We start from the raw sequence: 72,089 nt of genomic DNA on the forward strand, positions 1-72,089 counted from the left end.
GTTCCCCCTACATAAGGTCACTTGGCAGGTATAGATTGACACCTGTCCTCAAAGCCCCTGATACACACTGACACAGAGCAGAATAGGTACTGTTCCCCCTACATAGGGTCACTTGCCAGATATGGCGTGGTCGTGGGAGGAGGATCACTTTCACCTCTTCCCCTGTTAGATTCCCGTTGTGCTGTGACATCACCCTTATAAGCTGTGTAAACCATACTTTTTAATTTATTTTGCAAATGCTGCATCCTTTCCGACTTGAAATTCGGTAACATTTCCGCCACTGTCTGCTTATACCGGGGGTCTAGTAGCGTGGACACCCAGAACAGGTCGTTCTCCTTCAGCCTTTTTATACGAGGGTCCCTCAACAGGCACGACAGCATGAAAGACCCCATTTGCACAAGGTTGGATGCCGAGCTACTCATTTCCCGTTCCTCTTTCTCACACAGAGCAGAATAGGGACTGTTCCCCCTACATAGGGTCACTTGGCAGATATGGATTGACACCTGTCCTCAAAGCCCCTGATACACACTGACAAAGAGCATAATAGAGACTGTTCCCCCTACATAGGGTCACTTGGCAGATATGGATTGGCACCTGTCCTCAAAACCCATGATACACACTGACACAGAGCAGAATAGAGACTGTTCCCCGTCCACAGAGACCATGATACACACTGACACAGAGCAGAATAGAGACTGTTACCCCTACATAGGGTCATTTGGCAGGTATGGATTGACACCTGTCCTCAAAGCCCATGATACACACTGACACAGAGCAGAATAGAGACTGTTCCCTCTACATAGGGTCACTTGGCAGGTATGGATTGACACCTGTCCTCAAAGCCCCTGATACACACTGACACAGAGCAGAATAGAGACTGTTCCCCGTCCACAGAGACCATGATACACACTGACACAGAGCAGAATAGAGACTGTTCCCCCTACATAAGGTCACTTGGCAGGTATAGATTGACACCTGTCCTCAAAGCCCCTGATACACACTGACACAGAGCAGAATAGGGACTGTTCCTCCTACATAGGGTCACTTGGCAGATATGGATTGACTTCTGTCCTCAAAACCCCTGATACACACTGACACAGAGCAGAATAGAGACTGTTCCCCGTCCTCAGAGACCATGATACACACTGACACAGAGCAGAATAGAGACTGTTCCCCCTACATAGGGTCACTTGGCAGATATGGATTGGCACCTGTCCTCAAAACCCCTGATACACACTGACACAGAGCAGAATAGAGACTGTTCCCCCTACATAGGGTCACTTGGCAGATGTGGATTGACACCTGTCCTCAAAACCCCTGATACACACTGACACAGAGCAGAATAGAGACTGTTCCCCGTCCACAAAGACCATGATACACACTGACACAGAGCAGAATAGAGACTGTTCCCCCTACATAGGGTCATTTGGCAGGTATGGATTGACACCTGTCCTCAAAGCCCCTGATACACACTGACACAGAGCAGAATAGAGACTGTCCCCCCTACATAGGGTCACTTGGCAGGTATGGATTAACAGGGGGGGCTTACTTTCCTCCCCTCCGGCCCCCATCCCTGCGCGGTGGGTGGGGGGCATAAATCACAATGGGGGGGACCTTCTGATAGGAGTGGAGTATTGTTCATATCAGTTTAATACCTTCCGCGTCTCCTATAAGTGGACGTGTATATGGCAGCCATTTTAGGAACCGCACACCTGGGACTCGAGCAAGGTCACCTCGTTCAAGCTGCTCTGGTTCCTTGATGAGCCAGCTGCCCGTGAGTTAACATGTCCCGTGGAGAAGCACTCTGTCCTGTAAAGCCTCACCACAAAAAATGTAAATAAATAACAGCACTCGGAGTGGTGAGTTTAGTAAATGTTCATATCAGTTTAATACCTTCCGCGTCTCCTATCAGTGGACGTGTATATGGCAGCCATTTTAGGAACCGCACACCTGGGACCCGAGCAAGGTCACCTATTTCAACAGGCGACATGATTTGGCCCTGTAAAACTATCCTGGATATTCTCTACAATTTCTATGGATATGGCAGTGATTTCTGTAACAGGGAGACAGAAGAAGATGCTTGGTCGGTCCTCTTACTTGAAATTTGGGGCACTGCGCGGGCAAGCCACCAGATAGGAGTGGTGAGTTTAGTATTGTTCTGATCAGTTTAATACCTTCCGCGTCTCCTATCAGTGGACGTGTATATGGCAGCGATTTTTAATTGTGGAATCACCTCCCCTTTTTAGGCCAAGGTGGGAAGATGCTTAGACCACTGGTATATTGGTGCCATCTTGGAGGATTTTTTTTTTGGTTTGTTTTTTGAAGCCACAGTGCTGCACCAGTGGGCCTAAAAATTAAGCATGTACACATGCCTGAAAAATTTGGTATTGTTGCAGCCGCTGCTGTAGCAGCGGCCAGAAAAAATGATGTTTGTTTCACAGGCAGAAAGTGCCCTAAAACATGGCGGCTTGAACCCTAGTTGGTGGCGGATAAGTCACGCAAGTCAAACGTCATTCAGAGCTAAAATACAGCAGCGTGTGGACCATTTTTAGCCCAAGGCAGCTCATCTCATCAGGCCTTTTTTAATCGAATGTATCGCTCAGTGTCAGTCCCTTCGGGATCCATCCCTCATTCATCTTAATGAAGGTGAGGTAATCTAGACTTTTTTGACCTAGGCGACTTCTCTTCTCAGTGACAATACCTCCTGCTGCACTGAAGGTCCTTTCTGACAGGACACTTGAAGCGGGGCAGGCTAGAAGTTCTATCGCAAATTGGGATAGCTCAGGCCACAGGTCAAGCCTGCACACCCAGTAGTCAAGGGGTTCATCGCTCCTCAGTGTCGATATCTACAGTTAAGGCGAGGTAGTCTGCTACCTGTCGGTCGGGTCGCTCTCTGAGGGTGGATCCCGAAGGGCTGTGGCGATGCGTAGGACTTAAAAAGGTCCGCATGTCCTCCATCAACAACACGTCTATAAAGCGTCCTGTCCTTGCCGGCGTGGTCGTGGGAGGAGGAGGATGACTTCCACCTCTCCCCCTGTTAGATTCCCGTTGTGCTGTGACATCACCCTTATACGCTGTGTAAAGCATACTTTTTAATTTATTTTGCAAAGTCCTTTCCGACTTGTTGTAATTCGGTAACATTTCCGCCACTTTCTGCTTATACCGGGGGTCTAGTAGCGTGGACACCCAGTACAGGTCATTCTCCTTCAGTCTTTTTATACGAGGGTCCCTCAACAGGCAGGACAGCATGAAAGACCCCATTTGCACAAGGTTGGATGCCGAGCTACTCATTTCCTGTTCCTCCTCCTCACTGATGTCATTGAAGGTATGTTCTTCCCCCCAGCCACGTACAACACCACGGGTACCAGATAGGTGACAACGAGCACGATGGTGCCTTCGGTGTGATTGACTAGGTTTGTCACCTCCTCAAAAGGACGCATGAGCCTACAGGCATTGCACATGAGCGTCCAGTAACGTGGCAAAAAAAATTCCCAGCTCCCCAGAGGCTGTCCTAGCACCCCGGTCATACAAATATTCATTAACAGCTTTTTCTTGTTGGAGCAGGCGGTCAAACATTAGGAGTGTTGAATTCCAACGTGTAGGGCTGTCGCAAATCAAGCGCCTCACTGGCATGTTGTTTCGCCGCTGGATATCGGCAAAGTGAGCCATGGCCGTGTAGGAACGCCTGAAATGGCCACACACCTTCCTGGCCTGCTTCAGGACGTCCTGTAAGCCTGTGTACTTATGCACAAAGCGTTGTACGATCAGATTACACACATGTGCCATGCACGGCACATGTGTCAACTTGCCCAACTTGCCGCTATCAAATTTTTTCAGTTGTCACACACCACTTTGCTGATATCCAGTTGCTGCGGAGTCAGCCACTTTTCCACCTGTGCGTTCAGGGCGGACAGGAGTGCTTGTCCGGTGTGACTCTCTGCTTTCAAGCAAGTCAAACCCAAGACGGCGTGACACTGCCATATCCGGGATGTGGAATAGTACCTGGGGAGCTGGGGGGGTGCCGTTGATGTGGAGCAAGACGCAGCAGCAGAAGAGGACTCAGCCGAGGAGGTTATGGAAGAGGATGGAGTAGGAGGAGTAGAGGAGGTGGCAGCAGGACTGCCTGCAAGTCGTGGCGGTGTCACCAACTCCTCTGCAATGCCAGGCATTCCTTGCTTGTCAGCCGTCAGCAGGTTTACCCAATGCGCAGTGTAGGTGATATAGATAGACCAGGTATCAGTGGTCAGATGGACAGATGGACCCTTGCCCCAACACTGTGTGCCAGACATGCCATGACTTCCTTTTGCACAATCGAGTACAGGTTGGGGATTGCCTTTTGTGAAAGAAATTCCGGCCGGGTACCTTCCACTGCGGTGTCCCAATAGCTACACATTTTTTGAATGCCTCAGACTCAACCAGATTGTATGGTAAAAGCTGGCGGGCTAATAGTTCGGACAAGCCAGCTTTCAGACGCAGGGCAAGGGGGTGACTTGGTGACATTGGCTTCTTTACTCAAACATGTCCTTGACAGACACATGACTGTGGGCAGATGAGCGGGAACTGCTCAAGGCGAGAGACGGAGTGGCGGATGGTTGAGAGGGGGCAAGGAGGACAGCAGTGGTTGACGTGGCTGAAGATGCTGGACCAGGAGAAGGATGGCGGCTTGGAGTAGGCGTGCTGCTTGTACTCATGTGTTGATCCCATAGGCGTTTGTGATGTGAGATCATGTGCCTACGCAAAGCAGTTGTACCTAGGTGGGTGTTGGACCTCCCACGACTCAGTTTCCTTTGGCACAGGTTGCAAATGGCATCGCTGTTGTCAGAGGCAGACACACAAAAAAAATGCCACACTGCTGAGCTCTGCAATGACGGCATTCTGGTGGTGGACACAGCATGCGTTGATTGGCGTGCTGTCGGGCTGACCCCAGGTGCCGATGCATGCTGTCTGACTGTGCAGACAACTAACTACTCTTCTATTACCGTGAAAAAAAATATTTTTTTTAATCTAAAGCTTAAGCTATTGTAAAAACAGATATGAGTGGTGGCACTGTGAAGAGGGCACAGTATCCACTGTGAACCTCAACAGAAGCTGGCAGACAGGCAACTGCTCTTCTATTACAGTGGAAAAAAAATTTTGGTTTTAAAAGCACGCTATAGAGACACCAGATATGATTGGCAATCTGCACTGTAACAGTTCTGCAGAGCACACACTGTAGGCCTGACAGAACCGTTTGAAGGACACTGACTGGCTGCTATTAGCTTACACTGGAAACCTTTTTTATTTGTAAAAGCACGCTATAGAGATACCAGATATGATTGGCAATCTGCAGTGTAACAGTTCTGCAGAGCACACACTGTAGGCCTGACAGAACCGTTTGAAGGACACTGACTGGCTGCTATTAGATTACACTGGAAACCTTTTTTCTTTGTAAAAGCACGCTATAGAGACACCAGATATGATTGGCAATCTGCACTGTAACAGTTCTGCAGAGCACACACTGTATTCCTGACAGAGCCGCTTGAAGGACACTGACTGGCTGCTATTAGCTTACACTGGAAACCTTTTTTCTTTGTAAAAGCACGCTATAGAGATACCAGATATGATTGGCAATCTGCAGTGTAACAGATCTGCAGAGCACACACTGTAGGCCTGACAGAGCCGCTTGAAGGACACTGACTGGCTGCTATTAGCTTACACTGGAAACCTTTTTTCTTTGTAAAAGCACGCTATAGAGACACCAGATATGAGTGGCAACTGTCAAAGCACGCTGGCACAGGTCTACAGAGCACACGCTGAAGGAGGCCTGACACCAAGACGCTTGCAGACAACTAACTGCTCTTCTATTACAGTGAAAAAAAATATTTTTTTTTAATCTAAAGCTTAAGCTATTGTAAAAACAGATATGAGTGGTGGCACTGACTGTGCAAATGGGCAAGGCATCCAGCCTGACACAGAAGCTGGAAGGCAGGCAACTGCTCTTCTATTACAGTGAAAAAAAAAACATTTTTTTTAATCTAAAGCTTAAGCTATTGTAAAAACAGATATGAGTGGTGGCACTGGGCAAGTGGGCACAGTATCCAATGTGAACCTCACACAGAAGCTGGCAGGCAGGCACCTACAATTACATTACACAGAAAAAACAAAAAAAGCAGCCTGATGTTCTAGCCCTAAAAAGGCCTTTTTGGGGTGCTGTCCTTACAGCAGAGATCAGATGAGTCCTTCAGGATTGTAGTGGACACTGAATACCCTAGCCTAGCTATCAATTTCCCTATCTAATCAGCAGCAGCTAAACTTTCCCTCCTCTCACTAAGCATGCAGCTTCAGAATGAATCGAAAATGGATGCTGGGAGGAAGGTTGAAGGGTGTGGAAGGGAGGGAGTGCTGCTGATTGGCTGGAATGTGTCTGCTGACCGAGAGGCACAGGGTCAAAGTTTGCCCAATGAAGACGAATAGGGGGCGGATCGAACTGCGCATGTGTCCGCCCGCCGCTGCGAACGCGAACACGCTAAGTTCACCGGAAACTGTTCGCCGGCGGACAGTTCGGTACATCACTAATGATCAGTGAAAAAAATGCACACTTCAGGACATTGTTAGAGTAATGTATAGTAGGATAGCAGTGATATAGACCAATACAAGATATATACACTATTTATATTTACTATGTACAGAATTAATAATCTATTAATGACTCTACCAGCCTGTTTAACCCAAAAGTGCTTGGTTGTTCGAAACATCCGGTTCCATGATTCCTGATGCTTTGTGATTTTCCTATTTCCAGACTTTCCTCTGTTCTGATTGATATCTTGGTTCCTGGCTCCTGCATCCCTTCTGACTAAATTTTCTTGCTGACCTGTGGAGCACCTGACTTCACCTCTTACCTCCTACCTCTTGGATTCGGCTGCCTGGTACTCTTTCTAACATATTAAAGGCCCTGTGTCACTATTGACCTATCATAGTCATGATTGTAAGGGAGCGCTGTTCTGCTGCAACTGAGTTCCTTATCAACATCCAAACCCAGGTGATTTATTGCACTTATATTAAGTGGGTGAATTATTAAAATAAATCTGTAGCTTATAAGGACACCTCCAAGGAAATTACCCAATTTAAAGAAAACTGAAATTCATCTAGGATTCGTTTTTAACTTTTTTCACTTTTTTCATGAAAGAAAAATAGAAATGTTGTTGAATTCCTCTTCACTGTTTGCTTTATCTATGTTGATTGCCAAGTGCAAAGGACAATGCCTATAACAAAGACAGACAATGAGCCAAGATAGAGGTACCCATTCACAGGATAGTGGTGATTATTCATTTAAAGCGGCTTTGTCCCTTACCCCCAAAAAACAAAACATTAATGTTTTATAAAGAAAAAAATACTGAAATTCCAAATCGTAAGACAAAGTAGGCACTACTTCTTTGTCATCTGAATTTTTCCTATGCCTGACAAAACTTGTCAAATTTTGTCATTTCCCCCAGGTATCACAAAATATGCAAAGACCCCAGAAGGTGACAGAGCCACATTAATAAAAAATTTTCACTCATCACAAATACATAATTGTTAAGTATATAGGGATGAGTAGATTTGTGCATGGTGAAAAGATTTGGTTCATACCTCGTTTTGTTTGTTTAGTGATTCATCACTTTACTATTAAAATCAGATGTTGCACAATATGTAACAGAAGCCTCAAACTTGGTAAACTTTATTATAAACAGGAGTGGAAATAGCCAGATCTCCCATTTACGTGGTTGCAGTAAGTACAGGTCAAATAAACAGGCGTCAAATATACAACCTAAGTGCAATGACGTCACTAGTGTGACACAAGTACAATGACATCAGACCTCAAAAGAGCGAGATCAACTATTACAAAAAGGCAAAATGTCCCATGCCCGACCAAGCGTACAGATGTAAAACTTCAAAAAAGCAAGGTCATAACAAAGCCATAGTAACATCAAAGTCACAAAGGCGGAACTGTAAAAAGTAGAAAAGTGAAAAGCACCAACCAGTCACATCAAAGTTACATTTAAACAAATTAAAAATAACTACATAGCAGCAGACAACAAAAACAGTTTTTCAAAGACAACTGACTCAAAAGCGCACATACTGAGTATAATAAAAATGAGCAGCACACAAAAAACTATAATGTAAAAGTGCATGCAATGTGTACTAAAAAGTCCAAACAATATTCCAGAAGTAAAAAAAAGGAAAAAACCCAATCATAAATAATCAGATAGTTACACATCATGTCACATCTACATTATCAAAATACATGATTACACAATACATTTCCTAATAGAAAATTATCGTACATAATAATAGCTTAATAAATTCATTATCATACACAATCAATAAGGCAGTGAAAGATAATAATAACTCAAGAAAAATGGAAAAAAGTGATAGAGCAATAATATAATAGAATAAGCGTTTAAAGTAATATTCTAGAGTAACAGTGAATAAAAATTGGATTTTACAATTATTATAATTTATTTCATATATAAGTGACAGTGCATGGATATATTGTAATACAGCGTAATACAGTGTTATACAAAGAATAGAGAACTTTCAATAAAGTGACAGTTCAATTTAATTATTAAATAAATTGATAAAATTGGGATATAGTGCTACTTTATAAAAAAATACTTTGCAAAAAGTGTATAGAAAGATTTTTATAATAAGGTTTTATCAAAAGAGACATCAAATCTACCTTATAAAATCTACCTTATAAATACACCAATAGGAAAAATAGAGCTTGCAAATGAAGAAAGTGTGTAGATGTGAACCAGCACCATTTTTTGTTTAAATAAAGTGACAGTTCAATTTAATTATTAAATAAATTGATAAAATTTGGATATAGTGCTACTTTAAAAAAAATGACTTTGAAAAAAGTGTATAGAAAGATTTTTATAATAAGGTTTTATCAAAAGAGACATAAAGTCTACCTTATAAATACACCAACAGGAAAAATAGAGCTTGCAAATGAAGAAAGGGTGTAGATGTGAACCAGCACCATTTTTTGTTGGAAACCTATGAAAATATAAAAACAAAAAACAAAAAAAAAACATTCAAAATAATTCAGTATAACTTAAAAACAAAACTATTCAGATTTAGGTTGTCATAGTCTTGATTAAGGCCTTTGGAACCTAATGCATCAAGTTCTCTAATCCAAAATGCTTCCTGCAACAGTAATCTCTGTCTCCCCATCTCTGTGACATGCTCAATGATTTTTAACTAGAGTTTTAAAAAATGGTGTTGTGCTTCAGAAAAATTGGATGGTGGGGGCAATTCAGTAAGACCTGTCCTAATTGTCAATTTGTGTTTCTAGAACCTTTCTTTCATTCTCTGAGATGTCTGTCCAACAAATACAAGGCCACAAGGGCATTTTAAGATATAAACCACATGTATCATGTTGTGCATCACTAATTGTCTGATATAATACTTTTTACCACTATGAGGTTGACAGAGTATTGGCTCCTGAATTATTAAACTGCAGCAGACTTAATTATATCAGGAGATATTACCTTTCCTCTGGGATAATCTAGTTTGAGTCAAATGCAATTTTGCCTTCACCAATTTGTCCCTTAAAGATGGACATCTCTTGAAAGTCAGCATAGGCTCACCAACATGCTGTGGAACACGTGTATGACAATCTGATAGAATGTGCTAGTGTTTGTTAATAATCTTTTTAATGATAGAGGAAAAAGTCCTATCACGTCAGATAATTTAATCCTGGTGTCATTCTTCCTCTTTGTTTTTGGCTAAAATAATTATGGTCTAGCTCAAGGGTAGGCAACCTACGGCACTAGTGCCATGCACGGCACTCGAGGTGTCTTTGCACGGCACTCAAGGCTGCTAGGGTCAAACAGGCTCTGGCCTATCAGGAGTCTCAGTAAAACTTAAGATATCTGCTAATACAAAGAGGTGGTGAAGGACAATCCTCAATTTATGCAGTGCAGCACATAGCACTTGTGAATGGAAATCCACTTGGTAGTAGTGCAGCCTGCTGTTGCAGCTCCTGTCCTTGACATGTACCTGGCTGGCCTAGTCCCCACTCAACCCCAGAGAAGCCACCCACACTGCTCGATATACACAGAGCTGCAGGATAACCCTCCCCTCATACAAATAATACGGCAGCCCACACACAAACATACACACAATCCCCACAAACGCAACAATCCACATACATGCACACAAGCCCACATGCAGCCTCTCACATGCAATAACCCAAACAGCCCCCACACACTACCAAACACACACTGTGACATATCCATCCACACACACACAGTGGCGGCTCTAGACTTGGCGAGGCCTTAGGCGAAACTCATACATGAGGCCCCCACTAACACCATTATTGGAAAAAAATATCAGTTGACTTGTGTGTGTGTAAGAAGCTGTAGATATATTGAAGGGGAAGCTTGCAGTACTGGATATAGAGAACTAGTCTTTGTATACATTGTTGCATTGTCTACCTGTATGTGCGCCTGAGAGTGTGTGTCTGGCAGTGAGTATCTTTGTATGTATGTTTCTCTGAGAATGTGTATGTTTGTGTACTGCCTGTGGCCTTTGGCATTAAGTTCATGGCGAAGCTATGTTTTATGACAGTGTGTAGAATGATTGCCTTTAGGGGGTGACAGGGTGAGTAAAGGAGTAACTGTGGCAGGGTGAGTGTAAAAGAGCAGGAGGGTGCCAGAGTGCAGAGAGTGGTGCCTGTGTGTTTAGAGGGAGAGATAGTGTGTATGGAGGTGGGTGACAGAGTGTGTAGGGAAAATGACATAGTGTGAGGGGGTGACATAGTGTAGGGAGGTGGCATAGTGTGAGGGGGTGACAGAGTAAGAAGAGGGTGACAGTGTGAGAGGGTTACATTAGTGTAAGGGGTGTGAGAGTAAGAGGGGGTGACATTAGTGTGAGGGGTGACATTAGTGTGAGAGGATTACATTCGTGTAAGGGGTGTGACAGAGTAAGAGGGAAGAGACCGAGGGGGGTGACAGCGTGAGCGGGAGGGTGACAGCATGAGAGGGAGGGTGACAGACTAAGAGGGGGCGACAGAGTAAGAGGGGGGAGACCTAATGTGTGAAGGGGGAGACCTAGTGTGAAGGGGGGGGAGACCTAGTGTGAGAGGGAGGGTGACGTAGTGTAGGGGGGTGACATAGTGTTAGGGGGGTGACATAGTGTTAGGGGGGTGACATAGTGTTAGGGGGTGACATAGTGTTAGGGGGTGACAGTGTTAGGGGGGTGACAGGGTGAGAGGGGTGACATGGTAAGGTGACAGAGTAAGGGGGTGACATAGTGTGGGGGGTCACAGGGTGGGTGACAGAGTAAGAGGTGGGGTGACAGGGTGAGGTGGCAGGGTGAGAGGGGGTGACAGGTGGGGTGGCAGGGTGAGTGACAGGGTCAGATGTGGGGTAAGAGGGGAGGCAGGGTGAGGGGAGTGACAGGTGGGGTGGCAGGGTGAGAGGGGGTGACAGTATTAGGGCGTGACAGTGTGAGGTGGGGTGACAGTGTGTGGGGAGTGACAGGGCGAGGAGACAGAGTAAGGGGGGTGACAGTGTGGGGGTCACAGGGTGGGTGAAAGAGTAAGAGGTGGGGTGACAGGGTGAGGGGGTGAGAGTGGGGTGACAGGTGGGGTGGCAGGGTGAGAGGGGGTGACAGGTGGGGTGGCAGGGTAAGGGGGATGACAGATGGGGTAGCAGGGTGAGATAGGGTGAGGAGGGGGTGACAGGGTGAAGGGGGTGACAGGATGAAGATGGGTGACAGGGTGAGATAGGGTGAGGAGGGGGTGACAGGGTGAAGTGGCAGGGTGAGGGGGGTGACAGGGTAAAGGGGGTGACGGTGAAGATGGGTGAAAGGGTGGTGACAGGGTGAGATGGGGTGACAAGGTGAAGTGGCAGGGTGAGGAAGGGGTGACAGAGTGAAGTGGCAGGGTGAGGAGGGGGTGACAGGGTTAAGTGGCAGGGTGAGGAGGGGTGACAGGGTGAAGTGGCAGGGTGAGGAGGGGGTGACAGGGTGGGAGGGGGTGACAGGGTGAGATAGGGTGAGGGGGGTGACAGGGTGAGATAGGGTGAGGAGGGGGTGACAGGGTGAAGTGGCAGGGTGAAGGGGGGTGACAGGTTGAAGGGGGTCAAAATGTACCTTTTTCCCTGGTGGTCCGGTGGGGTCAATCTGTCCCTGGTGGTCCAGTGTCCTGGATGGCTCCCTGGTGGTCCAGTGGGCTTTCCGGTCTGCACCTCCGCCGGATGCAGAGCTGCAGACCACATGGGGAATGTCTCGCGATCTCCATTCAGAGCGTTGCTGTTGTAACCCGCGGCAACGCTCTGGCTGGAGATCGCGAGATATCAGTCTGCAGCTCACACCCGGCGGAGCTGCAGACTGAGGCCGAAAGGAGGGGCCTCGCACCCGGCACCCAGCGGCACAAAGGGCAAGCCGCCGGGCCCCCTCCTGTGTCGGGTCCTCGGTCATAGACCGAGAACCCGACATGTCAGTCTGCCCTCATGCGATTTAGGCGGCCGCGAGGCCCCTGACTGCGCGAGGCCTTAGGCGGCCGCCTAATTAGAGAGCCGCCTCTGCACACACAATCCCACAAGCAGCCATCATACACAGCCCAAATTCATAGGGACACGATACCACAAACTACTCATGAACATATACAATATAATAGCTCATATACGCACAAATACAACAATACAAAGCAATTACAGTAAAAATAACACAAGCAGAATATGGCAGCATACACACCTCAATTTAAAAAAAATAGGACCGGCACGCTATGGGACATCACAATCCTATATCGGCACAGCGCTGTTAAAAGGTTGCCTACCCCTGGTCTAGCTTATGTTTCTAATCAAGTTACAGTACATTTGAGGCTTCTGTCCCTTATTGTGCACATCTGAGTTTAATGATAAAGTATTTTTTTCATTTATTTATTCATTTTTATTATTAATTAATTCTTATGTGTGATTTATTGTTGATTGATTTCACTGCCTGTTTAAACACAGTTTGGAATTTGTGTTGTTAGCTTAACAAAAATCCACTATACGGTCAAAAAGTTGTTCAGTTTTTCCTTGTTCCAATAAATGTGCCTAGTTATGTGCTCTGGAGTGCCTAAACTTTTTTTTTTTTCATTTAATGACAAAACTACAGTGGAAAAGTAATCTAGTAACAGTGATCTGCTGGCAGGCAAACTGTTGAATATCAACACTTACTTAAAAAATGTGCAAGGTGTAAAATGATAATAAGAGAAAACCATGTGCTTATCTGTTATGTAGAACAAATGCAGTATGCAGTAATAATGGAGTTGTGGAATGTATGATGGGTGAAAGTAATATGTACATGAAGCACATGCCTGGTGGCATCTTCTCCTTCAAAATCAATGTTCTTACTAGTTCTTACTAGTTACATGAGGGATGCTAAATAGTGTGGGATCTCCAGGACATTCACCAGGTCTTCCCTAAGCCAACAATATGTACACAGTTGAGTTGTAGGATCCATTGATGTTGAATCCCACAGCTTCAAACATTTGCAGCCTTCTCCTATGCAGAGAGGTAGACCCAGAAGATTATAGGCAAGGGAATCACTCACACTCTGGACCAATTATTACGCTTCTAATAGCATTCTTGGAACATCTCGTACTAACTGTGCTAGCCCCCCAATTAAAGTACAAGAGGTATGGGATGTTTATATCTTGTCTCTATACAACCAGTAAATTAAATGTAAGCGTGTTTTCCACATAACATCATTGCTAATAACAATTTATTTTTTCCTTACCAAATCTGATATTATCAAGTGATGCCAATGAAGCTTGCTTTCACATAAGTATCACAGAATAATTGACATCTGTTATTTCTGAAAGTCGGCAATAAAAGAAAATTACTGTGTTGATTTTAAACATGACCACAAAACAAAAATAAAATTATTGAAATTTGAATTATTGGGTCACATGTACATAAAAATGAAATTCCCTTGAGGAAAAAGGATAGATTAAAAATGAGAAAGTTCCCTAAATGAACTACATGATGTGGTTAGAGAGACCTCAGCTGGGGATAACCTAAAAATAAACTACAAAGAAATACTAATTCAATAATCCCAAGGGAATAGAGAACAGGGTAGAGGTCCCACCCCCCAACACCCCGTGACCCCCCCCCCCCCTCCAAAAAAAAAGAAAGAAAGAAGGAAAGAAAGAAAGAAAGAGCAAGAAAGAAAGAAAGAAAGGCAAATCTTTTTTGCTATATAACAATAAATAATCCTTGGGATTATTGGATTAGTATTTTTTAAAAGGACAGATTATGCAACATTTTGGGGTTGAGAAGATCCCTAATTGTCAAGTAATAAAATAATACAGTATACTTCTTTTCAGAGGTACAGACTTGCACATTGTTTAAACAAAAGCTAGCCTGTTCAATGTTGCTGGCTCATTACCTAGGTCTTTTTAGAGTTTGTTCCTGCAAATTCAGAATTTGATAAATACACAAGGCATTGCCTAGTTCCCTGAACTAGAAAGTTCATAAAGTTACCCTCATATCTTTCTCTGAGGTGAATCCATTTCCAGAGGCAAAAATCAAACAAACTAGTTGCTTATTTTTTTCCTCTATGCTATCTCAACATCCAACACCCACAACAATTCTTTATTATAATAAAAATAACATTTCATTATCCCCAGATGTTTATTTCAGAAACATTTTTTTTGCCTGGAGTTTTAGTAAGCAGTGAATCCCAGAACTAGTAAAGAAAGAAATTTTAGTTCACAACTTATTTATGCAGTTTGCTCGGAGGAACCAATTCTTCCTATACAAACTGCAGCTTTTCTTTTTCTTTCAACGTTTATTTCTTAAACGTTTCAATGCTAAGACAATGCTTACAGAGAACACATTCTGCTTGACTAAAAAAGAAAACAAAAGAATGTTAAACACTCAGGACAAACACATTGGTCGGACAAGATAAAATTATTTTTGTAAGACATTAGATTTGCCCTTTTTCCGTAATGTTCCTTGAAAAGGTAACAGCCTATCATGCAATGTTCCTTTCACACGCTCAGTGGAGCAGTGTTTTGCAACAGTGTCAAATTATGGGAATTCCAAGGTATGGCAATCTGACAATGACATAACTGTCATGATGAGCCTCTTTTCTGCTTATTCATACTCAGGCATAATTAGAATCAAATATCTTGCTCTCAGCATTTCTTCTGGGCTTGTCCTACTCTAAAAGCTCTCAGGCCATTAAGTCATATCAATTAGTAATGATTTTTTTTTCCAGACCCTAGAAGCCAGTGAAGCATACATTAAAAGGTGATACAGCCAAAGACACAAACAATATGAGTGATCTGAAAAATAGCACTCAGACATTGAATGTGTTACTATCACCTCCAAGGAGATAATTGACCTAAAAAATTCAAAATTGTGGGGGATGTAGGAACTCATTCATCAGTGTCTAAATGCAAGTGTCTCACTGTTTGATGAATAGTCCTGCAGAATTGCATACCTAGATGTTTATTTTATGTAATGTGAAGGGAAGAAGAAAGCTGGAATAAGATGACAATCATTATTATAATTTAGTCAATAAGACATTCAAAAATTGTGTTCCTTACACACACATAAATCTGGCCACCTTGTCAGCCTCTGCTGTTCAGCATAAAATCAAACAACTGCTACTGGAAAGGGAAGAACTTATTTCAACTGCAATATAAACTAATAAATAAGCAACATTTATTACTGTTTATAATTTACCATTTTGAATAGCTTTTCAGTTTGTTTAGATCATCTAACGTTTTAACACATAGAAGTTGTCCTTAATTATCTATATCTGGCAGATAAACAAGTAAAATAAGTTTAATTGTTGGGTAAAACCAAGCGTACATTTCTTTGGAAATTCATTATATTGTATTTGGGACCCTCTTATATTATACCATCATCTAAGTTTTCAAGAATCCACATATATTCTTCATAACACTTAAAGGACCACTCTAGTGCCAGGAAAGCATACTCGTTTTCCTGGCACTAGAGTGCCCTGAGGGTGCCCCCACCCTCAGGGACCCACTCCCGCCCGGCTCTGGAAAGGGGAAAGGGGTAAAAACTTACCTTTTTCCAGCGCTGGGCGGGGAGCTCTCCTCCTCCTCTCCGCCTCCGTTCCTCCCCGTCGGCTGATTTTCACAGTGAGAATCACACAAGCGCCTCTAGCGGCTGTCAGTGAGACAGCCACTAGAGGATTAGGGGGAAGGCTTAACTAATTGATAAACATAGCAGTTTCTCTGAAACTGCTATGTTTATAAAACAATTAGTTAACCCTAGCTGGACCTGGCACCCAGACCACTTCATTAAGCTGAAGTGGTCTGGGTGCCTAGAGTGGTCCTTTAAGTGAATGGGCAACTAAATCAGTTGGATGAGTTTCTGTTATGTTCAGGATATTAAAGGACAACTGTCACCTCAAAAATAGTTTTTAATATAATAATATTTTTGTAAAATATTGAAAGAAAATACATTTTTAAAATCAAGTTTATATTGTGACAGAAGCTCCAGTACCAAAGATTTTTTAAGAGGCGTGTAGGCCTGCCTCCTGCCACACTCTTTTGGCCTTGTCCCAAGTGGGGAGAGCCATTGGGGTCCCAGACATTTATTCTGCTTCCAACCAGACTGGTAAATATTTAAGCTGATAACGCTCGATTCCCCAAACTCCAAATAGAGCGCTATTTGTAGGGGAGGTCAGGGAAGCAAGGAAGCATTGCAGGATACATGGGGTTTGACAGTGCTCCCTTCTGGGAATGCCTTTTTGGGGACTATGCTGCTGTATGCCTGGAACTCCTTGCCAGATAGGAAAATAGCCACAACCCAATAAAATTTTAAAACACTGTGACTCGAGTGCAGATTCTCCAATGAGGGTACTATTTAGACAGCAGGGAAGCACAGTGACGAGCATTCTAGGGATATATAGTGTCAGATCTATGGTCTAGGGAAAGGGGGTTCTGGTGGACATTTTGTGTACTGTTCCTCTTGGACTGTGAGGGTACAGCAGGGAGCCGGTTGAGTTAGCTAAGGATAATGCAATTCAGTCCCCAAAGTGGCGCTGAGGAAAGACAATTATACTGTACATTGTATTGTATGGAGGACCTCCTCCAGGGAGAATCAGTGTTGCTGTGTATAATTTGTGTATAAAGTGCTTTGCAAAAAAAAGATCAGTCTACCCCCTACATAGAGACTCTTCTAATGTGTGTGGGGAAAAGCTTTACAGGAGAGAAGGTCTTCTGAGCTATAATCACTGCTGCCTGATCCAGTGGAAAAGGTCCTCTGAGACTCTAGCCAAGCTTCAGTGACTGGGTCTGAAGTGCTGCAGAGTCCTTGGTAGAAGCGAGGAAGTTGACCTGGTGGAGGTACTCAGTTGGAATACAGAGGATCCATCACATATGTAAATATATGTAACCATATAAACACTCCTTTGATCAGAAAGAGGTTGAATAAAAGACTGTTAGTCTCTATGGTCTTCCCTACTTCACACCCTACACATAAGCAGGTAAGACGGAAGAGACTAACTGTTGGTTTTCAAACACTGTCAGACCCAAGGTGCATGTGTATGGCTGAAGGATTCTATCCTATACTAGAGGTTGGGATGAGTTTCTAATTTTCTTTTATATACTTAATTAAAAATATATATATATTTTCTTTCAATTTTTCAGATTTGTAAGGGAGTGGATTTTCTGTTGTTGGATCCTGTATGTGTGGCAGCTTGGCCTCCCCTAATGAAAATACTCATAAGTAAAAAAAAAAAAAAAAAAAAAAAAAACCCGACAATTAGTCCTTTTAGATAAGTAAATCAATACCTTAAAAGAAAAGCTATCCACCTTTGAATATGGACACGAATACAAACAAAACTCTGTCCTAATACGAAGCAAAATAGAGAAAGTAAAAATCGATACCAAACACATAAAAATCAAGAAATATATCACCAGCACCATCCAAATTAGAATTTTCCTATACCTCTCCCACCTATTACTCTCTGAAACTCTCCCCGCAACCCAGTACTAACTATGATCGTACCAGTACACTCACTAACAATTACCTTTCTTCTCCTAAAAAATGAAAAATGACCACCCATTTTTTTGAATAGACACATTTTGAAAGCCCCTCTATCACCAAATGATGGAGCTCTCATATTATTTTATACTGCAGGTATATTGATGACCTGTTTTTTTATATGGGAAGTCACCCATGATGATCTTAACCACTTTTTATGTTTCTTAAACAATAATGATAAGGGCATTAAACTAAACACAGACACAGACAAAGTTACATTTTTAGATTTAGATATCTATAATGAAAACAATCAGCAGTTCACAAAAACTTTCTTTAAAAAAAGTTCACACAAATATGTTTATTGATTCCAGCAGCTGCCATTACCCTCCGTGGATAAAAAGCATCCCAAAGAGCCAACTAATAAGATTAAAATGCAACTGCATTAGTGATGTCGCGAACATGAAATTTTCGGTTCGCGAACGGCGAACGGGAATTTCCGCAAACATTCGCGAATCGGCGAACCGGGCAAACCGCCAGAGACTTCAATGGGTAGGCGAATTTTAAAACCCACAGGGACTCTTTCTGGCCACAAAAGTGATGGGAAAGTTGTTTCAAGGAGACTAACACTTGGACTGTGGCATTCCAGAGGGGGATCCATGGCAAAACTCCCATGGAAAATTACACAGTTGATGCAGAGTCTGGTTTTAATCCATAAAGGGCAGAAATCACCTAACATTCCTAAATCACAATGGATATGGATTGACACCTGACATATGGATTGACACCTGTCCTCAGAGTCCCTGATGCACACTGACACAGAGGAGAATAGGGACTATACCCCCTACATCGTGTCACTTGGCAGATATGGATTGACACATATTCTAAGGATCCCTGATACACACTGACACAGAGCAGAATAGAGACTGTTCCCCCTACATAGGGTCACTTGGCAGATATGGATTGACACCTGTCCTCAGGGACCCTGAGACACACTGACACAGAGCAGAATAGGGACTGTCCCTCCTACATAGGGTCACTTGGCAGATATGGATTGACACCTATCCTGAAAATCCCTGATACACACTGACACAGAGCAGAATAGGGACTGTTCCTCCTACATAGGGTCACTTGGCAGATATGGATTGACACCTATCCTAAGGATCCCTGATACACACTGACACAGAGCAGAATAGAGACTGTTCCCCCTACATAGGGTCACTTGGCAGATATGGATTGAAACCTATCCTAAGGATCCCTGATACACACTGACACAGAGCAGAATAGGGACTGTTCCTCCTACATAGGGTCACTTGGCAGATATAGATTGACACCTATCCTAAGGATCCCTGATACACACTGACACAGAGCAGAATAGAGACTGTTCCCCCTACATAGGGTCACTTAGCAGATATGGCTTGGTCGTGGGAGGAGGAGGATGACTTTCACCTCTTCCCCTGTTAGATTCCCGCTGTGCTGTGACATTACCCTTATACGCTGTGTAAAGCATACTTTTTCATTTATTTTGCAAATGCTGCATCCTTTCAGACTTGGAATTCGGTAACATTTCCGCCACTGTCTGCTTATATCGGGGGTCTAGTTGCGTGGACACCCAGTACAGGTCGTTCTCCTTCAGCCATTTTATACGAGGGTCCCTCAACAGGCATGACAGCATGAAAGACCCCATTTGCACAAGGTTGGATGCCGAGCTAATTATTTCCCGTTCCTCCTCCTCACACAGAGCAGAATAAGGACTGTTACTCCTACATAGGGTCACTTGGCAGATATGGATTGACACCTGTCCTCAGAGACCATGATACACACTGACACAGAGCAGAATAGAGACTGTTCCCCCTACAAAGCGTCACTTGGCAGATATGGATTGACACCTATCCTAAGGATCCCTGATACACACTGACACAGAGCAGAATAGGGACTGTTCCTCCTACATAGGGTCACTTGGCAGATATGGATTGACACCTGTCCTCAGGGACCCTGATACACACTGACACAGAGCAGAATAGAGACTGTTCCCCCTACATAGGGTCACTTGGCAGGTATGGATTGACACCTGTCCTCAGAGACCATGATACACACTGCCACAGAGCAGAATAGGGATGTGGAATAGTACCTGGGGAGCTGGGGGGGTGCCGTTGATGTGGAGCAAGACGCAGCAGCAGAAGAGGACTCAGCCGAGGAGGTTATGGAAGAGGATGGAGTAGGAGGAGTAGAGGAGGTGGCAGCAGGCCTGCCTGCAAGTCGTGGTGGTGTCACCAACTCCTCTGCAGAGCCACGCATTCCATGCTTGGCAGCCGTCAGCAGGTTTACCCAATGCGCAGTGTAGGTGATATACCTGCCCTTACCATGCTTTGCAGACCAGGTATCAGTGGTCAGATGGACCCTTGCCCCAACACTGTGTGCCAGACATGCCATTACTTCCTTTTGCACAATCGAGTACAGGTTGGGGATTGCCTTTTGTGAAAATAAATTTCGGCCGGGTACCTTCCACTGCGGTGTCCCAATAGCTACAAATGTTTTGAACGCCTCAGACTCCACCAGCTTGTATGGTAAAAGCTGGCAGGCTAGGGGGGCGTGTCCTAACTACTGAAGCGAGAAGTCGCCATGCGTACGCCAGGCATACCGTACGCAACATGCAGGAGGCAGAGGGAACCCTGGGGCAACTGGGACTCCCCCCGGACTCGCTACTCACATCGAAGCCTCCAAGAAATTCCACGCTCCCTCCATATTGGGGCAACGCCGAGGCTCCAACATTTGTCCCTAGAAACCTAGCCGGGACATCATGTGCAACTTGAATGGAAAACGAGACTAACAGGTCAACCCTGCTTACGGAGACTGTCAGGTCATTGATCGTGTCAAGAGGAGTGGAACAACTTCAAAAATAGATTCCTGGCAAATTCTGAAAAAAAACATGCAAACATGAATCCTGAAAGTACAGAAAGAAAAAAAACAAATAGCTGTGTGATATAATGTAGAAACATTTTATTCACCACATAAAAAGAAAACAACCGACTTAATACAGTTTTTTACAACTTTGCTAGTTTTGCATTGAATTTTTTAGCCAGTACTTCCTTTAGATATTGCACTGAATATAGTAAACTCTGTAGTATGTTAGTTTTAGTTGCCAGATAGCTTGTGTGTGCTAATATTCATACTTGCATTTTGAATTTTAAGGCAGTATTTCTTTTTTATAAGCAGATTTTGATATTGTTGTATCTTTTTAAACATATATTTTCTCAAGCCGCTTTGATAGATTAACATTTCTTTATTTTATTAATCAACGTGCTTAATCGTATTGGTGTACTAATTTCCAGTATATCTAAAAATGTTTTACATATTTTCTGATTTTAATTGCCATGTGTACCTTTCGTATGCCCATGTGAAACGTTTTACCATTTAGGGCCCAGAGTGGGGTCATTTAAACAGATCATACCTCGAGTGCAGAGTGCGTTTAATCCGACTTGTTAATGTTAGTTATTCACTAAGCTTAGTGAAAACATATGTGTGATAGTGAGTGGGGCAATTTCACCATATAAGAGACAAAAGTAAAAAATATATATATACAAACTGTTGTCAATGTGTAGTATATCTTCCAGTAGTGTTGGTATATAAGAGGGAAGAAAGAAGACAATAATGGTGCAGATTGTCTACATAAAAAATGTATACATATATATGTTGGAAAGTATCCTTTTAAGGAATACTAAAATGGAATTCCAATAGGAAAGAATGACATAAATTTATTGTATGCCACATGCAGATAAACAATACATATAAACATAAAATATAGTAAAAAGGAATAAAAAAATATAGGGTGACAAGCCCCTTACTGGATTTGTTGGTGAGTATGGCACATATGTGGCAACTCACTATAAGAGCTCAAAGTAATGGGGTAGCAGGCTGCTGTGTCCGGCGTTCTCCTAATTTGGCTGCAGGAGTTTCTCCACGTGTGTTGCCGTGTACCGGAAAAACGCTATCAGGACTCCGTGGTCTGCAAGCGGCAAAGCTCCTCCCCTTTTTCTGACGTCAACGCGTTTCGCCAATCGGCTTCCTCAGGACGTGCTCACATTCTCCATCTTGGTTGTGGGCAACTGATGCCCTTCTTAAGCCCACAACCAAGATGGAGAATGTGAGCACGTCCTGAGGAAGCCGATTGGCGAAACGCATTGATGTCAGAAAAAGGGGAGGGGCTTTGCAGCTTGCAGACCACGGAGTCCTGATAGCGTTTTTCCGGTACACGGCAACACACGTGGAGAAACTCCTGCAGCCGAATTAGGAGAACGCCGGACACAGCAGCCTGCTACCCCATTACTTTGAGCTCTTATAGTGAGTTGCCATACTCACCAACAAATCCAGTAAGGGGCTTGTCACCCTATATTTTTTTATTCCTTTTTACTATATTTTATGTTTATATGTATTGTTTATCTGCATGTGGCAGACAATAAATTTATGTCATTCTTTCCTATTGGAATTCCATTTTAGTATTCCTTAAAAGGATACTTTCCAACATATATATGCATACATTTTTTATGTAGACAATCTGCACCATTATTGTCTTCTTTCTTCCCTCTTATATACCAACACTACTGGAAGATATACTACACATTGACAACAGTTTGTATATATATATATTTTACTTTTGTCTCTTATATGGTGAAATTGCTCCACTCACTATCACACATCATTTTCTCTTTTTGGTGGAGTTTTGGGGTTACACCAGAGTGTGAAGCAAGTTTTTGAAAAATAAATTTTAGCAACCAGATTACATTTATCTATTAGTGAAAACATAGTTGGCTTAAAGTTGTTTTCTATTCAAGTTATTGTGCCCCACAGTTCAAATTAACATTCAAATTACAATTCATGACAGATCACACAAGTGAATAGCCCTGCCAATGTCGTCTCAGAATTTTTTTGTTATCTAAGAAGAAATAAAAAATGCATATCAACGAAAAATGCTGGCGTGCTAATAGTTCGGACAAGGCAACTGTCAGACGCTGGGCAAGGGGGTGACTTTGTGACATTGGCTTCTTACACTCAAACATGTCCTTGACAGACACCTGACTGTGGGCAGATGAGCAGGAACTGCTCAAGGTGAGAGACGGAGTGGTGGATGGTTGAGAGGGGGCAAGGAGGACAGCAGTGGTTGACGTGGCTGAAGATGCTGGACCAGGAGGAGGATGGCGGCTTTGAGTTTGTGTGCTGCTTGTACTCATGTGTTGATCCCATAGGCGTTTGTGAGGTGCGATCATGTGCCTACGCAAAGCAGTTGTACCGAGGTGGGTGTTGGACTTCCCACAACTCAGTTTCTTTTGGCACAGGTTGCAAATGGCATCGCTGTTGTCAGAGGCAGACACACACAAAAAATGCCACACTGCTGAGCTCTGCAATGACGGCATTCTGGTGGTGGACACAGCATGCATTGATTGGCGTGCTGTCGGGCTGACCCTGGGTGCCGATGCATGCTGTCTGACTATGCCACTAGCTCCTTGCAACGACCTCCCCCTGCTTCCAACTCGTCTCCTCCTCTCTGTCTCCCCATCTGAACTTTCGCCCTGTTCTTCTTCTTGCCGAGCGGGCACCCACGTGACATCCATGGACGCATCGTCATCATCAACCGCTTCACTTGTATCTGACAACTCAGCAAAGGAAGCAGCAGCGGGTACAACATCATCATCATCACACCGTACGTCCATGTGTGTAATGCTGCCTGCCTGAGACATAGACCAGATATGAGTGGCACTGTGCAGTGGCAGAGGTTGTCAGAGTACACGCTGTAGGCCTGACACCCGCTTGAAGACAACTAACTGCTATTCAATCTATAACAGTGAAAAAAGTTTTTTGTTTTTAAATGCACGCTATTGTGACACCAGATATAAGTGGCAATGTGCACTGGCAGAGGTTGGCAAAGTACACACTGTTGGCCTGACACACAGACGCTTGCAGACAACTAGCTGCTATTCAATCTATAACAGTGAACAAAGTTTTTTGTTTTTAAATGCACGCTATTGTGCCACCAGATATGAGTGGCACTGTGCACTGGCAGAGGTTGGCAGAGTACATGCTGAAGGCCTGACACCCGCTTGAAGACAACTAACTGCTATTCAATCTATAACAGTGAAAAAAGTTTTTTGTTTTTAAATGCACACTATTGTGACACCAGATATGAGTGGCAAAGTGGACTGGCAGAGGTTGGCAGAGCACACGCTGAAGGCCTGACACCCGCTTTAAGGACACTGACTGCTATTAGCTTACGGTGAAAATTTTTTTTTGTTTTTAAAGGCACGCTATAGTCACACCAGATATGAGTGGCAAGGTGCACTTACTGAGGTTGGCAGAGTACTATAGTCACTATAGTCACACCAGATATGAGTGGCAAATGCACTTTCTAGGTTGGCAGAGTACACGCTGAAAGCCTGACACCCAGACGCTTGCAGACAACTAACTGCTATTAGCTTACAGTGGAAAACTTTTTTTGTTTTTAAAGGCACACTATAGTCACACCAGATATGAGTGGCAAAGTGCACTTACTGAGGTTGGCAGAGTACTATAGTCACTATAGTCACACCAGATATGAGTGGCAAATGCACTTTCTAGGTTGGCAGAGTACACGCTGAAAGCCTGACACCCAGACGCTTGCAGACAACTAACTGCTATTAGCTTACAGTGGAAAACTTTTTTTGTTTTTAAAGGCACACTATAGTCACACCAGATATGAGTGGCAAATGCACTTGCTGAGGTTGGCAGAGTACACGCTGAAGGCCTGACACCCAGACGCTTGCAGACAACTAACTGCTATTAGCTTACACTGAAAAACTTTTTTTGTTTTTAAAGGCACGCTATAGTCACACCAGATATGAGTGGCAAAGTGCACTTGCTGAGGTTGGCAGAGTACACGCTGAAGGCCTGACACCTGCTTGAAGACAACTAACTGCTATTCAATCTATAACAGTGAAAATCTTTTTTGTTTTTAAAGGCACACTATAGTCACACCACACATTGAAACATTCTAAAAGGAGACGGAATTCTAAAAAACATCCTACCAGAAAGACCTAAAATAGTATTCATGGGGCCCCCATTCTAAAAAGATGTCTTGCCAAAAATTACAACAGAAAAAAATACTCAAAACATACTTTTTTAATTAACAAAAAGGGTTCTATAAGTGCAAAATATGTCTGGCATGTAAGAGCACCAATAATGAGAACACCAAAATGTTTTTACAATGTTTTTTTTCCCCACATTCCCTTGCCATTAGGAGGAGTTATCCTGCTGCTTTACAAAGCAGGCAGAGATATCCAATCCCTAAACTCCTCCCCTCTAGCAACCACACTCCCCTTTCTTCCCCCTCCTGAATACCCACTTCACGTAGTGCGGGCCGTGGACGCCATATTGGCACTCCAAGTTAATGTGACAATTCTGAGTTTATAATGCTTGTTTTAAGGGGAGATGCATCCCACCTACCACCCCACCTTCTATTCTTCAAGTTCCAACCCTTATTTTATTTTATCAGCTGCTTTACAAACCAAGCTGGCGGTGGCCATCTTTATACTCCCATTATAGAGATTGCGGTGCCCATCTTGGTTCCCCTCCTCTTAAAACTATCCCACACAAAAATAAAAATATATTCTTCTTTTAAAATAAATAAGCCCTGACACCCGCTTTAAGTACACTAACTGCTATTAGCTTACGGTGAAAAATGTTTTTGTTTTTAAAGGCACGCTATAGTCACACCAGATATGAGTGGCAAAGTGCACTTGCTGAGGTTGGCAGAGTACACGCTGAAGGCCTGACACCCAGACGCTTGCAGACAACTAGCTGCTTTTAACTTACAGTAAAAAACCTTTTTTTTGTTTTTAAAGGCACGCTATAGTCACACCAGATATGAGTGGCAAAGTGCACTTGCTGAGGTTGGCAGAGTACACGCTGAAGACCTGACACCCGCTTGAAGACAACTAACTGCTATTCAATATATAACAGTGAAAAACTTTTTTTTGAGGTATTACCCCATTATATTTATTCAGCTCTCTGAACAGTATTACACCATACATTTTCTCTTTTCTCTGATTACATTTGCTTATGTGGAGTCACCATTACCCAAGTCTACTACTGTAGAATGTCCATTTTAATATTTGCTTGGTGTGGTTGTAAACATTTATATTGTGTCTTAAAGTCACAGTGTACTATATTTAAAAGCACTTTATTTTAAAAGTTGATGTTTGCGAATATTATATATTGTGTCAATCACAAACACTGAATATTTTTGTTTAAAGAACCAGCACACCTTACATGTATGATGTTTGTTTCAGAGTCTTATTGAGTAATTGCACTTGTTAAGATTGCTGCTAATAATATTTGTAGTTTTTTTTGTGTATTTGAAACAAAAGCATACCACAACATTTTGACTCAAAAAGAGCCTTTATAAAGATCTTTTTGAGCCAGAACCCTAAGGTGTTTTGTTCAATCCTGGTGGGATTCTGGTGTGCTAGCCTGTATTGCATTGATCAATATAGATGTGAATTGTTGTGTTTATGTGTAAATAAATCAATCTATACATTTCAGATATGACCTTGTATGAGTGTAGCAGATTCTCCAACATGACAACAAATGTGTCCCATCACTTTAGATAAGTTTGTGGTCTGTTTTGTCTCTGTATTTTTCTCTGACAATCTTATTCTATGTACATCTTTAATTTAGCTTTAGCTACTGGATTTGCAGGTACTTGTCTTTCTCAGATTGTTGTGAAGGCCCTCATGCTTGTGCAGCATGTGGAGTTTCAGTAAGTGAAGCTCAAAATAAAGGAATGTACAGACACGAAGGTTGCTGAAGATGGTGAATAGGTGACTGTTTTAGTGCACTTGGTGGAGTCTTGAGTCATGGTAGAATTGTCACCATCTTCTTCCATCAGGACTCTGTCATCTTCACTCCCTGATCAAGGTACTAAAGGAGTATGGGTAGATAAAGAGACTTCTGAATCATAAAGAGGCTTTTGTGGCCACCTTCGCTGAGTCTCTGAGCTATACCTATTATACCTGATGGTCTCATAGTGGTGAGTCCAAGTGTTCTCCATTCTAGCACCATTCTTTCTGGCTCTGCACCTAGCCTGTGTATGCTTGTTGATATTACTGCAAACCAAAAGTAGGCTGCTGGTTTTGCAACCACTATTGCACAGTCATTTCTCCTTCCAGATCTCACTTGTAAGAGGGAAGAGATGTCATGTTACTGATAACAAGTCAGTGAAAGCATTTTTTTTTTTGTTTAACAATAACAGTTGTTTCTATGGTTAAGCAAGTGATATTCTGTGAGGGTCATGTAATGTGTATAAAAACAAAACAAAAATTGTGTAGGTAAATGCGTATTTATGAAAATATGTATAAGTACTGTGATGTACTCCTGTATATTCCTCTCTTAGACCTCAAATGTTCATTGGGTTATCTTCTCCTTACATTCCTATGAACTCTTCTGCTAATCTTGTTGGGAAGGTGTAATGGTGTATTTTAGTTTAGTAATATGCATTTTATTAATTACATTTAATTTTAAAATCTTGACACCCGATTGTCTGTTTTCATTTTATATAGGCTCCTCTTACACGTACACGTATTATTATTATTATTATTATTACTGGTATTTATATAGCGCCAGCATATTCTGTAGCGCTTTACAATATTATCAAAGGAAGAGATTTAACAATAAATGAGACAATTACAAAAACGTACAGTAACAATAGGTTGAAGAGGGCCCTGCTCAAACGACCTTACAGTCTACAGGAGGTGGGGCGTAAAACACAACAGGACAGAAGGTAGCAATCAAACAAGGTGGAGTGAAGCAGAGCTGGAGGAGAGAATAGAGTGCTGCCCTCTAGCAGAGAGCAAGGAACAGGTACGTGAGCTAGAGGTTACTCTGGAAGGCCATAAGCTTTCCTAAAGAGATGGGGTTTGAGGCACTTTTTAAATGATTGCAGATTAGGGGAGAGCTGTTGGTCACAGGCAGGCTATTCCAAAGGAAATCCTTGATTTGACTCCTAAGGGATACAGGAAGCCAATATAAGGACTGACAGACGGGAAAGGTGTGAGATGAGTGGCAGGAGAGGAAAATCAGTCTAGCTGCAGCATTCATTACAGACTGTAGCAGGGCAATTCGACCTTTTGGAAGACATATTAGGAGAGAGTTACAATAATCCATGCGAGAGATTACTAAAGCATGGACAAGCTCCTTAGTAGCATCTTGCGTAAGAAAGGGGTGGATGCAGGCTATGTTTTTAAGGTGGAATCTACAGAATTTGGTAATAGACTGGATGTGAGGCTCAAATGTGAGGCCAGAATCAAGTATAACGCCAAGACAGCACGCTTGCAAGGATGGACTAATGTGTGTACCACTAACTTGAACGGATAATGAAGAAGGAGGATCATTATTAGGAGGAGGAAAGACAAAGAGTTCGGTTTTAGAGAGATTGAATTTAAAAAAAAAAGGAGGACATCCAGCCAGAGATGGAAGAAAGGCAAGCAGTGACACATTGCAGGATGGCAGGGGAGAGGTCCAGGGAGGAGAGGTATATCTGAGTGTCATCAGCGTACAGGTGGTATTGGAATCCAAATGAGGTAATAAGTTTGCCAGGAGAGGCAGTATAAAGAGAAAATAGAAGGGGACCAAGAACTGAGCCTTGGGGGACTCCAACAGAGACAGGACGAAGGGAGGAGGTATCATTGGTGTAAATGTGTCCAACATGGGTCATCCATCCTTCTGCTGGCACATTATCTATGCTTGAAGTGGCCGGATAAACATGTTTATTTAACCACCAGTTGTTCTAGTAATGTGCATAGAGTATATTTCTGAATTCTGAGTGTAATTAATTTTATATGTAACACTTCTTTTTATGGGCACTAACAAATACACTTGATGTTTTATTTGAGTTATATTTCATTCTACTACTATATTATCACTTTGTTTCCAGTATCCTAGTCTTCCTAGCTTTCATACACAAGTAAAGGGTAATAGACTAATAGGTTTAAATAATACAAGTAGTAAGACTAACAAGCTTAAATAATATATAGAAAATCGCTATGGCGTGTTAGGTGTGTTTTTTTAAACTATATTCTATTGATCATTTGTATTCCAGAAGTGTTAATCATGTTCAGCAATAGCAATAGCAGTATTCATGTTTCTCATTTGCTTTGAATTCGACAATAAAGTAGAAAAGCTTACAATTCAATACTGACATTGGCATGATGCCTTGATGCAGACAACTTGGCCATAGCATCCTTTTCAAATGTGCATTTATAACTTCAGCAATGTAAGGGAATGTGCTTGGCAATTGTGTTTTATAATCTCTTTAGCTCATTAATAGGATCATTGACTAGTTAAAAATGAAAAGCCATTGGCAAAAAATGATACAGGGTTCTGCTTGTGAAAATTTATATCAGTTGAAGAAGATTGTAACTCATTTATATAGCCCAACAGAGAAAAGTGATTTTGCCATCTTGTCAAGATCTCTGAATAAGATTTATTTTGCATCGGATAGTTATTGCAGACTTTCCAAAAATACTGACTAATAGCGCAATCAGTTAACAATATGAAATTGCAATTGTCAATTTACAAACTAAAATGTATGGTTTTTTTTGTCTTTTCTCAACTCTACATATATCCTTATATGAAAATTATAACTTATAATACGTCATTACTTTATTATGTAGGATATTCTATGAAAGTCAAATGAATCTAAAAGTACATCAATATATATGTATTCTATATATTCTACTGGCTGCTTGGGAAGTAGATAAACAATGATCTACTTTATTATTCTAACTCAGATGTACTTATATCAAAAGAAAGAATACCAACAATAAATACAAGAATCATTTAGCATACAAAGAAAAAAAGATATGCATAATGGAAAAAATCATATAACTACGGATTGTAAATACATGTAGGAAACACACAATATTAAGTATATTTGCTTTGAAAAAAGAAGTAAATTATTTGCATTACATAAATAAAACTTTCGGAAATGTTTGCCTTACTTTAGTCTAAATAGAGTATACGCCAACACTGCATATCTCTTGCTGGAAAAGAGACAAGTTTACTTATGATTGCTGAAATAACTCACGCAGGATTCCCCTATATGCACAATGTTCAATATATATGCACAATCAGTAATATAACATGGAACAGATCATAGTAACAGAAAAGCGAACTGTCAGTTGCATGGTTCAACCACAGAATCATACTATGATATTATTATAAATATTTACTGCTGTGCCATCTACTGTAGAAGTCTGCCATAACAATATATATATATATGTAAAGTCAGTATGTCTGGAGTTGTAAGAGGGGTTTGTTACCGTCCTATATCTACCTCCATTCTCCCAGTTTCGTCCTGACGTTCTGCATACGTTTTGGAATCCCACCCACCTCCACCTTTTTTATACTCCCTTTTTTCTCATTTGTCTCATTAGAGATTTTTTTTTTTTTTTTTTTGTAAGACCCACAGGGCTTGCATCTAATGGCCATTAGAGTGGAAATACAAACCTCCATTTATGTAAATATGCATAGGGATTTGGGATATTTTTTAAGGGTTATGTTCTTAAAAGTGAAAAGCAATTTTTCTCATCAAAAATCTTCTCACTTTAAAATGTATCTTTTTTCTTTTTGCCAGAAATGAATGGTAAAGTGTGTATTTATTTGTATTTATTTGTATATGACACTTCAATATTGTGGATGCAATGTATTAATCTATTAATGAAAATGTAAAATGTAAAATGTAAAATTAGCAACATCGCAGCGGTGGGGAAAAAAGCTCCACAACCAATGATCCATTTCTAATATTCTAGTTTGTGTTTCAGATGTAATTTTCAACGTATAATTATATAATATCTCATACAACTTACCATTCATTTCCCTAAAATTCTGCTGGCACAGAAAGCTTTGCCAGCAAATGTGTGTACTAAGGATTATAGGTGGGTTTTTAATATGAATTCAGTATGTAATAGGGTGGGGTAAATGAAAGCATAACGTTGATTGCTATTTCTGTGCCGTGAGATGCATTACACTAAAATGCAATATAAATGCAAATACTAAGACATTGTTACTTTTGACAAATGGGAAGGTACTCGTCCAGATGGCATATTAAGACATAAGATAATACCTGAAAAAACACACTCTCTCTCAAGATAAATTTAAGTTAGGAGAAGTAATTAAAATAAAACAAGACAGTTATTTTCACTTAGGCTTGCTACTCTGCAGATGTACTGAGTGATACATTCGTGCATAATTATACAAGCTCAAAATTGTGTTTACTTTAATTTCATATTGTTTATTCACAATTGTTAATGAGTTCACCATATAATGAACTGACAGTTCTGTTGTCTTTAAAAATGCAAGTATTTTTTTTTGTTATGGTTTATTTTTGTTCACTCAGCATGAAAATAATACATTACTTGGGCTGTTGCCCATGATGTCCACATATAATGGTCAAGGCATAGGTATTGGCTCATTGGCCACAACATGCAGAGTGATTTTTTTATAATAATAACAAGGTTACCAACAGTTATGATACAATGATGCAGGCCCCCAGGGACACAGTGAGGTACATTGGGTATCACAATGTCTCATGGAAGCTAAAGTGCACCAGGGGGTCACCCCTTCCAGAGTTTTACTAGTAACTTGGTGAGCATAACCATGAGTCGTGGTGGCAGAATGTGTGGCATCCTTAAGGATGTGCAGGTGTCAGCTCAGCATAAGTCCCTCAGATGGTATCGCCCACTGGCAGAGGTCATTGAGATGATCTAGGTATGAACTCTGCTACTGTAGAAGGGTCCAGCCTGGTCAGAGTGGCAATGGCCTCTGGTTGTGTGACCGCTAGGTCCAGTTGGCCCAGATGCGAGTCCAATTCCTTTGGGCTACTCGTCCGGTAGTTAGTGCCTTGGTAGGTAAAGGTGATGAGATGCAGATCGTAGGCGTTGTAAACTTGGTTGAAGTTATATACACCGGCTGAGCATGCGTTAAATCAAGGAACAGCAAAAAAAATCATTTTAAACAGACTGCACATTGGTTCCTTTCTTTCCATGTTTTTTTCTTTGAGATACACCATTCCGTGGATTGAAGGTGTGATGCAGCCTTAAAAGCATAAAAGCCCGATTACGGAGCCAGTATTCATACACAGGCTCCTTTAAATGTGAGTGTTCCAACTTCACCATCATTCCACCTTATTCTGTTTGACGTACCGTCTGCACTATATTGTATCTTTTATTTTATTTTTTTACATGTAATACATGTATTACAAACCAAGTTTGTCCAATCACATGTGGTATGTTTACCCCCTTATACATATTTTGTTCAGCACTCCACTTACAGGTGTAGGTTCTACAATTATACCACTTTACATGGGATGTATTCAAAATCTTGTAAAAAATATAATGTACAAATATAATAAACCTAAAAACAATAAATACTACAACAATTAACCATATTTTCTCTACACTCTAATGATCACAACTGACACTTTAACTGCACTTCCTTTGAAAGTTTATTCATTATGATTATCATCTACATAAATGTTTTCTATACAACCCTTTCTGAATTATTCCAAAGAAAACAATATGTTATAGTTATTTGCTTATTACATGGTAAGTGAGGCAAACAATTGATAACTTGATTCAAAACACAAGATGAAAATGTATGAAACAGCTAGTGACAACCCGTCCTTCTTCACTATGTGATTGCAAAACGGAATGCGCACTGCACTGAATAAATCCAGTTTAATGACCCTCTGAAGATTAGGAAGATAATGTATGATGCAATCGAAAGGCAGAAGGTGGAAACATGACATTTACCAGCTCACAACTGGTTATTTTATGTCATTTAGTTCTGCCGTTATGGTACAGGCCTCCATCATGATTTCATTTTTATAATGACTAACATCAATTAACATTGGTAATGCCACTAAATTAATTTAGCTGACGGTCACTAAGCGTGGAATTATGTCATGGTTCTATGCATAAATACAGAAAAACAGAATGTTGATTAACATGAAAATATATAGTTTGTATCCAAAATGACAATCTGTCCAGTATAAATTAAATTGAAGCAATGGACATAATAAATACATTTTTATTTCATTCTTTGAGCATCCCAAGTGACTTATTTGCTCTACATTCAGACTTGATTATTATACATTTAAAAAAATTATTCTTGGTTATATAATTACAGGGCCACACAAATAAATGATTCAATAGTGGTAAATCTTTCATTCACTTAATTCTTCAGACATACCGGATGAGGTTATTTTTTTATGATGATACAGCAATTAAGCAAAATTTAGCTTATGTCTTGCATAAATTGATTAAAAATAAGCATTGAGTATACTTCTACATTGTAAACCTTACAATGTTATATAGCCTTATATATTGCTGATAACTCTATCATGCCAAGTATTATCTTAAATGCATTTTTAATGGAACACATGTATTCCTGACTGCATATTGTTAAAATCACTATATAGGTGGCCGCCCCCTCCTTGCACCCTTTAAATAAGTTACAATCGCAACTTTTGATTGGTTGAGTTAAGTGGAAAGCTGTTAGTGTGTGCATTCAGGCTGATATGCTGTGCAGGAATGCAGGTTGTAAACTATTGTGTGTCTTTTTGATATATATATATATATATACTTATTAAACTCAATATATATATATATATATATATATATATATATATATATTGAGTTTAATAAGTAATACAGAATAGACTATTGAAACAAAAACAAAAAATGTAGGAATATAAAATCAAACGATAGGGTCTCAGTTTTGAAGAACATAGTTCAATATAGTAGTAGGAAAGTTGACACCTAAATCACAACCCTATGTAGTGGGAGAAGTAATGAATAGGAGAAGAACAGAAAGGAAGCAAGAAGAAAAGATAGGAAATTAAAGGAAAGAGAATGAGAGGAGGAAAATAAAATACAAATTCTTAAGGTAACAAAATACATCATATAGATTGTTAAGATCTAACTTTGCCTTAGACTATCGGTTCTAAACTTTAAAAAAGATGCCAAGAACAGAGTCTGACATCTTCTCCATTATGAGAATATAGATACATTTCTATTAATCCATAGCTAAAGCAGGGGTTATCTACTTTAAATATATGCAATAAAGAGCCTGGTAGCGCCACAAATTCACACCAGTTAGACGATAAGGAACCCTCTTTTTAAGGACAAGGGCTACTGAGCAGAGCATATCATGGTTACAAATCCAGATGTTCATGTACAGCAGCACCAATATTCTGGAATACCTGTTTCCATAGAGGATGAAGAATAAAGCATGACAACCACTTTTGCAGGTAAGTACCTTCCTGCATATATCCCTGGAAGATTAAAGGGGAGTTGGAAGGGTAGAAATGCAGGAGTCAACTGGAGACAGATACCAATGAGAAAGGACCTTATAACATTTTCCTTGAAAAAGGTCTCCAAAGTTTCAGCTATGATAATAGATCACAGCCCTTCAAGGTTTGAACTTCCAGTTGGTGGGTCCACTGAGGCCTGAGTTCTTCCAGGAAAAAAAAGGTATGGGATTTGTGCTAGGATGAGTTCTTTAGGGTTTAGGTACTTTAACAGATCTGTGGGACATTGTCAGACCTGTCTGCGGCTATAGTAGTGTAAAATGTAGTCTCTTGTTCACAGTATATGTGTGAAAATAGATTGTTGATAGTTTGATGTAGCAAGAGATCAAATCCTAAGTAACCATTTTCCTCTAATGACAGGTCACACCCCAGCTAGCTTTTATTTTATTATTTTGCCAAGTTAAAAAAAAACAATACAAGACACAAGACATTTAGTGTCACTTTAAATTCAGTTTGCCTTAAAGGACCACTATAGTGCCAGGAAAACGTACTCGTTTTCCTGGCACTATAGTGCCCTGAGGGTACCCCTACCCTCAGTGTCCCCTTCCCGCCGGGCTCTGGAGAGAGGAAGGGGTTAAAATCTTACCTTTCTCCAGTGCCGGGTGGGGAGCTTTCTTCCTCCTCTCCTCCTTCCTAGCGACGTCATTGGCTCAATGCGCATGCGCGGCAGGAGCCGCGCGCGCATTCAGCCAGTTCATAGGAAAGCATTTGCAATTTTCACAGTGAGAAGCACACAAGTGCCTCTAGCGGCTGTCAATGAGAAAGCCACTAGAGGCTGGATTAACCCTCAGTGTAAACATAGCAGTTTCTCTGAAACTGCTATGTTTATAAAAAAAAAGGGTTAATCCTAGATGAACCAGGCACCCAGACCACTTCATTAAGCTGAAGTGGTCTGGGTGCCTATAGTGGTCCTTTAACTAAATCAAATAGAAGAATTGTTTCAACTTCTAGGAGGATTAAACAGAACAGATAGCGACATGGCACCAGATGTTGCCAAAACCCATTGTACTGCAGAATAAGCTTTCCTAGTGCAACATTTTCTAGGTTAGGAGATCTAGAAAAGGTTCCTCACCCTATCACAGTCATCCCCTGAAAATAGTCATCTTCATACACAGTCACCTCCCACATATAAAACACAGCCTCACCACAAGCAAAATACACAAAGACCACAAGCAACTATCTTACACACAACGCACTACCCCACAAACATACGCTCCCAGACAAAGTAACACTCGTACACACAAGGATGCTCAGGTGCGTACACAGGTACATATTGATAAAAGCGCACTCAGTCACAAATGCACACACACACAATCTTAGGCACAGATGCATAATGCTAGACATGCCTAGAACCCCTCCATACAGCTCTCTGCCTTCTTCACATATTCAACACTGTGCCACTACACACATACACCACGGACAGAAACAGAGCCCCTGGCACTAGAAGGTTCCCCCAATTTGGCACAATGCCTTGGGCACTGTGTAAAACAGCTATGATTGTCATCCTTGGTCTCTACAAGATAGTTAAATGCATTTCACATGGGACTGATTCCTAGATTGTTCAACTTCATAATTTGGATTAATCTTCCGTACTGCTTTGGATTTAAATACAGATATTAATTATGCTAACAGACTTCTCCTTTACAGTAGTCAGTTTAAGTAACTATTAGTTTCTGTTACAATATATCTTAGACTGTAGACTGTTATCTTGTTATAAAGTATAATTTGCTCAAAATTTCATTAATAATTGATTTTGACAAAGTGGCTATCTCTCTACGTAGATTAAGCTAAATAGACATAAATTATTACACCAGAGTATTTTTGCAGCAAAGCCATGATGTGAGCAGATCAAGGAATAATTATAAGGATATAAACCGTAGAATTTTGAATTCTGAAGTATGCGTATGCTAGAGGTGTGACAAGGAAATCTAAAGAGGGGGAAATTTCAATAGCAAAGTTAGATAAGATCTGCATATGCATACATTGTGAAATCCATCTGTGCTGCCAATTATGCTTTGATTACTTTATAAAATTGGACAATGTAAGCATGAGTAGTGGAACTACCAGGACCACAAAGGTTGTGCGTAGTACTGAGCACTGGAGTTCTGTCTATCAGTGGGGCCCATCTGATATTTATCTACTGACTTTATTTACAGTTTGCTCACCCGCTGTGGACCTGCAGAGAGTTCAGCACTATCTCCATTCCTCCAGCTAGGTACTAGGTGATCCGGTGATGATATCTGAGCTCTGCGGCTCTTGCTAATACCATCTGTAATACTCTCTCTGTCTAATGGCTGCAGTGATCAGTTAGTGAGGCAGAGCACAGCCAAATGGGTTTCCTAGCCTGAACATTGACTCAACATTGAGTACAGGAAAAGTGAGGGAGATGATATGATGGTATCAGCAGGGGCTGCAGATCATCAGATACACCATTGAGGAATGCATAACAGCAATGGCAGCATTAGGCAGCCAGGGAAGGAGGTCCCATGGGTTTCCACCATGCAAGGGATGGAGACAGAGCCACAGGCAGCTCCTTTGGAGCCAAACACACCTGGTCTGCAGGTAAAGTGCATACTACAAGACCACATGAGAGAGTGATTGACTGAGAGAGGGTAAGTGTTTCTATTTGTATCAGTATTTGTGTGTCAGTGTATGCTGACTGCAGAGGCATGAGCTGTACACCAATAATGCTTTGTTAAGTTGTTTTGGTGGTTAAAGCATCCCTTTAATGTTTGGAAAAGGATAAAAGAGATCAAATACACACATGAAATATATATATTTTTTAAATTAATTAATTGTGAATGGAATTGAACAATAGCACCATTCAATTTGCAAATATGCAGATATAATAAAAGGACACTATAGTCGCCAGAACAACTACAGCTTAATGTAGTTGTTCTCATGAGTTTAATGCAAAATTAATGTGATATTGCAAAGCCTGTAATATTCTAAACAGACATTAAAATTTAAGAACAAATAAATAATAATGCATAAAGAATAATGCATAAAAAAATGCAGTGTCAATTAAAGTGATAATGCTCTGATATATAAAATCACATTGCATATGACATATCTGCTATATGAAAAGTATAATTAAAGTGAAATTATTGTCCAAAGCCCCCTCACATCTATTTTATAGAATCTATATTTTTTCTGTGGTCACCTCCAAAGGGGCCTCTGAAACTGGGGGGCTGATTCCCAAAAGGAATCGGATTCCAGACTTAAAGAAAAAAAATTATAGAAAAGGAATCATGGGAACACCCAGAACATGCATTTTTGTATATAATCTTAATTTGCAGATGCCCTAAAGACATATAAAGGATATTTAATTAAAAATGCAGGTTTCTTTAAAGGTAAATAAATGTAAACATTTTTAAAATATTTATTTTTATTTTTTTACCACAATATAAACAGTTTTGTTAGACAGATTCAAGTACAAATATTTCTGACAATAAATATACAGAATCCGTTTACCTCCGGCAGGTTTAGCATATATGCAAAGTCTTTTTTTTTTTGGGGGGGGGGGGAGGGGGGGGGATTTGTTATTGTCCAAGAAATCTCTGAACATATTCAGAACTTTATTTATCTAACAAGTAAAAAAGCAGATTGCAATGGACACCATTACAATATTGCTTTGCCGATTGAGGTCAGAGCTTTAACCCCTTAACCCCTTAAGGACCAAACTTCTGGAATAAAAGGGAATCATGACATGTCACACATGTCATGTGTCCTTAAGACACATGACAAAAGGGAGTCATGACATGTCACACATGTCATGTGTCCTTAAGAGGTTAAGGACACATGACATGTGTGACATGTCATGATTCCCTTTTATTCCAGAAGTTTGGTCCTTAAGGGGTTAAAGAATAAATAAATAAATAAATATTCTATAGCTCGCTAGACCACTGGCTTTTAATGAACAGTTGGCACAACACTTATAAAATAATTTGTTATACTACACATTATAGCTTTGACAAAGTAATATACAGGGTGAAAATGCTATGTGACAAACTCCCCTCTCAAAGAGTTTGCCACGAGCTCCTGGAGGAGCCTGCTTGCTAGCCTCCTGCCCACAGACTATGGGCCCTGCAGGGAAACCTGTAAAAGACTACCAAACTTAACCAACCGTTAGCACTGATTTCCCTGGAACTGTGTTGGGCATGGGACCATGCTTGCGGTTGGTGAAAACTATGACTTCCAGCAAATTCCTGAACCCCTGAACCGGTCTGGGTGATTTTTGGATATGTTGTTCACCCAGATCGGGGCTATCAGATGATGTGGGGTTTTGTGTGTTTTTAAGGTATTTTGGGGGGGTTTCATTTAATGTTATGTTTTTTCTGTGCTTGGAGATAATTAGGTTAGATTAGTACAGTTCCTGATTCAATTATCTCCCAAGCACAGAGGAGGGATTCTATTGTTTGTGTATGGGAGTGCCTCACTGTATGACTGTTTTTATTGGTTTGTTCATTTTGTGTCCCTGTGCCCAGCAAGGTTCACCTGGGTTTCACCCTTGTTGGGAAACTTGCACAAAAGGCCAGTGTGCCTCCATTAAATTGCTATTCTAGCTTACACTCCAAAACTGTGTGTCGTCCTGTTATTGAAGGGAAAGATGATTTACTCCTGTGTCTGCTGTTCCAGCTTACAGGGGATTCAACTGGGAAAGTACTTATAAGGACTATAGCTAATTCCCCATTCCGCTCCAGGAAGGAGCGGTTCCAGGGCCCCAGTCAAGTCACGGCGACTGTGGGCAGAAGTGCTGCGGTTAGTCCCCGGTTCCAGCTAGGAAGCGGTCCTTGGCGGAGGTACCCAGCCGGGGTACATGCTATTTCACTGTTTCATAGACATACCCAGTATTTAAGGACGACATGTTTCTTGCAAAGTAATCGGGACTTTGAGGGAGGTTCTAACTACGTTTATTCAGTTAATTTACTAAAGAAAAAAGAAAAAAGGTTTTTTTTGTGTTTTGTTTTTCTCTGTAAGTGAATTTTCAGTGCAAGGTCATTTTGTGTAAGCACTCTGTTCAGTTTTAAAACGCTGTTCTATTTGTCTCACGTTATGAAAAATTGCCAAACATCATGCACTCTATAAGAAAAAGTAGTCTGCACATTATCTTATATACAACTAAAAATTGAAGGTGTATTCCTAAAAAAAATTAAAAAAATTAAAAAGGAAAAACAGAGGGACAAAAAAGGATTAATTTCAAAGCAAAAATTGCAAAGTTACAGAAATGCTTTAAAGGAACCCTCCACTCACCATAACCACTACAGCTCACTGTATAGGTCATGGTGCTAGGAATGCCCAGACACAGTTCTGTCAGTAAAATGTCAAACCACTTTAAGTATAGTTTAACAACTTACCTGAGTCCCACCAGGCACCCTTTGTATCCAGTCTTCTCCTTCATTAGAATCTAGATTAATATATAGAGCAAAGCAGGGATGTGCCTATTGCATCGACTGTGTTTTATTCTACAGAGAAATCCAGAGAAACAAAGGGTGTAGCTGCAGATACCCAGCAGGCTAAGGTAAATTAGTAAACTGTACTAAAATGGTATCTTACTGTGGAATAGTGCCAGATCACTCCAGCAACCATAACCACTACAGTGGACTGTACTGGTTGTGGGGCTTGAAGTATTCCTGCAATATGTATTGTTCACATTATTTGCATAAAAGAAAAAAAAAGGTAAAAGCACTTAGGGGTACTTTAAATACAGGTTAGACATTCATTTTCAACAATGTTTCAAATTAATGAAAGAACAAATGAGAGAGGGTGCAATTATTTTAAAAAATGCTATACCACTTAAAACTTGCTTTTATTTGTTTTGCTAGCTACAATATTTCATAATTTTTGCAAAAACCATCCAACAAAATATTTTTTTTCTGTATTAGATGAGTTAGCAGAGGGATTTTTACTATCTATTGTTTTGACAGAGCCCATAACATTTATTCAGTATGTGTTTAGGGATGTGATTAAATTGCTAACAGATGTGTTTGTGTTAAAATATCATTGATCAACATTTCTATATTTACTCAATGTTAGGGAAGATATAAGATTGTTATATCCATAGTTACTGGATTGTGATTACATTAAATTAAACGTGCATCTATATAATTGTGTTTGTGTGACAATTTGAAAAAAAAAATTGCTGTATTTTAGACATATTGCGGTTTTTGCATTAAATGTTTGTAAAACATGAATTTGTTCTTTAAGGAATATAATTCATGACAATAATGTATTTATACAGTTCAAAATGGAAATGTGTGTATGGTAATGGCAACTTTACTAATTGGACACATTCAGTAAGCAACAGGCTTTTTGTTGACCTTTGCGTACAAAAGTCTCCCAAAGTCTTTTTCAAAGGTGAGAGGGATAGATAATTAGTTTAACTCTGGCAATGTGATTGTTATATAAGATCTTGCAGTGCAGTTTCTAAAGACACTTCTACAAAAATGGGTTTTGAATCATGAAAAGGACACAACTGTTTGTGTCTCATATAGTAGTGATAAAAATCTAATTCATTTAAGTTTTCATCAATCATAAATGTGATGGGGGTATGTTGCTCTTTTATCTTTGCATTCTTAGATAGCAATTAGTTTTACATGAATAGTGCTACCCAGCAACATGCAGATTGTACTGCTGATGCCATGCTGCCAGAGGGAATCAGTTAATTTATAATTGGATAGATCCTATAGGAACTGCTATGAATTATGAACAGACTTGACCATGTAACATATTCATTTCACATTAAATGTAGATTGATAAAGGTCAAATAATGACTCTAAGAGAAAGTTATACAGCTGTTTTAACTAAATGTAATCAGATATAAAAGCACCACTATAATCACCCAAACCACTTCATTACGGGAAAATAGTCCAGGTACAGTGGCCCTGGCATTTTCTTTCCAATAATGTAAAAAATTGCAGTGTTGGAGATACGACTTCCCGACAACTACCAGAGGGTGCTTCTGCAGTAAGAACCGAGTTTGACTCGGGTTCATGCCTGATAGAAGCATTTGATTGGTACATAAAACACTAAATCCACAATACTTCTTAATGAGAAGCATTTCATTGGACAAAAATCTCATCAAGCACGATGACCTCAGCGATGGCAGACTGGACTGCTTAAAAGAGGTTGTCTCATCATTGGATTGCAGAAAAGTAAAGGGTTCATTTATTTATTTGTTTACTAGAAGCTAACAATTAAAAATTGTGTTCACTCATATAGTGTTCCTTTGTTTATGTTAACCAAATTTGCCCTTCCATTCAACTAAAGTCAGTTCTCTTTGAAATTAGCTAAATTTAACTGAAACAGAATTCCTTTCACTTACCTGATACAGACCAAATACATTACATCCATTACTCTAACCCTCTTACTCCTAAGTTACCCTTACACACTTATCTCCCCTTTACCCTATAACTATACTCCAATCTTTTTTTTTAGATATAAATCTTTATGAATTTATTATTTTTCTTATACATTCATCTTGTTACATTCATGTTTCCAATTGTTTGTATTTAAAATCATCCATAAGTAACCAAACATAGTAACCATCATTCATATCCAAAGGGAAAAAAAAATCACAGTACAAAACATAATATACACCTCAGAGCTCAGCCAGAGGGCTCAATTGTTTACTCTGTTGCCTGGGTACTCATACGTGAATAAGGATATATTCTAGTTCCTTCAGTAAGCATCATATAAACTCACAAGGTAGTATTACAAAATGTATACCAGCTTGCCCATATTTCATCATATATCTTGTTCTTATGCTTATTGCCTTTAAAAAATATCTTTCTGATTAAGCTTGATATTGTATTTATGCCTTTATTTCTGGCCAGAGTGGAATCTCATTTTTTTCCAATATCTGGCAATACATAACTTGATAGAGAGAAATATGTTAATGCAAAGATACTTAGTGTACTTATTCATGTTTTGAAAATCTATATGCAATAAGAACATTTGCGGCAACAACTCATAATTTTGATTTAATATATACAGTCTGCGGTGGTTGTGGTGTCCGGTGCGGTGCTTGTGGTCCTCGGCGCAAGATAGGAATCGTCCATCAATGGAAGGTACTTGGTCGGAGTACAGGTGATCCGTTACAGTGGTGGCAGAGGTGGGATGGCTTTCTAGTGTGAGGAGCAGCATCCTGGAGACACCAAGCAAGCATGGCGCTCTGTTACAGTCAAGCAAGGTTTGACGCTATACTGAAGAGGCGGCTGGCTTTCTACGGGCCCAACCCAGCAGAGAGAATTGTGCAGTCCATGAGGAAACTACTGGCCGAGGAACTACAGAAGGAAGCAGAATGGCGGGCAGAGATGGCGAAGTATTCCGTCCCTGCGCCCCAGCGACAGCGTGTCTTTCAGGGAGAGGAGACAACCAGTCTCTTTCCCCAGCAGCAGTGTAAGCTGCAGGAAGAGCAGGCAGCCGGCCTCTCTCCCCAGCGGCAGTGTTCCCCCACAGGGAGTGGAGACAATCGGTCTCACTCCCCAGCGGCAGGGTGAGTTCAGAGAGAGGAGACAACCGGTCTCTCTCCCCAGCAGCAGTATGCATCCCAGGGGGCCAAAAGTGTCATCCTTTCCCCCAGCAACAGTGGGTCCTACAGGGAGCAGAGACAGTCAGTCTCTCTCCCCAGCGGCAGGACAATTTATTGGGAGTGGAGGCAGGCGGCCTCTCTCCCCAGCGCCAGAGTATTGTATTAGGAGTAGAGACAAGTGATCTTCCTCCCCAGCAGCAGTATGCAGCCCAGGGGGCCGAAGGTGTCGTCCTTTCCCCCCAGCAGCAGTATGTCTTACAGGGAGTAGAGACAGTCGGTCTCTCTCCCCAGCAGCAGGACAATTTATTGGGAGTGGAGATGGTCGGTCTCACTCTCCAGGAGCTGGGAGAGGAGCATATCACCCTCTCTCCCCAGCGGCAGCTTACCCTACAAAGGGGAGACCTTATTCTCCTCGATGGTGCAGATGGGACCGTGGTCTCTGCACCCGACCTACAGGGATGCTGGACAGCCCATCCAGATCCCCAACTACCCTCGTAGGACTACCAGGAGGAGGAGGTAAGCAATACCTCCCCTCCACAGCCAAGCTTAATCCAGGCCCCCCCAGCAGAAGTGCTGGCATCAGGGCAAAGCGCAGCTGGCCTCTACCCCCCAAGTACCCACAGCGTTTAGCCTAATTGCACCAGAGGGATCAGGGGTGAGTACCCCCGACTCAGCAACCTGGGACGTACAGGCCAGAGCCAGTCATCAGGAATCACCAGGTGCAGTAACTGTTTGTTGTGGGTGGGCTACTCTTGTACTTGTTTATTGTGGGTGGGTGGATCGACTAACTTAGGCACTGACCGACAGAAGGTCAGATACCTGGTTAGTCTCCCCCCAAAGGGGAGATGTGTGATGAAGTGCCCTTCGCTACTTGTTCTTGGAGAGGCCTGCTTGCCAGCCTCTTGCCTTGTGACTATGGCCCCTGGGAGATTTTGCCAGTTAAAAACACTATTTGGACTTATTGGTGTTTTAAAAACAGTTTCTGGTCCTTTAAATACTGTGGGAAAGGATCTGCACTTTCAAAGTTGCACTTTGGATGCAGCCGAAGAAGTCGAAGTGGCTGACATTCTACAAACGAACACATGGCGGCGGCCATTTTAATTAATTCAATGCGTTCAGCGGTGTTTGGTCGTCGATTTCATGGAACTGAAATTGGATACGCGACGGCACGAGCACCGCTGAACTTCTACCTTCTATGTGACTTTGACGCTTCGAATGGAGTTGAACAGCGTTCAACAATACGAACGCCACAGTAACATTGTAGATTTGCACGAATGGCCCTGTTCGTGAATTTAAACGGTATTTGAACTGTAGTGAATGGACCGACCGCACAACCAAAATCTATGGAACTGTTTTGGGCAGGAAAACCATGCGGTCGGTCAAGACTTCCAGCAAACTCCCGAAAGGCTGAACGGATTCGCATGGTTTTATGCAAATGTGATGTATAATTTTAAAGTTATAGAAATTGTGTAAAAAGTGTATTTTTCGCTTGGAGATAATTGAGCTGATACAGTAATTAGCCCAATTATCTCCCAAGCAAAGGGAAGGAATTTACTGTAATGAATGTGAGTGTTTAACTGTGTGTCTGTATATGATTGTTATGGTTGTGTTTTCAGTACCCAACAAGGTCCACATGGGTGGTAACCTTGTGGGGAAATGTGTATATAAGAAGCAAGAAAGCCTCAGTGCATTCTGTTCCTGTTTGACCCTCAACACGTAGTCTTGTCTCGTGATTGGAGGGGAACTTCTATAATCACACTGGGGATTGCTGTACTATGTATACTCCCTTGAGCTCTAATCACTTAGCTCTTTTAAGAGCTGTTCCTGATACGCTCTCCTGGAGGAGAGGTCTTTTCCGCACGGTACAGAAGCTGATCCAGGGTGGAAGGAAGACGGCGAGACTCCAGTTAAGCTACAGCGGTTGTGGAGTCTGCGGTGGTTGTGGTGTCCAGTGCAGTGCTTGTGGTCCTCGGCGCAAGCTAGGAAGCATCCATCAACGGAAGGTACTCGGCCGAAGTACAGGTGATCCATTACACTAAATATTTCACTTGCCGGTAAATTGGAATTATTAGTTAAGAAGTTAAAAGATAAAGTTTGACTATTATTTAGTAACTTATAGCATGAACGAGGTGTGATGACGTAGCGACGCTCACGCCGGGAGGGGAGGGGTCGTGAACGGAGGGGAGGTGAGGCGAGGTAAGGCTTGGAGGATGGAGATGAGATGCCGAGTAGCTGAATACGAGGGTCTGAGAGTTTCAAATTGAATATAAGTGCTGCGGTTGATCCTGGTATTAGGAGATCACGGAGGACTGTGACTCGATCAAAAAGGGTCCGCACAGAGACACTCCGAGATACCACTGACCTAGATATCAATCCTCATACTGGAGGGAGTGAGTCAGTGTGGAGTCAGCGACATAAATACTACAGAACCCAGCAGATCTGACACTGTATAAACTCTGACACTGATAATATGAAGAGAACATAGTGGTCTACTGTCTAGTATATTTACCTGTTGCTGAACTTTTCTGTATATAGTTATTGGGTCCCTATAAGAAAAGGGGAAATATAGGAAAACTGGAATAGAAGAAAGGGAGAAAAAAGAGAAAAGGAAGAGGGAGAAAGAAAGGAAAGGGAAAAGAGAGAGAAAAGGGGATAGAGTCCAAGGGCCCCTGATGCTAACACTCTTCAAAACTGCTAAATTCTCCTGACTGGTAAATATATATTTTTTATATATATATATATCTTTATACTTTCCCTTAAATAGAAAAGTCTTCAAAAAAAAAAAAAAAACACAAGACAGCAAAACATCTGCTAAGGCGGATAAGAAGGGCCAGAAACAAGAAAAGAGACTCTCAGCCTTTTTTGTCCCGCAAGATAACCAAGACGGCCTAGAAAAATCAATTATAGAGCCTTTAACTATAGGGGCGTCCTCTTCCCCTACGGGGCTCATAGATAAAGAGATAGTCAGTCCTACCTTTCTTAAGAAGAAGATATCTCAAATGACATTAAAAAGGAGCTGCACAGCAAATTTTCTGATATTAAAGCAGATTTAGTCACATTAAATGGGTACATCCAGCTAATAGAAGAAAGGTAAGAGACTTTAGAATTTCAGCACCAGGAGGTAAAGGAGTCTCAAACAAAAGTGGTAACCAAAATGAAAGAATTGGAAGATAAATTGTGTGACTTGGAGGACAGGTCAAGGAGACTGAACCTAAGGTTCAGAAACATACCTGAGGAAGTGTCAGACGCACAACTGTATGATTTTTTATTGGAGTTCTTTGGTATCCTGGGGATTATAACGCCACAGCAGCATATATAAAACTGTCTCGTTTTCATCAGCTTTCCCAGAGAAAGCAAGATCAAGTATATCCCCGAGATGTGATAGTGGCGTTTGTGTAATTTGAGTTGAGGACACAGATTTTTCAGTTGGCAAAGAAGACGAGGATTAACAAAAAATTTAAAGCTATAAGAGTTTTATCAGACGTCTCCTTTATAACGAGACAAAGAAGAAACCTTTTCTCTACGGTTTTTCCCTGTTTAACCCCTTAAGGACACATGACATGTGTGACACGTCATGATCCCCTTTTATTCCAGAAGTTTGGTCCTTAAGGGGTTAAAGAAAAACAACTTAAAGTTTAAATGGAACTCACAATCTGTACTATCTATCTGTTATAGAGATATTTGGCGCCCCTTTAAGTCTGTGGATCTTGTCCATGCTTGGTTAAAAGATAATGATTTGTAGCTTATTTTTGTATAGGTTGTTTTTTTTTTCTACTAAATTGTGCTTACTATCTTGGATTCATGACGAGTAAATCTAACTTCTTTGATGTAAGAACCACTTGCAACGATAAATTCACTACTATATCTATTACAAATTCACCACTTATTAGAGATGGATAAATATATATTCACTGTTTGAAAACTTTTTTTTTCTCCTTTCCCATTGCCTCTCTCTTACATGACCCTCCGTGAGCTAATGACCCTCCCTGTGGGAATCCGTAGGACTCCCAGCTCTTGGAAGATTTTGTTGTTTTCCAAGCTATCTTGTAGATATGAATGTATTTATGTTGTCTTGTTTGGTGTGGTTTGTCTTCAACTGGTCTTGCATGATGAGGATTTGGTCAAAGAGACCAAAAAAGGATAGAAACGGCTTAAATAGATCAAGTTATGGTCAGAGTGATATCTATTAATGCCCAAGGCCTTAACTCTCCCATTAAAAGAGGCTACTTGTGTAACACCCTCGTTACCCAGAAAATACAAATAGGATTTATTCAAGAAACCCACTGGACGGGGGAGTCTAAAAAACTGTGGTTCTATAAGAAATATCCGATTATTTATTCTGCCACCCTACAGGGGGAAAAAAAGCGGGGTTTCTATAATCTTATCTAAAGAAGTTTCCTTTGAATGCCGTTATAACCATTCAGACCCGGAAGGGAGGGTTATTATTTTAGTGGGGCAACTGAATGTGCTGGATTATACTCTAGTTAATGTGTACTTACCCAATAAAGACCCGATTAAAACTCTGAGTAAAATCTTGAGGTTGGTGGAGAAGGTCAAAAAAGACAGAATTTTGGTCGCAGCCGATTTTAATTGTATATGTGATACCTTATTGGATAAGCAACTGTCTAAGAACCAGTAGATAGATAAATCTCTGAAACGGCAGGGCGCGTCACTTAGTAGGATAATAAGGAAAGCGGAGCTCTATGACTGTTGGAGACTTTGCCATCCCAATGAAAAGAACTATACGCATAGGTCTATCCCTCATAGCTCTGCTGCTAGGATAGATATGATTCTGGGCAATTTAGAGTTAGTTAAGGTGATCTCTTCAATTTCTATTGTTGAAAATACTTGGTCAGATCACGATATGATAACTGCTGAGTTGGTGATGACCAATACTAGATCCCCTCCAATATGGAGACTTGTGGACTATTTATTAAAAAATAAAGCTAACATTGATCATATAGAGAACTTAATCAATTTCTTCATTAAAGAAAATACATCTGATGAGATCTCCAAATAATGCCTTTGTTGTTCCTGCAAAGCAGTCATAAGAGGATATTGGATCAAATTAGCAAGCCAGCAGAAAAGGAACCTAAATAACACTCTGTCCGACCTATATATAGAATTTTATAATCTTTCTAAAGCTATTAAGCAATGTCAAGACAAAAATAATATCCATATTAAGATCAGGATAGAGAGTAACATCAATAAGCTCAATATTAAATATTATTAGAGAACAATAGAGTTGACTCTAGTATACTATCAAATAAGTTAAAGAAAAGAGTGGCTGATCAAAAGATTTCTAAATTGGTAGATGGAAGTAATTATATTTACAAGCCAGATGAAATTGCTGGAAAATTTAGATCTTTTTATGCGAGTCTATATAACTTGAATACATCTCCTGATCTAGCTAAGATGGAGAATTACTTGAAAAACTCTAAGTTACCGGAAATTTCTTATGATCAGAAGGCAATGATGAATAGAAATATTTCTCAGAGGGAAGTGGATGCAGCAATTAATAAACTTGTAAATAATAAAGTCCCGGGTCCAGACGGCTATACGAACCTTTTTTTTTAAAGATTTTTAGAAAACAGTTAATCCCGCTTTTAACTGACACCTTTAATGAAATGGCATCCAAAGGCTCTGCCTCTTCTGAGCTATTAAGGGCACATATCACTCCAATTTTGAAACAAGGAAAAATGCCCTCTGATGTGAGCAATTACCGTCCTATCTCTCTGGTCAATATAGATGTCAAACTCTATGCCGCAATATTGGCGGAACGGCTGAAAAAGGTTTTACCATCTTTGATTCATCATGATCAGATAGGGTTCATAATTGGGCGTTATTCTTCCAATAATACTCGCAGGGTGCTGGATTTATTGGATTGGGCTAGGCAAGAAGGAACTCCTCTCCTGACCCTGTCGGTGGATGCTGAAAAAGCTTTCGACAGGGTCGGATGGGAGTTCTTGAAGAGAACCCTATTACAGTTTGGTTTTGAAGGGTGGTTTATGAGTGCAGTGGGTGCTATATACTCAAACCCCACCGCCCGCATTGTGGCCCGTGATTTATGTTCAGAGTGGTTCTATATTTCCAATGGGACAAGGGAGGGCTGCCCCCTCTCCCCCTTACTTTATGTCTTGTCTATAGAACCGCTGGCCAATAATATCAGACACAACTCAGGGATTAAGGGAATGGGAGTTCAGGAGGATGAATGGAAGATATGTTTGTACGCTGACGATATTTTAATTTCTATCACTGACCCCCTTAGCTCCCTCCCATATCTAATGCAAGAATTTGACAATTATAGCAGGATATCCAATTACAGTTTAAATAGGAATAAAACAGTAGCTATGGCTGTCAATATTCAAAAAGATAATCTAGCGCTTTTAAAAAGCGATTTTGATTTTAAATGGACGAACAAAGAGATCACATATCTGGGGTTGACTATCCCCGCAGATATAAGGCGGACTATGGAAATACATTTTTTGAAATTATTAAAAGAGACCAATGCCTTACTTAAAGAATGGAGAGTCCATGAGATCTCCTGGTGGGGAAGGATAAATACTATTAAAGCCTATATAATCCCCAAATGGGCTTACCTATTTAGCATGCTTCCCTTTTCGATTTCTCGCTTTTGGCTGAACATGGTCCAAAGTAGTATTACATCTTATATCTGGAAAGGGAAACGTCCTAGAATCAATACTTTATCAAGGAAGACCCAGCAGGGGGGATTGGGATACCCCCTGATTATTAAAGTCTATCAGGCTAATATGTTGGTCCATGCTTGCCATTTACAATTAAGTGATTCAAGAAAAAAAGCCTGGTATAAAATTGAGTCAGCTAGAATTAGTTTGGATAATTTGGAGCTTCTTTTGTGGAGAGAAGTAAGCCGAAATAAAGATTTGCATGAGATCTCAGTCTTGTCTGTTCTGTCCCTATCTCAAACTCTCAAAGAATAGTCAAATATAAAAAAATATCTTGAAAATTAAAAAAAAACTCCATGAGAATCTTACTGTACGCTCTTTAGAACAGTTTATGTTAGCGTTAAATTTAGGGCATTGGTATAAAAATTGTAACTACAAGATAAAAGATCTATATACCGGACAGCATCTGAAAAGTTTTGAAGTTCTTAGGACGGAGCTGGACTTACCCTCTAAAGAAATATTTAACTATTTGCGTCTTAAGAGTTTCCTTAAAGATCATATTATTTCCTTAGTTGATGGTGGGGCAATCTGTTTAGGAAGATTTTTTCAGATCTAGCTGTAAAGAAGGTTTTCTCTCTCGCGATAGATGTGATAAAACTCACGGGGGTCCCGGATATACCCAATGCTTTAACTAAATGGGAAGAAGATTTAGTTATTTCTATTCCTTACAATAATTGGTGTAAAGCATTTTTGATGACGAGGAAACATATACATAATCTGAATATTTTAGAGACTTTCACTAAAATTTTGTTTAGATGGTATATGGTCCCTGTTAGACTTTCTAAAATATCCAACTCTAACCCTCCAAATTGTTGGCGGTGTTTCTATCCTGAAGGGACTTTACTCCATATTTGGTGGACTTGTCCCAGAATTAAACCCCTTTGGAATTTCACATTTGAACTTATCTTTAGAATTGGAGGTATACGCTCTGAGTATAAAGCGGATTTTGCACTAATCCATCTCTTTGGCTTAGAAATACAAGTTAATCTAGAATTGATGATTGTTCATTGCTTAATGGCAACTAAAATCTTAATTGCCAGATTCTGGAAAAATACGGAGATCCCAAATAAAGGTCAAGTTAAAGCACAACTGTTATACCAACTTGAGATGGAAAAGAGCCTACTCATGAGTAACAATTTCTCTAATGAGGGACTATGTGTGTTCTATTCTAAATTTATTGAAGACATTAGATGCTGGTAAAGTGCTGGAGTTATGGAAAAACGTGTTACAATTTTGACAAATTTAGGCTGAAAGCAAGAACAGGATAGACTCTTATGGACTCTCTGATCCTCTAGTTGATACTAAAGTAATTCGTTTATGGGTAATTTGACTCTCCTCTTTATTATTCTATGTGAGACCAGTTCTGTGTGCTCTGTTTGTAAGCTATAGCCCATCTTTGTCTTTCTGTGTAGATGTGGTTATGCTTATTCTCTACTATTACTGAATTTAAGATATTGTAATTTGATACTCTGTGTTTTAGTAGTTTTTTTTTCTTTTGTATGTTACTGTATGTTGTTCCTGGGTTAGAATGCTTTTTTGTGGCATCTTGCTCGGTTCTGTGTTGTGTTTTGTTTTTTTATAATCTATTAAACTTAATAAAAAAAAAATATCTACAACTACTTTAATTTCAATATTTAGTTTTTTTTTAAATTTCAGTGGGACCCAGAAAAACATCTATATTTTTCAATTTCAAACTATGGAAGATCTTCATTTGATTGATTGTCATTAAACAAGTGTCTTGTAATTTGTTTAAATCAGTATAACCTAGACCATCCAATTATTTCTCTTTTCAGTATGTTAATTGCCACTCTTGTTTTTTTCGAGGCCCATACATAGCTAGAGAAGATTATTTCTAATTAGAGTTGAGCGAACCTGAACTGAAAAGTTTGGGTTCGTACCGAACATTACGTTTTTGGACCCCGGACCCGAACACGGACATATCACTGTATGCAGAGTTCGGCGATTTAATGACGCATTTTGAAATCAACAAACATTTGACTCGTGTGCCCTTAGAAGCCGTCACAGCCATGCCTACTAATGGCATGGCTGTGATTAGCCAGAGCAGCATGTGACCCAGCTAGTAGGGGCATGTCTATTAAACAATGAGCAGCCTGTTGCTATTGCCCCCCCCAGCCCCCACCCCTGAGCATTGGGTGGGGGCCATAAATAAAAATTGGGGGGGGACCAAATGTCCTGTCCCCGGGCCCCCACCCCTGCGTGGCAGGTGGGGGCCCTAAATAACAATAAGGGGGGGCCTACTGTCCTCCCCCTAGCCCCCACCCCTGCGTGGCGGGTGGGGGCTCTAAATAACAATATGGGTGGGCCTACTGTCCTCCCCCCGGCCCCCACCCCTGCGTGGCGGTGGGGGCCCTAAATAACAATAAGGGGGGACCTAATGTCCTCCCCCCGGTCCCCACCCCTGAGTGGTGGGTGGGGGCCATAAATAAAAATTGGGGGGGGGGGCCGACCCCAGGTGACTAGGGGTCCCCAAACCCCTAGTCAACCCCTCCCCCCCAAAAAATTACCCCTACCTTACCCCCTCACCCTAAAAATAATGAGGGGGGAACATTAGCTAAGTACCTGTAAAAAAAAAAAAAAACTTACCATTTGATGTTTTCTTTCTTCTAAAATCTTCTTTTTTCAGCCCCCAAAAAGGACAAATAAAAATCCAGAATAACCGACGCACTTAAAAAAAAAAAAAAAAAAAAAAACGAGCGCAAAAAATGAAAAAAAACATTCTTCACTCATGGAGGGCTCTGTGCATACTGAGCTCTGCAGGGCGGGGTAAGGATTATAAAGCCTTGCCCCGCCCTGAAATTAGGCTCAGAGCACTCTGATTGGTGGGTTTAAACAACCCAATCAGAGTGCTGTGACAGGTAAATGAAGAGACTGACAGGTAAGTCTCTACATTTACCTGTCACAGCACTCTGATTGGTTGGTTTGAAATCCACCAATCAGAGTGCTCTGTTGCATTTTACACAGCGTGGGAAAGTTCTTTGGAATTTTCCCACGCTGTGTAATTTGACTCATAACACTCTGATGTATGTTCATTAAATGTTTTCCTATTTTGACATGTCTCAGCAGAGATATCAGCGAATGATATTAGATTTACAAATTTACAAATTTTGGGTTGGTGGTGGGATTTTTCCTCCATCCTTTTAGAAATAGTTCCTTTATCCTTGTGTTGTTAAATTGGATTAGAACGTCTGTAGGGACATTTGATTGTAGGAGGAAGGCTGGTTTTGGTAGTCTATGGGCTGATTGAGCTCTTTCTATTGGGAGCAGGACCAGTGAGCTTTGGGTCCATATATACTGCAAGCATCTCTGAGAGAGGTCCAGAATTTCTTCCGGGATTCCCCTTATCCTTAAATTTTGTCTGCGTGCCTGTCTTCTTGATCTATCATTTTATTCTTGTAGCTTTGATATTGTATGGGTAGCAGTGGCGTCACTAAGGTTGGTGTAACCCGGTGCGGTAACTCACTGTGTCACTCCAACCCTCTTAATAATGTGTTTTTTTTTTTTTTACTAATGTAACTCATAAATCATAACTCCCATCAGAGCTGGTGCAAGGGTTTTTGCCGCCCTAGGCAAACAAAAATTTGCCACCCCCTCATATGCTCTGCCCACCATGTGGCATCACAATGCCCCACCCATTTGATCTGCCATATGAGTTAACGCCACTGCTGCACACAGTGTCTTTTCTCTGAAAAGGCAGTGTGTTTACATTAAAAAGCCTGCAGGAACAGGCTATTGAAATCAAAACCACTTCATCAAGCTGTAGTGTTTCTGGTGACAACAGTGTCCGTGCAACCCCTTAGTGACCAGGCCATTTTTCTATTTTATTACCGTTAAGGACCAGGGCTCTTTTTACATTTCTGCAGTGGCTGTGTTTAGGTGTATTTTGCCTCTTACACATTTACTATACCCATACATATTATATACAATTTTTCTCGCTATTAAATGCTCATTCTAAAGATACCATTATTTTCATCACATCATATAATTTACTAGAATAAAAAAGTAAAATATGATTAAAAATAAAACACAGCTGGCCATCATGCACCCATGTCCCAGTTGGAACATGTCTGAAGCCGGCCAATGTAATTCACCTCCGCCAAACCGTATGTTTTTGAAAAGTACACAACCTAGGGCATTTCACATGGTGGCATTTCAATACTTTACATGCACTAATTCTACCACCAGTCTCTGTCAAAGTTTTTGTGGTGTTATTTTTCACTCACACATTCTACTTTGGGCATAGATTCTAAGCTCCTGTTAGGTGTTACTGCCAAAGGACACCCCAATATGTACTCGGCATCATCTCCCGAGTACAGCGATACCACCCATGCATACGTTTGTCGGGTTCACTGGGGGGTGCAAAGCAAAATGTCTGATATGCGTTTTTCAAATTTTACATATCTTGTTTGCCTATCTTCCTTTTGGGGGCCATATCAGATATCCCAATGTATTTTCTTGCCATCAGCGTGCATATATTTGAAAAGTTGACACCCCACAGTAGTTGAAGAACGTGTGTGGAGGTAACTGTTCAATCCTCATTTTTACACACGCACACTGCTTTTTGACTGTGATTTAGGAGAGCCTGTTGTTGGTTATTGCAAGAAAACACCCAAGGTACGGTTACAATTGTATGACTTGCAATTTGAGTTGAAATTTAGAGTATTTCTTCTGATAGGCCTATCTTTAGCTTGGAGCTTATCACATACCCCATTTTTATATATCGCCACAAAAGGGTACATACTTGAAACAAAGACACCCCGAGGTATTGCATGTGGAGTGCTTTGATGCAACTTTTTTTTTAGCCAGACAAAAAATAAAAAAAGTTGAACGTGTGTGGAGGTAACTGTTCAATCCTCATTTTTACACACTGCTTTTTGACTGTGATTTAGGAGAGACCATTGTTGGTTATTGCAAGAAAACACCCCGGGTTGTTTTCTGCAAGGCCTCCTTAGGACAACCATAGCCCTCCCCCCCCCCCCCCCATGCATAGGTTTGCCAGGATTTGGGGAAGGTACGGTTACAATTGTATGACTTGCAATTTGAGTTGAAATTGAGAGTATTTCTTCTGACAGGCCTATCTTTAGCTCGGGGCTTATCACATACCCCAGTTTTATATATCACCACGAAAGGGTACATACTTGAAACGTAGACACTCCGAGGTATTGCATGCGGAGTGCTTTGATGCTACTTTTTTTTTAGCCAGACAAAAAATAAAAAAAGTTGAAGAACGTTTGTGGAGGTAACTGTTCAATCCTCATTTTTACACACGCACACTGCTTTTTGACTGCGATTTAGGAGAGCCCGTTGTTGGTTATTGCAAGAACACCCCAAGTTGTTTTCTGCAAGGCCTCCTAAGGACACCCATGCCCCCCCATGCACGGGGTAAATGTAACAAACCTCTCCCCCCCCCAAAAAAAAAAACAACACACCAAAAAAAACTGAACGGCAAATGTTAAAAAATAAATAAAAAATGGACTAGCGTGTGGTATCGTTTGAAGCAGATTGCAGAGTCCAGGCTGTCCAGGGCAATCAGGACAGTAATTTACACTATATTTTCTCTGCCCCCTCTTAGAACAGACCCTGCATCTTTTTTGGGGATTCTGCTTTACCGCAGTAGGGGGAATTTTTAAAATAAAATGTGTAGCCCCAACTCTGCTCTCTCCCATCACCGCCCGGGGAGCAGGTGCATCACGGTACAAAATCCCCAAAATGATCTGGAGCTGAAACTGTAAAAATATCAGTTGTGTCCTGGGATTTGCTTTTTTGAACAACAAGAAAGCATTGTGGGTTGCAATCTGCATTAGGTAAATTGCAACCTTTTTGTACCAGACCCCTGTCTTTCGTATAATTAGGTAGGGCTGCAGCAGCTGATCTGCCAGATCATCCCCACCCATATGACGGTTATAGGCCTTGATGCACACTGGCTTCCTTGTTCTCTCAGCTATGCCACATACCGGGACCTCCACAGTCCCCTCAGTGTGGATGGTGGTAAGAAGGTACACATCCTTCTTGTCTCTGTACTTAACTGCCAACAGCTCCTCTTGGCGCAGAGCTGAGGTCTCCTCCCTTCGTAGCCGGGTGCGTGCAAGTTGTCCTGGGAAACCTGTGCTGTTCTTTTTAATTGTGCCGCAAGCTACTGTATCAAAACAGTACAGTAGCTTGAACAAAGGGACACTTGTATAAAATTTGTCAGTATACAAGTGGTACCCTTTGTTCATCAGGGGGAATATCAGGTCCCAGACAATCTTGCCACTGGTTCCCATATGTTCTGGGCAACCTGGAGGGTCAAGGTGGCTATCCTTTCCCTCGTACACAGAGCTTATACATCTTCACACCATACCTAGAGCGCTTGGAAGGAACATACTGCTTGAATCCCAGTCTTCCCTTATACTTCATCAGGGATTCATCCACGCATATATTCCTTCCAGGTGTATAAGCCTCTGCAAACCTGGCAGCAAAGTGGGTAATCAGGGGGCAGGTTTTATACAGCCTGTCAAACTGGGGATGCTCCCTAGGGGAACACAGGCTGTTGTCGCTGAAGTGCATGAAATGCAGAATCATTTCATACCTCTTCCTCGACATACATTGGGAGTAAATGGGGGTAGAGCAGATGGGGCTACTACTCCAGTAGGAGCGGATGGAGGGCTTCTTTATGATGGCCATCATCATAGTCAATCAGGGGCGGACTGGGGATACAAAGCAACCCTGGAAAAAAAAATCTATGCCAGCCCCATAAGTCATTGCGCCATATATTGTCGCATGTAATATGTAAGGATATGTTTTGCCACCCCAGATAATAGAGTAATATATATAAATATATATATATATATATATATATATATATATATATTGCTTTTTCTAATATAATATATTGGTCCTTTCAGAGTAAAAGAGTAAAAGAGTAAAACATTTAATTATACAGTAAGCATACTCACATGCAGACACAGACAATCTTACTGACACACACAAGCTCATTGATACACAGCCTCATAGACAAACAATTCCACTAATATACATAAGCTCATTGACATAAAAACACAAGCTCACTCACTAGCAGGCACACACACACACACATACACATGCAAGCAAGCAAGCTCACTAGCAGGCGCACACACACACAGCTTAATGTAGTGGTTCTGGTGTCTATAGCCTGTCCCTGCAGGCTTTTGAATGTAAACACTGACTTTGCAGAGAAAAGGCAGTGTTTACATTGCTTCCTAGTGACACCTCTAGTGACAGACACTCAGACGGTCACTGGAGGCGCTTCCTGTGTCAGTGCGGATCGGCTGAGATCATCAAGCTTGATGATCGCAGTCATAGAGGCAGAGACCAGCACGACGTTGGAAAAAAAAAAAGGTGAGTAAAACACTATTTTTAAAAACACACACAGACACCACGACTGACACACACACACACACACACCATGACTGACACACACACACACACCATGACACACACACACCATGACACAGACACACACACGACACACAGCATGACACATACAGACACACACACACAGCGTAACAGACAGACACACAGCGTAACACAGACAGACACACACACAGCATGACACAGATAGACACACAGCATAACAGAGACACACACACACCACATGACACAGACAGCCACACACACACCATGACAAACACACACACCGTGACACAGACACACACGACACAGACACACAGCATGACACAAACAGACACACACAGCATGACACAGACACACACACACACAGCACGACACAGACAGACAGACACACACCGCATGACACAGACACACACACAGCATGACACAGACAGACACACATACACAGCATGACACACACACACACCATGATACTGACACACCGTGACACAGACACACGACACAGACAGACAAACACACACACAGCATGACACAAACAGACACAGCATGACACAGACAGACAGACACACACACACACACAGCATGACAGACAGACACACAGCATGACACAGACAGACACACAGCATGACACAGACAGACACACAGCATGACACAGACACACACACAGCATGACACAGACACACACAGCATGACAGACAGACAGACAAACACACACACACACACACTTTTTGGTACCTGTGGGTGGGCAGACTGCTGTGCTGGCGGCCGCAGGGAGAACTTGAAAGGCGGCCGCAGGGGAAGCTTTTCATGAGGCCGGGAGCAGGCTCTTCTGGGGGAGCAGGCTGTTCTGTCTCTGCTCCCCCTCCCTCGCGCGCAGCTTAATGAGACCGGAGCCGGAATATGACGTCATATTCCGGCCCCGGTCTCTTTCTAGCACGCGAGGGAGGGGGAGCAGAGACAGAACAGCCTGCTCCCCCAGAAGAGCCTGCTCCCGGCCTCATGAAAAGCTTCCCCTGCGGCCGCCTTTCAAGTTCTCCCTGCGGCCGCAGGTCACCCCGGCCCCAGGTGCCGACGGCCCACCGGGAAATTTCCCGGTATCCCGGTGGGCCAGTCCGGCCCTGTAGTCAATGCCCAGAATCTTTTAAATTCTGGCACATCGATGGGGGCTCATTGCTGCTTTGCCAAAAAAGAGTCAGGATTTGTAGCTCGGAATTGATGGGCATATAAATTAGTTTGGGCGACAATGTTCCCCAATACATCATCGCCCAGGAACACCTCCATAAACTGCTGAGGGTTAAATCCTGTGACATCCAAATTAATGCCAGAATTTGCAGTAAAGGATGGGATGTCAGGCCTCTGGCGATGAGGCACTACCCACTCCTCTGCAGTTCTGGCAAGGGGACTAGCGGGCACAGATACAACATCACTAGATACATCACTAGCAGCAGACACTGTATCTAGTGATGATGTATCTGAGCACCTGGCAGGGTCAAAATCAGGGTCAGAGTCTGACATAGACGCGTCAGACTCTAGCGCAAGGGTGGCATATGACTGCTCAGCGCTGGTTGACTTCCGTGACCCATGTGACATGATCACAATCACTTTACTTAGTGACCTGTCACAAAAAAAAGACAAAAAAATGAACCCCTAAAAAAATTAACAGACAGCAAAATAAGTGCTGCTGTGCAAGAGCCTTTGATCTGTATAGTGATCACTGGCAGGACAGGGGTTAATCATTCTGAAAAGAGCTATTGGGTCTCAAAAAAGAAAAAAGATCACAAAAAAATGAACCCCTAAAAAAAAGGCACAAACAGCAGAAAAGTGCTGCTGTGCAAGAGCCAGTGATTATAGTGATCACTGGCAAGACAGGGGTTAATGGCTCAGAAAAGAGCCTTTGGGTCTCAAGATTGTACAAATCCCTACCTATAAATACCTAAATCTCTCTAGCTAAACCATAGATCTCTGTCCCTCTCTCACTAAAACACAAGTGAAGAGGGGGAGGCAGATCCACACTAATCAGAGAAATGGAGAACACACTTCGGATGAAATTGCTAATGGGGCAAGCTGTGATTGGATGACCCCAGCCTGCCCCTTATGATACGGCATGCTATGGACACCCCCAGAAGCCCCATGATTCACTGCCTTTAGAAAAGGGGGGGGGGGGTTAATATTGATCATTTTATTTATTTTATATTTATTTTTTTATATATATTATTATATATGCACTGTGTGCCAGGACCTCTCAAGGCACTCAGCACATGCAGAGCATCATTGCAATACTATCAGAGCTTCCAGAGCTCAAAATAGCTGCGGACGTACCAGGTACGTCCAAGGTCATTATGGACCATTTTCTGCCAGACGTACCTGATACGTCCACGGTCGGGAAGGGGTTAATGTACTACTTACCACCAGATGAGGACAAGAGGTTGAAGATAGACCTGCACTCTGGCTCCACTAGTCAGGTGTAAAACAGGCTCTCTGGAGGCTGTTTGTAACTGCTCACAAAAATCAATGAACGGGGGGCGGGGCCTGACTGCAGAGCTGAGAGGAAGCAAACCTCAGCAGCTCCTACTGAATACAGTGATTAACGCAGAATTTAACTACCCTAATGACAACTCAGCAAAGAGGACAGATTACCAAATGATGGGTGACTTCAAACTGTACAAAATGATACCACCCGAGCGGCAGTGTGAGCAACCCTCGCCCGATAGGAGACTAAGGCCTACAAGCAAGGCGGGCACGGGAGAGGCAGCCACTCTCCTGCTGCCAAAACAGCATGGATCTCTGCGTCTGGGCCCTCGTTCCCTTCCCTCTGGACCTTTGGGGGTCATCCCAGTCTACCCCTCGGAAGAGAGCACTCACCGACAAACGACTCCTGGTCACATATCCAATAGGTTGAAGCCATGAGGCCAAACCAAGATGGCCGACGGCACCACTTCCTACATGGCGCAATCCACACCCAGCGACTGGGCAGCAGCCTTCCAAGCACGATTTGACACTGTATGTAAGCGATTCTGGGAACGCCTGGAGAACAGGTGCCAGCCACCAGCCCCAACACTGGTCTGCTTTATGGCCAGAGCAACACAGGCACAACAGCCAGCCAATAATCTGTCCTCTGCATGACTAAAGACCGAGGCGCAGCTGGAGGGGCAATGACTGGGCAAAGCATCCAACGGAATTACCTACTCTCATCATGACGACCCATTGGGGACGAGAGCCACCCTGGGGGCAACACCTAATCACCACCCACACCTGCGAAGGAGAGCACAACGCCAGCAGAAACATGCAGCTCCACGCAGCCCCACTCTGGGGAAGGACTCAGCCCCAGTAAAGAGGCAAGTCCGTGGTAACGGCTCTCAGAAGGTCCCCGAGCAGCAGGGGTGCCTCATCCAGACAGCGCTGTGAAGCTCAAGCGGAGGCACTGGATATCAGTGCTCAGCTGAGGGGGCCCACCGTCAACCTTTCCAGGCACGCAAACAAGACCTCCACAGTGGGCATTGGCTGAAACGGTATGGACTGACTCATTCTGTGGCCCACAGCTTTTGACCCGGCTCACAATATGAGGACTCTCTCCACCTACTAGAGGCAACAAACACTGACTAGTTTGATGTGTATAGTCATGGTGTCCTATATCCCGAACTTATGCAGACAAGTTAAGTCTCCTTTGATAACTGCTATGTACATATAGCCTATCATGTTTTGCAGATCAGTTGATTGACATACTGCTGTCACAATATAGGATTATTGCAACTAGCCTGTGCCTAGAATAGCAGCCAAGAGGAACGGCCTAGATAGCATTCATACATCATACTGTATATAGCCTGTGACTAAACAAGGTTTAAGTCTTGCTTTTGAAAGGGCTGTGTATGTCTCAGTTAACCTGCAACATCCCAACCTTAAGAACCCCACTCCAGACACCCCTGGTCTGAGATAATTGGGCTAACTCACCCTTAAATGTAGAGATATACCTTGTCCAAGTTAAGCATGTACAAGGCTCTAATTTGTACCAGACGTCTAAATACTAGCGAGTTTTATACTACCTATATGAGGCTTTGTCAAACCGCGTTTAAACAAATCTCACTAACAAATTCTTGATTGACACAACTATACCTAAGTTCAAGCAAAGTTCAGAATCTTTATTGTATGTACTCATGTTTCTCACAATATAACAAAGTGTGCATGTTCACTCTAATACCCCAAATGTAACACTTGTTATGGAGCCAGATGATTGCCGTTGGGGTACCTCAGGCTTATATGTAATTATCCTATGCACTGCAAATAGAAATAAATCAATGAACAGGAAGCAGCTACATTTTTAAGGGCTCTTTAAACAGCCCAAGGTCTGAGCCCCCAGGGCCTGACAATGAGTATACCTACAAGGCCCATAAGTCCACCTACATGACCCATACCTTAGTTCGTTTACAGGGAGTGGAGTGTATGTGTGTAGGGGATATGTTATGTGTTATTGTAGAGGATGTAATGTGTGTATGTTGTTATGGAATGTAGTGTATAGGAATGCCAATTTATGTACGGGATGTAGTGTATGTGTGTGTGTATAGGGGATGCAGTGTGTTTGAGTGTAAGGGATAGAAAGCAGTGTGTGTATGTGTATAGGAATGCATTGTGCGTGTGTGTGTGTGTAAGGGATGCATTGTGTGAATCTGTGTTTGTATGTGTAAGAGTTGCAAGGTGTGTTTCTGTGTATGTAAGGGGTGCATTGAGTGTGTGTAAGATGCATTGTGTTTCTGTGTGTGTAAGAGAGGCAGTGTGTGTTTGTGTGTGTGTGTGCGAAAGGGATGCATTGTGTGTCTTTGTATATAAGGAGTGCATTGTGTGTGCAAGGGCTGCATTGTGTGTGTGTGTGTGTGTGTGTGTGATGCATTGTGTGTGTAATGGATGCATTGTGTGTTTCTGTGTGTGTAGGATTCACTGTATGTTTCTGTGTGCCTGCTCGTTAGTACTCTCCCCTGCCCCCCTTTCCCTTAAAGTTCTCCTCTGCTCCTCTGTCCCTTAGTGGTCTCTCCTCCCCTCTCCCCTGGTGGTCTATCTTCCCCATCCCCTGGTGTTCTATCTCCTCTCCCCCCCCCCCTCCTCAAGTGGTCTCTCCCCTTTCCTCCCCTCCCCTGGTGGTATCTTCCCTTTCCCCTTCTGGTGTTATGCCCCTCTTCCCCGGTGGTATCGCCTCTCTCCTCCCCTCCCCTGGTTTTATCTCCCATATCCCCCCTCCTTTGGTGGTATCTCCCCTCACCCCCATCCCCTGGTGGCATCCCCCCTTTCCTTGTGTGCCTCCCACCTCCCTGTGTAGCATGGCTGAGCGGTGCGAACTGTCGTACAGGAGCTTCTAGTTTCAGTACCTGGCCAGACTGATATATAGTGCTCACTTAGAGAGCACTTCCTTTAAGTCTGGTTGGGTACAGGAAGCTCCTGTACCGCGGTCCGCGCCGCCCGACCACGCTACTCAGAGTAACTGGCAGGAGGGAGCGCTATGTGCATCCCTCTTGCCGAGGTCACTCGTATCCTGTGCCCCCAGAGCCAGTGCATCCTAAAGGAGACACCAGCCTTGTCTGCACCCCCCTTGTGGTGTCACTAATGGGTAGCAGCCTCCAATTGTGTTTGTAGGTCATTATTTTTTATTTGGATCTGTTCAATATAGTGAGATTGTGAAACAATGGTAGATTTTAATTGAGAAAGATCTTCTTTATATTCCGCCCTATTTTTGTCAATGTCTCCCTTAATCTTTTGATAAAGAGCTTTAGAGTTTGCTGTAAAATATATTTGATTGATTTAGAGGTAGTCGTTTCAATTGTTTGGTTTAGGGAAGACTCAGCTAATAATATTGAGTGATCAATTTTGCTTTTAGGTGAGTAGAAAGCACTTATTTGCTGCCCCTTGTTATGGTTTTCTGATATATTTAGTTTTTTGGTCTTTCCATCTTTTTCCATCTTTTCCACAGTATCACCTTTCGGAGGCATATTTCTCTTTAATTGCTCATGAAAATAAATATAAAAAGAGGAAAAGAAAAGAGATATCTTATTGAAACCAGGCTTTGTTTTTACTTTTTTCTTATTTTTACCCCTGTTGGGTTTTTGAGACCTTCCCACTCCTCCTCTCTCCTCTTTTACCATTTAGGTGATATCATATTAGCCTATATTTATCTTCAGATTTTCACACTTTTTTTCTTTTCATTTAGTTTTCCAACCAACTGTATTGCTTTCTAGTTATGTTATGACCTTTCCCAGCGACCACTTATCTTTTTCTTGCTCGCCGTGTCACACACTTCCATGTGTCTCTCCGTTCGTCGGTAGGTCCGACCATGGATCTTCTGATCGGTGCCGGATCGTCCAACCGTGTCTGCGGGGTCTGTACCAGCTCCTTATGTCCTGCACCTAGTACGTTTTGGGTGCTTGAGGCCCCGCTACGTTTTGGGTGCTTGAGGCTGTTCATCTAGCTGTACGTCCACCTGTATGTTCCGTTCTTGCTGCTAGCTTCTCTTCTCTCTGGCTCGTTCCTCCCTTCTCTCCACATCCTTTATTCCTTCACAGTTTACGCTCTCATATGCTCATGCCACGTCCCAACATTCTTGGAACTATAATCCAGTCTCAAAGCACAACTGTGATCTTAAATTATTTATTTTAATGTAATAATCATTCCTTTAAAGTTTGAAAGGAATTATATATATTTTTTTAATTAGGTACATGTAAAAAAAATGAGTTCCTGTATTTAGTATATAGCAGGATCCTTTAGCTATATATGAATCTTTGGACAATGTTTGGACAATGGATACAATGTCTGAAAACCAGCATAAATATAGAGGAAAAACCTAAGAGACCACTCTCATAGAGCGTAACAACTAGATTAAAATCCAAGTCCAATCTAGAAAAAGGTCTTGAAAGAAAATAACAAAAACTTTATTAATGATACTGAAAATACTGAGGTAGACCATAGAATATAACCTGGTAGACCAAAGGCAAAAGTAAGGAGAGGTAATAGGTGCCAAGATAATACGTACTACATCAGGTCAGAAAAATATATGGTATTAGCGAGATAGGATTGAATAGCAGTAATGAATAGCAGCCTGATCCTAACTAATTACTGTTGCCAGCTAATGGAAGTAAAAACTGGCTAATAATAGCCTAGTATGGTAAGAAAAAGGTCCAAGAGCAGGTAGAAAATGTAGCAACAAATCCCTAAACAGAGGGAACAGGAACAGCTAAAGAGTTGTAAAAGGAAAAACGGTAGACAGGGATAGCAGTGATAAAGTGACTACTATACTGACAGAATCAATAATATAACCAAAAAACAAACACGAGTCCTGCGCATCCAGTATAGGTGAGCACACCCAGGTGCTACCACAATTTATTTGAGGACAAAGTTCAAACAGCAAACGTTTCGAGCAGCAGCCCTTTCTCCATGCATTGAGACATTAGCATTGAGAAAGGGCTGCTGCTCGAAACGTTTGCTGTTTGAACTTTGTCCTCAAATAAATTGTGGTAGCACCTGGGTGTGCACACCTATACTGGATGCGCAGGACTCGTGTTTGTTTTTTTGGTTGTATATACACTGTTGGGACTTTAGTGTGGAGTATCTGCAGCACAGGTCTAACTTGTTCTTTGTTTATATTTTGAATTTTGTATGCTTTTTTTTGCCTCTACCTCATCCTATATATAAGAATCAATAATATAAGTAGAGTCTCTGTTAAAAAAAATAATAAAAAAATTACCCTCCCTAAATCCTAAAGAGACAATAATGGGGCATCCATATTGATAAACCTTATAGATCCTGAAAACATATTTGAGAGTGTTCTATATAAATGCTGAATCTGGAGTGACAAACCTATAGTCCTAAAACGCTACCTCAGTATCAAAAATAGAAACAAAAAGAAGAAGAAAAAAAAGTACCCATTGTGAATCAGTGCATAGTGCTGAAGAGCTCCAAAAGGGACATAATAATGAAAAGCCCTAGCATACCTTATTAAAAATATCTATTGCATTTCAAAACTTGTAATGATGAAATTGGGAACAGAAGTAATTTTTAAGGGATATGTCCATAAATAAAAGGAAAACGTCAGTAGTCAATTGATCACTCACTCAGCCCTCAAATCTTTGGGAAAGATTGAACTTCAGGAAGGCTATTGTCTCCAAAGGTTTCAAGAACATTTGTAAGAGTTTGTGATTCAGAATGTTCCCCTCACTTCATGATCAATGAAGTTGTTGTTTTAATTACCCCTGGCAGTACTAGCTATCTAGCTGGATGCTGCAGCAAGCTAAGTTTATTCTTATACTATAATAATGATCCAGACACAGCAAGGGTAAAATTCACTGTATCACTGCAGTTAATGTGTCTAGAAAAATCCTGCTTGGGAGTATAGATTGTTTTATTACTTCTCCATTTCCCTTGATTAGTCACTTGATCCATAAATAAAATCAACATTTAGTGGTTGTCCCATAACCAACAATTATCTATTTTTATATACCTCTTGATTGCACAGGAGATGAAGCATTCTTAATTGGATAGACCTTTTGTCCATCATAACAAACTAATCTGCTTGTTTGTCCCTTCCAAAAAAATAATAAAAAAATAAAATAGCCTCTTCTCTATTGCTTCCCCATTTTTTTTCTGATGCCAAAAACTGTGAGTCAAGAATCGAACCAAGCATGTTCCATTCCAGGAGTTGGTTAACTCATGATTCTATGATGTGGTGGCTCAGAATTTAAACAAATCTCCAGGTCTAAGTGTGACTGACTGGCTGAATTAAAGACAAGAGTAGCTGATTTTGGGGAAGACTGGACATGCATATTCTAGCCCTGTTCTATGATTATTTTTACCCTAGCCTTAACTCTTGCCCTAAGCGTAATCTTAAAAAAGCATGTAATATAAAATATACATAATAGTGCAGCATTTATTAGGGGAATGTAATTTAATACTGTTGTGCTGGAGACAATCATAATCCACCTCACATTTGGCCTTGTGGTCTAATGCCAATGATGATTCCAGAGGCTCACAATCAATTGTTTTCCACTAATACACTTACCTTCAGGTATCCTGTTAATTACAACATGTTCTTATGAAATTGATCATTGTGCTTCTTGCACATTAGTGAATTAAGAAATAATAATAATTTTGACATTAACTAGATGTGATCTGATGGTAAACTCTATTTGATTATGTACATAGTAATGATGATAACCAAAATCGAACTGTGGAATATTAGAAAAACTTTGATTTGACTTGCAGAGGTTTGTGTTAGAATCTGTTATGAAATATTAATGGATAATAATTTCATTTAAAACACTACTGATGAAAGTGTAATGTAATTTAGGGCAAGTATTGTAATAAGTCTTAAAGGGACAATATAGTCACCAGAACAACAACAGCTTAATATAGTTGTTTTGGTGAGTATTTATCTGTCCCTGCAGGCCTTGTGCTGTCTCTACCCCATATCTGCCTCCTTGACAGTCTAAGCCAATCGGTGGTGTATCCTGGGCCCTCAAATGGCAGATGAAATGTTATGTGGAAAAATGCAAAGTTGTGCACTTTGGGATAGAGAATATACAAGCAACTTACACCCTGAATGGTAGTGAATTAGGGAACACATGAGAATGATTTGTGAATTGTTTTAGACAACAAACTAGGCAACAATGTGCAATGTCAATCAGCAGTTGCAAATGCCCGTAAGATATTGTCAGATATTGTCAAGGATTAAAAGGGGCATTTATAAACAGGATAAATAAATCATTTTGCCTCTTTATAAATCACCTTGAATATGCTGTGCAATGTTGGGCACCTGTTCTAAAGAAGAATATTATGGCAATAGTATAAGTGCAGTGGCGGTCTACAAAATTAATAGAATGAATGGAGTATTTTAGTTATGAAGAAAGGATAACAAATTTAAATCTGTTTAGTTAAGAAAAACAATGCCTCAGAGGTGATATGATAGCATTATACAAATATATTTGGGGCCAATACAAACCATTGTCTGGAAATTTATTCATAAACATGACTATATATAGGACACAAGGTAACACATTTAGACTGGAAGAAAGGAGATTTTGTTTAAGGCAAAGGAAAGAGTTTTACTCTTCCTGAAGAATTCTCTGCCTGAAGAGTCTGTACAGATGTTTAAGCAGGAACTGAATGCATATATGTAGAAGCGTAATATTCAGGTATATAAGTTTTAAATTGTGGGATAATCACTTCTTGATCCAGGGAGACATATTGACTGCTGACTTCTATTCTGGGATAAAGAAGGAATTTTTGTCCCAGTTTGCTGCAAAATTGGAAGCACTTGTGATGTGAGGAAGGCTAACCTTGATGGATGGATGTCTCTTTTCAGCTATGTAACTATGTAACTATGTAATTATATAACACTTAAGGGCACTTTTATGCTTTTCTTGTAAGATGGTCAATTGTGTACTTAAAGCAACTAGTATTTTATCTAGTCTGGTCAGCATTGTATCTTAAAAGTAATTTAATGAGTAAAAGGTTAAGTGCATATTATGCCTTTGCTGGCACATTTGTAGATAATGATTAATGTAGATAGTAACTATCTAATGCTATAATAATATTCCGAAGAGGGCTGAGAAATAACAAATTGGTATTTTTTTTATATTTTCTTTTTACCTTTCAACTTGCAATAGGTGTATTTTGTTCATGTCTAATTATAATAGAGATGATATGTGAATGGCATGCCTTTAAGGGGCATGGAGAAATGTCATTTACCATTGCATTCCATTTAAAACAACATGACATTTTATTCAGAAAGTCTATATTTTTCTTTTGTGCAGCTTTAATCATTAATTTATGTGAAACAGACGCATCTGATATTCTACATGTAGAACTCTCAAAATAGTTAATTGCTATACATGCATAATGACATAGAGATTAAGTCCTCAATACATTTCTTTATAAGACAAGCATTTCCCAACTGAGTCAGTGGGTTCAGAGCTTGCAAACCAAGGATCACCTAATCTTTTATCCATGCAAGCAATGAACTTGCTTCTCTTCAAATGACCTCTGAAGGAATGAACACATCCACAGTTTGTTCATTAAAATATATTGAGCAGGCGTAGGTCACATATTTTAGATGACTGCCAATGCCTCATTATCCAAGGGTATGCTACTATAGAGAAATTGCAACGTAAATTAATTTTTTGACAATCCTTTAAACTAACTTACTGCATCAAATTTTAAATCTGCTCACAGCAGTCTTTTGGTTTGAATTATAAAAAAAAAGGACAGTATACCAGTTAGCCAGTTTAAAGCAGGCCTCAAGAAAAGGACTGGGTTTCTTTATGTAAACCAAAGATGTGGAAAAATAACCTACATTCGTGAGGTATCTCTATTGTAGTACAGTCCTGCATCGAGAATACCATATGGACTTGTCAGTGACAGCTTGGGAAGTATAAAAATGGTGTGGCTTATTTATTCCATGATTTTTAACACTTGACTCATGAGAGGTCATGTCCTGTTCATCACCATAAGCCTATTGATATTAATACTTGGAGAACAATACCAATTTAAAAAGATTTACCTACAACCCCTGATTGTGTTATGCAATAACAGTCCTAGAAGTCAGAATAATATGCAGGCTTGTCTTTTAGGGTAAGGCGAGCCAATGTAAAACCAATGGTTGATGTCAGAAATCCTGTTAAAGCAGTTTAAGAATACCTAGGGGTTCTATAACCCATATAATGGGGTATTTGTTCAAAGGTCCTAACAACTCAGTAGTTGTTCTACTACTCTTCTGCATGTCCAGTCATTAATAAGAGGTGGGGGGACTACAGAATTTTTCATTACATTTATAACACATTGTTTTCTAACGAACACTTTCCCTAAGTTCTTTCCATCCTAATATATTTTATTTATTTATTTCATTGCAACATAAATTGACAGGGTAATTTCCTACCTGTCTTCTTGCACCAGTTTCCAATTGTCAGACATGTTTTTGTTTGTTGGTTTGTTTGTTTTCCTAACACACACTTATATGGGCTTACATCCTCAATAGATTTTCTGTTATTGCAATAAAAACTGGGGGTAGGGGGGGGGGGGAGGTGTTGCCCCATCTGCCTATATGGAGCAGCCTCCACTGGATTTTTTTTTTAAGTAAAAAAGAGAGCAGCTTATAGTTTGTGCCTTATATAGATGTGACAATAATGTCAAGATGTGTAACCTGAAACAATTTGTGCCGCTCAATCTCTGTCAGTAAAGTAATACATACTATGTGTCCAAAACGCAATTGATTGTCCAGGGCCCTAGGCAAGATGCAATATTGGAGCCCCCTCCTAATCCATGGACTCTGTTCTGTCAATGGGTCAGTTGAGTGTCATGTATGGTGGGCGAGTGTTGTGTATGTATTTGTGTGTAATGGCAGAGTGTTTTGTATTTGGCTGAGAACTGTATGAGTGGGGAGGTTGTGTCTGTGTTGCTTGAGTGTTGTGTATGGATGATGAAATTTGTGTGTGGAGGAGGATGAATCTTGTGTGAGTATGTGGAGGGGTGTTTGAGTGTGGCTAAGTGTTGTTTGTGTTGGGAAAGGATTCTGTGTGCGGGGACGCCTCGACAACACATCTTTCTTTATTTTTTATTTTGCCCTCCTCCTACTTACCTTTTAGCAGGAGGGGGTATAACCCATGGTGGTCCTAGAGCATTGCCTGGTGATCTGATAGGGAATAATCATGGTCTGCATGTTCTACGCAACCCTCACCCTAAATCATTGACTGAGCCCAGGACCGAGGGGGAACTCTTAAACTGGTCTGCACCCGAAAAAGGTGCAGACCACAATGCTTTTCTCAATGTATTTAAAGGGCACAGGGACCAGCAGCCATATTGGCTTACAGAGGGCCCATTACAGTTAAAGCTGGAGCTCCAGGCCCAGGCAGGGGCTCATCGCCTATGCCGCATTATGGATAATCCAGGGTTATACGTGTCAGTAAAGATTAAGTTGTGCAGATATAAAAAAGGGTTTGAAAGCAAGTAATCCCTATCTCTAGTAATCTAAATAGAATAGCTAACATAACAAGTTGATGCAGCAAAATGACAAAGAAAAAACAAGGAACTTATACATTATACAGGATATTGAGGCAATAGCACTGTAGCTATAAGGTATATAGGCTTGATAAGAAGCCCTACCGCAGAGCCAAAACATTGCCATACCTCTGATTCAATTAAAGTCTGCTTGAAGACAGGGTTCGTGTGCCCAGGAAAAGGCTTAGGGCACTCAATGTGTTCAAGCAGTTTTGACAAAGACCTCAGTGGAGACTTTTTCTCTTTCCTTTGTTGTATACTGTTGATACTATATTCACTATGCATATAAGATATATTTTGTTGTGTAATATACTACAAGTGGTCCTCACTTTACAAGCTACCTGTTTTACGACGGCTCGCACTTATGACCGGCTCTCTACCATGGGGATTCAAGGGATTCCCCACATTAGACAGCTGGTCTATGTTCGGGGAATTTTCCCTGAACATAGATTAGAGAGATTCCCTGTTCTGCTGCATATGTATACATTCGGGTAAATTTCCCCGAACATAGACCTGTACGCATCCTCACTTACCAATCAATTAGTTTTACGATCAGGCCGCATGAACGGAACCCGGTCGGTAAGTGAGGAGCATGTGTACTTGTTCCTGCATCAGAGCATACTACTGAATCCCACTTCTTTCTTTTTTTATCTGTACACCTTTTCTAAAAATGTTACTTGTAAGTTTCAAAAACTTAGATAATAAAAGATTCAAATTTATAAAGATATAAAATAAAGATTCGAATTGAAAAAACTAATTGTCCTACAATTTGAAATGTAATTGTATAGGATTTCCTCAACTTTTTAAATAGGGATTTTTGTTGTTAAAAAAACAACTCACGAATGGTGATTAGAATTACCAATTAAAATTAAGTGTTCGATAGCATGAGCAACAAGAGGCAAACTATTAAACAATTGTTGCATCTTTAGCAGATTTAACACAATATGTATTCACCATTCAGTTTGAAACATACTAGAGTTAAATGTCACAATCACACACACAAAAAAAAACCTTAGTATAAAAGAGACAATTGTTATCAACATCAAGAGCCTCTTGAATAACAGCAGGCATTCCAAGAGGAGGAAAAAGAAAATATCTCATATGAGTAAAAGAAACAGCTCGGTAATTGTGGAATGCTAGGTTAAACCTAATTATATATGAGATTGCAAAATATGTAAAATATTATGAGTTTTTTTGGGGGGTGAGGTGAAAATACTATATATATATATATATATATATATATATATATATATATATATATATATATATAAAATACTATATTACCCCGACTACACATATATATATATATATATATATATATATTGTGTATATCATATTATGTATTGTGTATACATTTAATTGTAAATTAATTTCTTGATAATGTAATAACTGCAGTACTTTAGCTGTAAATAGTTATGTAACTATGCATGTGTGCTTGATCCCTAAAATCAACATCATAGAAGCACCATATGTCCTTTCTCTCTGTCCAGTAGTCTAATTTGAGGGAGCCACTAGATATTATTTGGACTATTTATGGACTTTTATTTTGTTTGTTTTTTATTTTGTTTGTTTTTATTGCTTCCTGCTGGCTTTGTGACCACTACCACGCTTCACTTGATACCACATTGTGTGGATACATGTCCAGATTATCTGCCTGCTTGTAAGTGCAATCTTAATAAATGTTTTCAAGTTTTAACTATACTTCACCATGTATGGCTCTCTTTCCTCCATTTACTAAAGGAACCAATGAGGTTAACCCCTGGTGGGGTGAGAAGCTCTTTTACACCTATGTTTGTGAGTGCAACTCCTGTATAACACATATTTTATTTCACCATAACTGTATTACGCTATGCGTATTTATTCGAGTATAACGCGCACACGTGTATAACGCGCACCCCTAATTTTCGATTAAAAATCGGTATAAAATTTTATACCGATTTTTAATCTAAAATTAGGGTGCTTGTTATACTCGAATAAATATTCGAGTGGGTGCTCCGATAATACCGACCGCCGGGCTCATTACAAGCCCGGCGGTCCTGGGGGTGCGGGCAGCAAGCGTTTACTCA

Source organism: Pelobates fuscus, chromosome 9 (genome assembly GCF_036172605.1).
Source record: "Pelobates fuscus isolate aPelFus1 chromosome 9, aPelFus1.pri, whole genome shotgun sequence".
Lineage (NCBI taxonomy): Eukaryota > Metazoa > Chordata > Amphibia > Anura > Pelobatidae > Pelobates > Pelobates fuscus.